A 72,089-nucleotide genomic window follows, 5' to 3' on the forward strand; every position below is an offset into this window, starting at 1 on the left:
TGCTGTGGATATTTAGTTTCTTCAGCATCACTTATTGAAGAGAGTGTTATTTACTTGACACCTTTGACAAAAATCAGTTGGCTGTAAATATACGTGTTTATTTCTGGGTTCTCTTTTTTGTTTCATTGGTAGATGTGTTTGTTTTTATACCAATACCATGCTGTTTTGGTTAGTATAGTCTTGTAATATATTTTAAGTCCAGTAGCATGATGCCTCCAACTTTGTTCTTTTAATTCAGGATTGCTTTGGCCATTTGAGATCTTTTTTGGTTTCATACAAATTTTAGAATTCTTTTTCTCTGTTTCTGTGAGAAAAATGTCACTGGTATTTTGATAGGGATTGCACTGAATCTATAATTACTTTTTGATTCATGAGCATAGGATATCTTTCCATTTGTTTCCTGTTTAATTTCTTTTACCAGTGTTTTTTAGTTTGTCTTGTAGAGGTCATTCATCTTCTTGGTTAAATTTATTCCTAGGTATTTTTTTCATCTATTGCAAGTCGAGTTGTTTTCTTGATTTTTTTTTTTTCAACTAGATTGTTATTGGTATGTCAAAATGCTACTGACCTATGAGGTTGATTTTTGTATCTAGAAATGTTACTATACTTATTATCAGATCTAAGAGTTTTTGGTGGAGCCTTTAAATTTGTATAAATATAAGACCATGTAATCTGCAAAGATGGATAATTTGACTTCCTCTTTTCCAATTTGTATGACTTTTCTTTCTTTCTCTTGCCTGATTACTTTGGCTAGGACTTCCAGCACTATGTTGAATAGGAGTGCTGAAAGTGCGCACCCTTATCTAATTCCAATTTTTAGAAAAAAGACTTTCAGTTTTTCCCCATTTGGTATAATGATAGCTGTGGACTTGTCATATATGCCTTTATTATGTTGAGGTATGTTTCTTCCATGCCTAGTTTGCTGCATGTTTTTATCATGAAGGGATGTAGAATATTATCAAATGCTTTTTCTGTTTCTGTTTATATGATCATGTGCTTTTGTCTGTAATTCTATTGATGCAAATATCATGTTTATTGATTTGCATATCTCAAACCAATCTTTCATCCAATGAATGAATCCTACTTGATCATAATGAATTCGCTTTTTGCCATGCTGTTAGATTTGGTTTGCAAGCATTTTGCTAAGGATTTCTATGTTTATATTCATCCAGGGATATTGGCCTGTAATTTTCTTTTTTTCATTGTGTGTTTGCCAGGTTTCGGTTTCAGGGTAATGCTGTCTTCAGAGAATTGGTTAAGGAAGGGTCCTTCCTATTCTTTATTTTGGAATAGTTTCAGTAGAATTGGTACCAGCTCTTCTCTGTATGTCTGGTGGAATTTGGCTGTGAGTCCATCTGGTTCAGGGCTTTTTTTGGTTAGTAGGTTTTTTTATTACTGATTCAATTTGAGAACTTGATATTGGTCTGTTCAGCATTTCAATTTATTCCTGATTCAATCTTGGGAGATTTTGTGTTTTCAGGAATTTATTTATTTCCTCTAGGTTTTCTAGGTTGTGTGCATAGAGGTGTTCATAGTAGTTTCTGAGTATCTTTTATGTTTCTGTGGAGTAGGTTGTAATGCTAGCTTTTTCATTTCTGATTGTGCTTATTTGAATCTCCTCTCTTTTTCCTTTGTTAGTCTAACTAATGGTATTTATCCTTTTAAAGAGGAAACTTTTGGTTTTGTTGATCTTTTGTATGAATTTTTGGATCTCAATTTCCTTCAATTCTGCTCTGATTTTAGTTATTTCGTTTCTTCTGTTAGCTTTGGAGTTAATTTGTTCTTGGTTTTCTAGTTCCTCTAGAAACTAGAGGTTAGTTTACCAAAACTAGAGTTTCAGTTTAACTAACATTTTGATGTCAGATAATTGATTTGAGATTTTTTTTAGTTTCTCCATAGGTTATTGGGGTACAGGTGGTATTTGGTTACATGTGTAAATTCTTTAGTGGTGCTTTGTGAGATTTTGGTGCACTCATCTCCCAAGCAGTATACAACACACTCTATTTGTAGTCTTTTATCCCTTGCCCCTCTCCCACCCTTCCCCCCAAGTCCCCAAAGTCCATTGTATCATTCTTATGCCTTTGCATCAGATTGATTTTTTTTATGAGATATATATCTCTTCCTTCATTTTCTGGACTGCTTTAGAAGTTTCTTTGTGTTGATTTTCAACTTTGTCTTAGATCTCATTGAGCTTCTTTGCAATCCATTCTTTGAATTCTTTATCTGTCATTTCTGAGTGTCCATTTTGGTAGGGATAATTGCTGAAGAGCTAGTGAAGTTCTTTGGTTGCATCAATACATTCAGATTTTCCATGGTGCCAGCATTTTTTTTTTTTCTGATAATAAAATATTTACTAAGATATACTTTAGGGAATATAGTAAATATAAAATTCAGGATCACAATATGAAGCAATTTCAAATCCTCTCAAAGGTCAACACAGCCCTCAAAACTCTGCAGATGTAAAACCACTGTAGAGACACTAAAAGCAATTTGACTAGTACAGAAGTGGATTTTCATGAACATTTACAACTAGAGCATATGAATACCTTTCAAATGCAAAAACACACCGCATTACGTTAATGCAGCAACAATGCATTCATTATTGTTCTCATTAGTCATTAGTAGTCAACTTGCATAAAACATCAGATAAAAGCACAATGGAGTTCACAAAGTGGCCTAAAAAAATTAACCTGTCCTTGCAAAACACACATTGTAATGGAAGAAGAGACGTTAAAAAAAGTATATGCACACTATAGAAGCTGTGCTCATTGCAAGGATCTCAAGTGTCATTTACTTTTCTGTAAAATAAAATTACAAGAACCAGGCACAATTAATATTTGGGAGGCAGTGTGTTGCTAAAATTTCATTTAACTGGTTATTCAATGATTTTTTAAATCCCCATAAATCTTTTCTGTCCTGAGGTAGTTGCAAAATAAATCATAACTTGGATATCATCTAGAGCTGGGGCTTTGACTTTTTATTCATTAAAACTAGTTGTTGAGGCTGGGCGTGGTGGCTCATGCCTGTAATCCCAGCACTTTGGGAGGCCAAGCGGGCGGATCACGAGGTCAGGAGATTGAGATCATCCTGCTAACACTGTGAAACCCCGTCTCTACTAAAAATACAAAAAAAAAATTAGCCGGGCGTGATGGCGGGCGCCTGCAGTCCCAGCTATTTGGGAGGCTGAGGCAGGAGATTGGCGTGAACCCGCGAGGTGGAGCTTGCAGTGAGCTGAGATCCCGCCACTGCACTCCAGCCTGGACGACAGAGCAAGACTCCGTCTCAAAAATAAATTTAAAAAAAACAAAAACAAAAACAAAAAAAAAAAACAAAAAAAAACTAGTTGTTACAGGAACTACCTTTAGATATTTAAAAGACAGTTGAGAAATGGGCCTCTTACTACACACACAAGATGATGGCTGTGGGAAAGAGAAATAGCTGCTTCAGAGCATGAGAGATACTGTCCACCATTCCACCCTCCCCACCCATTTTAGATTCTTTATTGTGCAAAAACCCACCATGAACAACATAGTGAAAGCAGACAGATCATCATCCTTTGCTGTAGCCAGGGAAGAAAAGGTCTAGTAGAGTCTGCAGAATCTCATGGGGAATTATGATGTAATTCTGGCCAAGATCATTCCAGTAAGCAGGGCAGGAGAAAACCTGTGCCTTAAAGGAGCGCTGTAGGCAATCTTTACAGACATTGTGGAAGCACTCCGTTGTCACAGGCTGCTAAACTAGCTTCTGGCAGCAAACACACATAAAAGAACGTTCCAATTTTTTCAGAAAATTTGGTCCTTCCACAAGATATGCAAGCATTTCATCCCACAGCTTCTGGTTTTGACAGTCTTCTCTGATGAGATGTTGCTGTTGAGGAGTTAGTTGAAAAGTCTCAATTGCTTCTGCAGAATCTGATGCTTTGTATACTTTGGAGGCACTTAGACATCTGGAATCAGCCTTTTTGTGGTTCCACTGGCCTGCTTCTTTGACTCTCCTTTAGTCTTCTTCCTTTCTTTATCTGAAGGGTAACCTGCTGGATACTGTAAATGGAGACATAATCTCCTTAACCATTCTATTCCTTCAGAGGTCCAAGGAGCAGGTTCAACATTATCTCTTCTTAAAAGATAGTGCCAAATCAAGAATTCATCACTTGATGAAATCTCTGGCCAGCATTTCACTACCTTATAAATGCCATCATATCTGTTGCCTTCTTCGGGAGTTTATTTGCTGATCTTCCTCCCTTTAAAACTGCACATCACTCTGACTGGCTTGCCAGCTCTCAAATTCCAAGACTCTGCTCCAATTCTATCACCCAGTGGAGCATCACAGTTTAGGGCCAATGCCCTGTTCATGTTTGTTAATGTTTGATCATCTGAAGGTGTGCCAATTCTTTTATTACCAACAAGCTTTTTACCACCACTTCCAGTGTACAAGAACTCATCACCTCAGTCGACTTTATCTGCAAATCCACCAGCCAAGACAAGAGAATAAGCCCCATCATTACTTCGACCATGCAGTCCACCAACATGGGGTCTGTGAACACCTACTTCACTCACTTGAACTCTAAATCTCCAAGTTGATCCAACAGGAATAGGTCCATAAGGATTAGAAGAGACGATAGTACATTTTCTCATATGACCAACACAAGTCATTCTCCTGCACCAGTCTCTCTGGCTTTCAGTACTAGCGGATGGCATCTTTGCTTTCTTTTCGCGCATCTTGAGTCTTTCACCAGCCTTTACAACTTAACTGGAATCAGTTACAGGAAGAACAATACCAGTATTCCTCTTCTGGGACCTTATCCAAAGGTGTATTCAAGCAGTAAATGTGATAAGCCACATTACATTCATCACATAGAAACTGCATGTTGGGTTCATGTTTCCCACCACATACAAGAAAGAAGCAAGAATGGCATTTCTTATCTGGGTCTCCAGAACATAGGTCACAGTCAGGGTTATTTCTCCTTAAAAACTTTACATCTGCAAACAAAAGAGGATGGGCTCCAGGTTTCTCAATCTTGAAGATTTCATCTACAGATACTATCTTGCACTCATTTACTGTTCCTTCAGAACCCTCCCCTCCCCACCTAGGAAAATTTTCACACAAAGTTCTTTTTTGGGCCTAGAGATTGCCTTCAATGTGGTAATTTCTGCATCAAACCAGAATCCTCTTTGTCTAGGACTTTCTGTGTTATAATTAACCATTACCACATCACCAGTATTTAGTTCCTTTCATTTCGAAATGGTTCTAGCTCGTGGTCTAAGGTCCTTGATATTCATTTCTAGAGTACCACTTTCTGGGTATTCATCATACTGGATATGGCAAATAACATCTTCACCAGCAGCGACAGAGTCTGAATTAGATGTAGAGAGTACATTGTCCAATTTATTTATGTTCTCTTTGATTTATGATTTATATTTCCATTAGTCCTTTTACAAGAACTGCCATTCTTCAGTGGAGTTTTGCCACGTGACTGTCCATCAGAAGCTCTAGTAATGCTATGTATGTGTGCTTCAAACCAAGCACCAAGGCCAACATCTCTGGTATCCACCAATTCATTTACTTTATATAGTTCGAAGCTAGGATCAATAAGATGGGCATGAGCTGTTGTAGATGGCTGACTGGAAGGTCCCACCCTTGGAGCTTTCTTGGCTTTAGGTGGACTATCAGAACAGGGTTTAACCTCAATCTGCATAGATGTTCCAGGAAGATGATTAGGGTCTGGATAACTAGCAGCTGAATTATATCATTCAGTCCAACATCCTAGTCAAATAAGATATATCCATTTTCAAACTGCTTACCCTGGTAGAAGAGGTGCTGGCACTCGGGCTGCACATCGAACAGCGCCCACGTCTGCTCGCGCTGCTCCTCAATCGTCGCTTTGTGAGACATGTTCTCAAAGGTGCACGTCTTGGAGCCGTCGATGATGCGAACCTGGATCCACATCTTGGCACTGGGAGAGGAGCCGGTCCCATTTGTCTCCCCCTGCGCTCAAGGCGCCACACCCCGCCCCGTCCACGCCGCTTAGCCTGTGGCTTCGGCCCTCCGTGGCAGGCGGGTGAGCGCACACACTGGACCGACCCGGAATGACGCCGGACCCAACAGGAGGTGGCAACTCTCAGTCCTCGTGCCAGGCCACCAAGCTGAGAGATAACCCGAACCACTCTCTGTTGCCTCAGGCAACGGCCTGATTCATGGAGTGCTCAGTGGTCTAAGTTCTCTGCTCAGCCCCAGGGGGATGGGGGCCAATATAGGTGGGGCTTGACTGGGCAGGTCTGCCCAAAGGTCCCCCAAGGGAAGGCAGAAGCACCAGTACTGAGGGAGAATCTAGTGGGTGGCCACCAAGCACTCAGAGCTGTGCCTGGGTGTGGAGCTGGGAAACCTCAGACCCAAGTTCTCTGGATGAGGATGGGTGCTGACCTAAATTCTTAATCCAGAAGTGTGGGTACCTCAGATTCCTGGATATCTGCCTGGGGGTGGAGCGGAGAGGGCCTCCCTGCACCTGGATCTCTGCAGAGAAAGGGTGGGGCAACTCAGGCTACCAATATGGACAAGAAGATGCCTTGAATGCCTGGAGATATACCTTGGCCTGGAGCAGAGGGGGGCGTCCCTGCACCAGGATCTCTGCACAGAAAGTGTGGGGCGGGTCAGGATGCTGATCTAGGTGAGCAGGCGCTCTGAATGCCTAGAGATCTACCTGTGTGTGGAATGGAGAGAGTCCTACTTCACCATGATTTATGCCCAGGAAGAATAGGGTAGCTCAGGCTGCTGAACCAGATGCCTGGAGATCTGCCTGGGTGTGAATTGGAGAGAGCCCCCCATACCATGATCTCTGCACAGGAAGTGTGGAGCAACTCAGGCTGCTAGTCCAGGTGAGCAGGTGCTCCAAATGCCTGGAGATCTGCCTATGTGTGGATTTAGAGGATTCCACTGTACCACAATCTATGCACAAGAAGAGTGTGGCAGCTGAAGCTGCTGATCCAGACAAGGAGATTCTCCAAATACCTGGAGATCTGCCTGTGTATGGAGCCTAGAGGGCCCTACTGCACCACAATCTATGTCTATGTCCATGAAGGGTGGGACAACTCAGGCTGCTGATCCAGGCAAGTCAGTGCTCCAAATACCTGGATTTCTTCCTGAGGGTGGGGCAGAGAGGGCCCTGTTGTACCATAATCTCAGAGGAGTAGGCTGGGGCACCCAGCAGTAGCACATGCAGACCAGTTCTAGGTTGCCAGCCTGGGCCTAGCTGCAAGACTTATTGCCCAGGGGAAACCACAGCTGTAGCAGCTCTCCTCCTCCCCTAAGGCTGCCACAGGGAAGAGCACCCTTCCAGTGCCTACTGCTGAGGCACTTTCCTCAGTTCTGGCTTTGGAGGCCTGTACACCACTCCAGAGTAGGTGTTCCAATCTCTGGCCTGAGATTAAAAGGCCTGCATGACCATGCAGCTGCATCACCAAAGAATGGATAACTTTGTATGTATCCAGATTAAAAATGGCATCCTTTTCTTAGTACAGGGTCTAAGAAAATGTTGGCAGTTTTTCCTGGTGTCTTTCTCTCACAACATCTCCAAGCCTGTCTCCAAGTTAGCACCAGGGCTTGGGAGAAACAGTATGCTCAGTAGGCCTGGGTTGCTCAGGTCCCTACTGGAAAGGTGAGTCACAGAGAGCAGCTCTCTTCCTCTTTCACATACTCGGGTTTCACTCACTTTTATCAGCTGGGCACCATCATGGAGGCTGTTTGCCCATGTTCTCGTCTCTTGGGTCTTGCGTGTCCTTCACAGTTCTGGTAGATTCCTATTTTCCTTCTTGAATTAAAGCTCATGGAGTTTATCTTCATGCACTATTTTACTATTTCCAAGTGGCTAAAGCATGCTAAAAGCCTCTAATCTGTCATCTTGGAAAAACATCTGTGATTTCTTTTAAAGGCCCCTTGTTTCCTCTAAATCATGGTTTCCTTGTCAGCATGATGGAGTCAATATTATTAGCTCTGCCTACCTCTTTTTGGTGACCAAATAACGTAAGGAACATACAAGTCCCAATTAGAGGTATTCTTAGAACAGTAAAGTTCTGGTTAGCCCTTCTGAATGTTTGTCATTTGTGTTTATTTTTTCAAAAAGCCAACTTTTAGTTTCATTTTTTTTTGTTTTATTTTAGTATCAATTTAATTTATTTCTGCTCTGATCTTTATCATGTCTTCTACTAAATTTGAGTTTAGTTTATCCTTGCTTTTCTAGTTCTTTAGGTGCATTGTTAGGTTTTTTATTTGAAATCTCTTCACTCTTTTGATGTAGGCATTTATTTCTCTAAACTTCCCTTTTAGTACTACTGCTTTTGCTATATTCCATAGATTTTGCTATGTTGTGTTTCCGTTTTCATTTGTCTCAAGAGAATGTTTACTTTGATGTTTCTTTGTTTATTTACCCGCTGAACGAACCGTCCGTTACTGAGATTGGGCTATTGATGTCTCCTATTATTATTTTGTTGTATTTCTCCCTTTAAATTCATTGTTTGTCTTATATAATTGGGTGCTCCAGTGTTAGGTGTATATATACTTACAATTGATATATCCTCTTGTTGAATTTATTTATTTATCACTTAACCTTCTTGGTTTCTATTTATAGTTTTTGACTTGAAGTCTCTTTTATCTAAGTACAGCTAGTCATGTTCCTTTTTGGTTTCCATATACATGGAATATCTGTTTCCATCGCCTCATTTTCAGTCTTTATCTTTTTAGGTGAAATGAGTTTCCTATGAGCAGTATATCATTGAGTCTTGTTTCTCTAGCTGTTTAGCCACTCTGTCTTTTATTGGAGAATTTAGTCCACTTACATCCAAAGTTATTTTTGATATGTAAAGTCCTACTAATACCATCTTGTTCCTTGTTTTCTGGTTGTATTGTAACTCTCTCTTTCTTACTGTTTCCCTTTCAGGAAAAATTATTTTACTGGGTGATATGTTTTAATTATTTCCTTTTTATTTTTTGGTGTATCTAAAGCAAGTTTCTGCTTTGTGGTTAACATGGTATTTAAAAAATGTCTTATGGATGTAGCAAGTTATTCTAAACAGATGAGAACTTAATTTTAATTACAGACAAAAGAATAGAAAGAAGCAAACAAAGGAAAACTAAAAAAAAACACTGTACTCTAACTTCATCCTTATCACATTTTGACTTTTTATTGTCTCAGTCTACATCTAGTATTTACACTTTCCAGTGAATTTTTTTATCTTTGAGTGTTTTCTTTTGCATGTTACCATTCTTTTCTTTTATTTTTAAAATTATACATTAAGTTCTAGGATATATGTGCAGGACGTGCAGGTTTGTTACATGGGTATCATGGTGGTTTGCTGCACCTATCAACCCATTATGTACATTACGTATTTCTCCTAATGCTATCCCACCCCTAGCCCCTCACCCCCTGACAGGCCGTGGTGTGTGATGTTCCCCTCCCTGTGTCCATGTGTTCTCATTGTTCAACTCCCATTTATGAGTGAGAACATGAGGTGTTTGGTTTTCTGTTCCTGTGTTAGTTTGCTGAGAATGATGGTTTCCAGCTTCATCCATGTCCCTGCAAAATACACGAACTCATCATTTTTCATGTCTGCATAGTGTTCCATGGTGTATACATGCCACATTTTCTTTATCCAGTCTATCATTGATGGGCATTTGGGTTGGTTCCAAGTCTTTGCTCTTGTGAACAGTGCTGCAATAAACATACATGTGCATGTGTCTTTATTCTAGAATGATTTATAATCCTTTGGGTATGTACCCAGTAATGGGGTTGCTGGGTCAAATGGTATTTCTGGTTCTTGATCCTTGAGGAATCACCACACTGTCTTCAACAATGGTTGAACTAATTTACACTCCCAAAAACAGTGTAAAAGCATTCCTATTTCTCCACATCCTCTCCACAGCATCTGTTGTTTCCTGACTTTTTAATGATCGCCATTCTAACTGGTGTGAGGTGGTATCTCATTGTGGTTTTTTATTTGCATTTCTCTAATGAACAGTGATGATGAGCTTTTTTTCATATGTTTGTTGGCTGCATAAATGTCTTATTTTAAGAAGTGTCTGTTAATATCTTTTGCCAACTTTTTGATGGGGTTGTTTGTTTTTTTCTACTAAATTTGTTTAAGTTCTTTGTAGATTCTGGATGTTAGCTCTTTGTCAGATGGATAGATTGCAAAAATTTTCTCCTATTCTGTAGGTTGCCTGTTCACTCTGATCCTAGATTCTTTTGCTGTACAGAAACTCTTTAGTTTTATTAGATTGTATTTGTCAATTTTGGTTTTTGTCACCATTGCTTTTGGTGTTTTAGTCATGAAGTCTTTGTCCATGCCTTTGTTCTGAATGGTATTGCCTAGGTTTTCTTTTGTTTTTTTTTGGTTTTAGGTCTTCCATTTAAGTCTTTAATCTATCTTGAGTTAATTTTTGTATAAAGTGTAAGGAAGGGATCCAGTTTCAGTTTTCTGCATATAGCTAGCCAGCTTTCCTAACACCACTTATTAAATAGGGAATCCTTTCCCCATTGCTTGTTTTTGTCAGGTTTGTCAAAGATCAGATGGTTGTATATGGTGGCGTTATTTCTGAGGCCTCTGTTCTGTTCCATTAGTCTATGTATCTGTTCTGGTACCAGTACCATGCTGTTTTGGTTACTGTAGACTTGTGGTATAGTTTGAAGTCAGGTAGCATCATGCCTCCAGCTTTGTTCTTTTTGCTTAGGATTTTCTTGGTATATGGGCCCTTTTTTGGTTCCATATGAAATTTAAAGTAGTATTTTCTAATTCTGTGAAGAAAGTCATTGGTAGCTTGATAAGGATAGCATTGAATCAATAAATTATTTTGGTCAGTATGGCCATTTTCACAATATTGATTCTTCCTATCCATGACCATGGAATGTTTTTTCCATTTGTTTGTGTCCTCTCTTATTTCCTTGAGCAGTGGTTTGTAGTTCTCCTTGAAGAGATCCTTCACATTCTTTGTAAGTTTTATTCCTAGGTATTTTATTTTCTTTGTAGCAATTGTGAACGGGAATTCACTCATGATTTGGCTCTCTATTTGTCTATTATTGGTGGATAGAAATGTTTGTGATTTTTGCACATTGATCTTGTATTATGAGACTTCGCTGAAGTTGTTTATCAGCTTAAGGAATTTTTGGACCGAGACAATGGGGTTTTCTAATTATACAATCATGTCATCTGCAAAGAGTGACAATTTGACTTCCACTCTTCCTATTTATTTTTTTCTCTTGCCTGATTGCCCTGGCCAGAACTTACAATACCATGTTGAATAGGAGTGGTGAAAGAGAGCATCCTTGTCTTGTGCTGGTTTTCAAAGGGAATGCTTGCAGCTTTTGCCCATTCAGTATGATATTGGCTGTGGGTTTGTCATAAATAGCTCTTATTATTTTGAGATATGTTCCATCACTACCTAGTTTATTGAGAGTTTTTAGGATGAAGTGGTGTTGAATTTTATCAAAGGCCTTTTCCGCATCTATTGAGATAATCATGTAGTTTTTGCCATTGGTTCTGTTTATGTGATGGATTACATTTATTGATTTGCATATGTTGAACCAGCCTTGCATCCCAGGGATGAAGCCGAGTTGATCGTGGTGGATAAGATTTTTGATGTACTTCTGGATTCGATTTGCTAGTATTTTATTGAGGATTTTCGCATCGATGTTCATCAGGGATATTGGCCTGAAATTTTCTTTGTTTGTTGTGTCTCTGCCAGGTTTTGGCATCAGGATGATGCTGGCCTCATAAAATGAGTTAAGGAGGAGTCCTTCTTTTTCTATTGTTTGGAATAGTTTCAGAAGGAATAGTACCAGCACCTCTTTGTACCTCTGGTAGAATTTGGCTTTGAATCTGTCTAGTCCTGGACTTTTTTTGTTGGTAGGCTATTAATTACGGCCTCAATTTCAGAACTTGTTTTTGGTCTATTCTGGAATTTGACTTCTTCCTGGTTTAGTCTTAGGAGAGTGTATGTGTCCAGGAATTTATCCATTTCTTCTAGATTTTCTAGTTTATTTGCATAGAGGTGTTTACAGTATTCTCTGATGGTAGTTTGTTTATCTGTGGGATCAGTGGTGGTATCCCCTTTATCATTTTTCATTGTGTCTCTTTGATTCTTCTCTCTTTTCTTCTTTATTAGCCTGGATAGCAGTCTATCAATTTTGTTAATCTTTTCAAAACACAGTTCCTGGATTCATCGAGTTTTTGAAGGCTATTTTTTGTGTCTCTATCTCCTTCAGTTCTGCTCTGATCTTAGTTATTTCTTGTCTTCTTCTAGCTTTTGAAATTGTTTGATCTTGCTTCTCTGGTTCTTTTAATTATGGTATTGGGGTGTCGATTTTAGATCTTTCCTGTTTTCCCCTGTGGGAAGTTAGTGCTATAAATTTCCCTCCTAACACTGCTTTAGCTGTGTCCCAGAGATTCTGGTATGTTGTGTCTTTGTTCTCATTGGTTTCAAAGAACTTATTTATTTCTGCATTATTTTCGTTATTTACCCAGTAGTCATTGTTGTTCAGTTTCTATGTAATTGTGCAGTTTTGAGTGAGTTTCTTAATTCTGAGTTCTAATTTGATTGCACTGTGGTCTGTGACACTGTATGTTATGATTTCCGTTCTTTTGCATTTGCTGAGGAGTGTTTTACTTCCAATTATGTGTTCAATTTTAGAATAAGTGTAATGTGGTGCTGTGAAGAATGTATATTCTGATGATTTGGGGTGGAGAGTTCATTAGATGTCTATTAGGTCTGCTTGGTTCAGAGCTGAGTTCAAGTCCTGAATATCCATGTTAATTATCTGTGTCATTGATCTGTCTAATATTGACAGTGTGGTGTTAAAGTCTCCCACTATTATTGTGTGGGAGTCTAAGTCTCTTTGTAGGTCTCTAAGAACTTGCTTTATAAATCTGGGTGCTCCTGTATTGGGTGTATATATATTTAGGATAGTTAGCTCTTCTTGTTGCATTGATCCATTTACCATTATGTAATGCTCTTCTTTGTCTTTTTCCATCTTTGTTGGTTTAAAGTCTGTTTTATCAGAGACTAGGATTGCAACCCCAGCTTTTTTTGCTTTCCATTTTGTTTTCTCCATCCCTTTATTTTGAGCCTATGTGTTTCTTTGCACATGAGATGGGTTTCCTAAATACAGCACACCAATGGGTCTTGACTCTTTATCCAATTTGCCCGTTTGTGTCTCTTAATTGGGGCATTTAGCCCATTTATATTTAAGGTTAATCTTGTTATGTGTGAATTTGATCCTGTCATTATGATGCTAGCTGGTTATTTTGTCCATTAGTTGATGCAGTTTCTTCATAGTGTCGATGGTCTTTATAATTTGGTATGTTTTTGCAGTGGCTGGTACCAGTTTTTCCTTTCCATATTTAGTGCTTCCTTCAGGAGCTCTTGTAAGGCAGGCCTGCTGGTGACAAAACCTCTCAGCATTTGCTTGTCTGTAAAGGATTTTATTTCTCGTTCGCTAAGAAGCTTAGTTTGGCTGGATATGAAATTCTGGCTGAAAAATCTTTTCTTTAAGAATGTTGAATATTGGCCCCCACTCTTCTGGTTTGTAGAGTTTCTGCAGCGAGATCCGCCACTAGTCTGATGGGCTTCCCTTTGTGGGTAACTTGACCTTTCTCCCTGGTTGCCCTTAACATTTTTTCCTGCATTTCAACCTTGGTGAACTTGATGATTATGTGTCTTGGAGTTGCTCTTCTCAATGAATATCTTTGTGGTGTTCTTTGTATTTCCTGAATTTCAATGTTGGCCTGTCTTGCTAGGTTGGGGAAGTTCTCCTGGATAATATCCTGAAGAGTGTTTCCACCTCGGTTCCATTCTTCTTGTGACTTTCAGGTACACCAATCAAACATAGGTTTGGTCTTTTCACATAGTCCCATATTTCTTGGATGCTTTGTTCATTCCTTTTTATTCTTTATTCTCTAATCTTGTCTTCACACTTTATTTCATTAAGTTGATCTTCAGTCTCTTATACTTTTTCTTCTGCTTGATTGATTCAGCTATTGATACCTGTGTGTGCTTTACGAAGTTCTGGTGCAGTGTTTTTTAGCTCCATCAGGTCATTTGTTCTTCTCTAAACTGGTTATTCTAGTTAGCAATTCCTCTTTTTTTAAGGTTCTTAGCTTCCTTGCATTGGGTTAAAACAGAAGAGTTTGTTATTATCCACCTTCTGAAGCCTACTTCTGTCAATTCATCAAACTCATTCTCTGTGCAGTTTTGTTTCCTTGCTGGTGAGGAGTTGTGATCCTTTGGAGGAGAAGAGGCATTCGGGTTTCTGGAATTTTCAGCCTTTTTGTGCTGGTTTTTCCTCATCTTTGTAGATTTATCTACCTTTATTCTTTGATGTTGGTGACCCTCGGGTGGGATTTCTGTGTGGGCATCTTTTCTGTTGATGTTGATGCTATTCCTTTTTGTTTGATGCTATTCCTTTTTGTTTGTTAGTTTTCCTTTTAACAGTCAGGCCCCTCTGCTGCAGGTCTGCTGGAGTTTGCTGGAGATTCACTCCAGACCCTGTTTGCCTGGGTATCACCAGCCAAGGCTGCAGAGCAGCAAAGATTGCTGCCTGTTCCTTCCTCTGGAAGCTTCTTCCTAGAGGGGTACTTGCCAGATGCCAGTCAGACCTCTCCTGTTTGAGGTGTCTGTTGACCCCTGCTGGGAGGTGTCTCCCTGTCAGGAGGCATGGGGGTCAGGGACCCACTTGAGGAAGCAGTCTGTCTGTTAGCAGAGCTCGAGTGCTGTACTGGGAGATCCGCTACTCTCTTCAGAGACTGCAGGCAGGAACGTTTAAGTATGTTGAAGCTGCACCCACAGCTGCCCCTTCCCCCAGGTACTCTGTCCCAGGGAGATGGGGGTTTTATCTATAAGCCCCTGACTGCAGCTGCTGCCTTTCTTTCAGAGATGCCTTGCCCAGGGAGGAGGAATCTAGAGAGGGAGTCTGGCTACAACAGCTTTCCCGACCTGCTGGGCTCCGCCCAACTTGAACTTCCTGCTGGCTTTGTTTACACCATAAGGGGAAAACCACCTACTTAAGCCTCAGTAATGGTGGATGCCCCCCCCCCCCCCCCCAAGCTCAAGCATCTGAGGTCGACTTCAGACTGCTGTGCTGGAAGCGAGAATTTCAGGCCAGTGGATCTTAGCTTGCTGGGGTCTGTGGGAGTGGGACCTGCTGAGCTAGACCACTTGGTGTCCTGGCATCAGCCTTCTTTCCAGAAGAGTGAACAGTTCATTCTCACTGGCATTCCAGGCACCACCAGGGTATGGAAAAAAAAAAGAAAAAAAAATAAACTTCTGCAGCTAGCTCGGTGTCTGCCCAAATGGCCACCCAGTTTTGTGCTTGAAACCCAGTGCCCTAGTGGTGTAGGCACCCGAGGGAATCTCCTGGTCTATGCGTTGCAAAGACCATGGGAAAATCATAGTATCTGAGCCTGAGTGCACTGTTCCTCACGACATGGCCCCTCCTGGCTTTCCTTGGCTAGGGGAGGGAGTTCCCCAACCCCTTGTGCTTCCTGGGTGAGGCAACACTTCATCCTGCTTCAGCTTGCCCTCCGTGGGCTGCACCCACTGTCTAACCAGTCCCAATGAGATGAACTGGTTATGTAAGTGGGAAATGCAGAAATCACCCACCTTCTGTGTTGATCTCGCTGGGAACTGCAGACCAGAGCTGTTGCTGTTCGGCCATTTTCACATTGTTTTCTTTTTACATGAAGATCTTTCTTTAACACTGTTTGTAGAACCTGTCTAGTTCTACAAAGTTCTAGTGAATTTCCTCAGTTTCGTTTGTCTGGGAAAGACATTATCTGTCTTTCATGTTTGAAGGAAAGCTTTATTGGGTGCAATATATTCTTAGTGTCAGTTTTTTTCTTCAGCATTTCAAATATGTCATCCTGCTCTTTCCTGCTTTGCATGGTTTCCACTGAGAAGGCTGTTTCCCTACAAATTAAAGCTTCATTATATGTTATTTCCCTATTTTCTCTTGATGCTTTTAGGATTTTCTCTTTGTCCTCAACCTTTGAGAGTCTGACTAATTTTTGTTTTAGTATAGTCTTGTTTTTCTTGAATCTGTTTAGGTGTTTATGAACTTCCTGTGCCTGGATGTTTATATCTTTGTCTAGGTTTGGAAAGTTTGGTGTTTTTTCTTTAAAAAAAAAAAAAAGACATTTATTCAGCATCATGATCAGGCTATTACATTTAGCAATCAACAGCATGGGTGCAAAAAACAAAAAAAAAATCTACATTAAAAACTTTTGTTCAAATGCTTTACATTTTCCACAGAACAGAAACCAAAATAACCTGTATACAATTAGTCACAAATACAGTCCTTGAGTTTTTTTTCCCATACACATGAGTATTTGTCTAAAACACAACTTCTTTGTAGCAGCTAGGTCCTGCCATCACTGTGCTTGGCTGAGTTCACAAATCTTGTAACCTGTAGCTTCCCTGTCACTTCTCTGGCTCTCCTCTCCTGCTAAGATTTTTTCCTAATTAAAATCTTCTGCCACTGCCATAGCCACTGCTGCTACTGGAACTGCCACAGCCACCTTGGTTCTGTGGTTTGGCAAAGTATTGGTCTCTGCCACCATAGGGGCCAGAGCTTCTGCCTCCAAAGTTTCCTCCTTTCATGGGTCCAAAATTTGAAGACTGATTGTTGTAATTGCCAGAATCATTGTAGCTTCCAACTCCTCCAAATTTGCTTCCATCATTACCAAATCCATTATAGTCATCCCCACTGCCACTATATCCACCACCACTATGGCTGCCACCAAAGCCACCATGACCACTGAAGTTTCCTCTATGACCAAAGTTGTCATTCCCACCAAAATAACCTCCAGGACCACCACCAAAGTTTACAGAACCACTTTGACCTCTTTGACTGGATGAAGCACTAGCCATCTCTTGCTTTGACAGGGCTTTCCTAACTTCACAGTTGTGGTCACTCACAGTACGTTATTTCTGAATGACATTCTTATCCACGGAGTCATGGTCATCAAAGGTTATAATAGCAAAGCCCCTTTTCTTGCCACTGCCTCAGTCAGTCATGATTTCAATCGCTTCAATTTATCCATACTGTTCAAAATAATCTCTTAGGTGATGTTCTTCAGTGTCTTCTTTAAGGCCACCAACAAATATCTTTTTCACAGTTAGGTGGGCACCTGGTCTTTGAGAATCTTCTTTTGAGACAGCTCTCTTTGGTTCCACAACTCTTCCATCCACCTTGTGTGGCCTTGCATTCATGGCTGCATCCACCTCCTCCACAGTGGCATATGTAACAAACCCAAAGCCCCTGGAGTACTTGGTGTTTGGATCTCTCATTACCACACAGTCCATGAGTGTTCCCCATTGCTCAAAATGGCTCCTCAGGCTCTTTCCGGTTGTTTCAAAGCTCAACCCTCCAATGAAACATTTCCTCAGCTGTTTGGGCTCTTTAGGAGACTCTGACTTCGACATGACAGCAGGGAGAAGAGAGACTTTAACGATACTTCTTCAGCGTCGTCTACAGGCAGAAAGGAGAATAAACTACATATTTATTGCTCTTTCTCAACTCCCTCTTGAATGTCAATATTTCTTAAATTTGCTTTTTTTTTTTAGGTTAATCCACATATCTTGTAAGCATTCTTCATTTCTTTTTGTTCCTGTTTCTTCTATGACTGTTTTCAAGTATGCTGTCTTTGAATTTATTCCTTTTTTTTTTTTTTTTGCTTGATTTATTCTGCTACTGAGAGACTCATATGCTTTTTTCAGTTCTGTAAATGTATTTCCAAGTCCCAGCATTTCCGTTTGATTTTTAAAATTTCAATCTTTTTTTTTAATTTACCTGAAAAACTTCTGAATTGTTTAATGGTTAATCTTGGAGTTTGTTGAGTTTCCTTAGATGTGCTGTTTTGAATTGTTCATCTAAAAGCTCACACATTGCCGTCTCACCAGGGTCAATCACTGGCTCCTTGCTTTGTCCATTTGGGGAAGCTATGCTTTCATGTTTGCTTTTATTTTTTCTAGACTTATATCTATGAAAGATTAGTGATTTATTCCAGTCTTTGCTGGCTGGCTTGCTTTGTTTACAAGCTCTTTGAAGTTTGCCTGTTGAGCACCCTTAATCCTAGATCATTGCCTACTTATCGGCACTAGATAGCACCTTAAGCCCAGGATTGCCTCAATTCTTGGTCACGTTTGGAGAACTGCCCATCCAAGATAAAGGGGTTTCCAAAGGGAATAGCCTGGTTGTGTGGGAAGGCTGGCTAGAAGTTCTTGCTCAGAGTACCCATGATGCATGCCTCCTCCAGCATGGTGCTGCTGAAAGCCACTCTTATTTGGCATCCCTTTTGGTTCAGATAAAGAGCAGAATTTTTCATGTTGGGGTTGTTAGTCACATCTCCCTTCTTTATCTCTAGCTTCCCTCAAAATGTTTCCTCCCTATAGGCACTTACAATATTTTTGTGGGTTGAGACACAAACAGTTTTCCTGTGAGAGTACAAGATAGTGTGGAAGCTGACTCTCTGCCTCAGTCTGACTTTTTCTAGTGTAGAAACTGTGAGTCCAGGGGGAATTGTCCATGCACAGTGCCCAGCAGATTTGGGGAGAGTCCATTCATCTTAGTGTCCACTTGAAGTTCTTTTTACTTCTCTGTGGTCCTGGGGAAATCCCAGCGTCAGATTTTAGTTCTAGATATTTCTGGTTGAAATCTTGATGCTAGATATTGTTTGTTTGTTTGTTTTGGGTTTTGGTGGGGTTTTTTTTTTTCTGTCTTTGGAGATGAGTGAAGACATATTGCTTCTATTCTATTCTGCCATTTTGGTAATATCACTCCCTTTATGTCTTCCATTTATTTTATTTGTCTAATTGCTCTGGCTAGACTTTTCAGTACTATGATGAACAAAAGTGGTGAGAGTGGGTATCTTTGCCTTTCTTCTGGTCTTAGAGAAAAATCACTCAACTTTTCACCACTGAGTATAATACTAGCTGTGGGCTTGTCATAGATGACCTTAATTATGTTGAGGTATAGTGCTTTTATACCAAATTTGTTGAATTTTAATCATGAAAGTAGTTGGATTTTGTCAAATGCTTTATCTGCATCTATTGAGATGATAAGATTGTATACTTTATTCTGTTAATTTGGTGTATAGCATTTATTGATTTGTACATGTTAAACCATCACTGCATCCCAAAGATGAATCCCAGTTGATTGTGGTATATGATCTTTTAAATGTGCTGTTGAATTTAGCTTGCTAGTATTTGGTTGAAGATTTTTGCATCTATGTTCATCAGAGATATATGTGTGTAAATTTCTATTCTTTTGGAGTCCATATCTGCCTTTGGTATTAGGGTACTGCTGGCCTCATAAAATGAGTTTGGACCTGTTCTTTCTTCTTCAGTTTTTTGGGAGAGTTTGAGAAGTGTTGGCATTAATTACTCTCCAAATATTTGATAGAGTTCACTATTGAAGCCATCTTATTCTGGTGTTTTCATTGTTGGGAGGTTTTATTACTGATTTAATTTCCTTGCTCATTATTGATTGTTCCATATTTGCTATATTTCCATGAGTCAGTCTTGGTAGGTTGTATGTTTCTAGGAATTTATCCATTTCTTCTAGGTTATCCAATTGTTGGAATATGATTTTTCACAGCATTGTCTTATGATCGTTTGTATTTCTGTGGCATTAGTTTTAATGCCTTCTTTTTAATTTATAATTTTATTTTTGAGACTGAGTCTTTCTCCATCGCCCAGGCTGAAGTGCAGTGGTGTGATCTCAGCTCACTGCATCCTCTGCTTCCCAGGTTCAAGCGATTCTCCTGCCTCAGCCTCCCAAGTAGCTGGGATTACAGGTGCACACCACCACACCTGGCTAATTTTTTTGTATTTTTAGTAGAGACAGTGTTTCATCGTGTTGACCAGGCTGGTCTCAAACTCCCGACCTTGTGATCTGCCCGCCTCAGCTTCCCAAAGTGCTGGGATTACAAGCATGAGCCACTGTGCCTGGCCTTTAATTTATAATTTTATTTATTTGTGTCCACTCTCATTTTTTTCATGGCTAGTCTTGCTAAAGATTTGTCATTTTTTTTAACAAAACAACTTTTATTTTCATTAATTGTTTCTATTTTGTTCTACTGTTTTATTTATTTCTGCTCTGTTCTTTATTATTCCTTTACTTCTACTAACTTTGCACTTAGGTTGTTCTTTTCTAGTTCTTTGAGGTGTGACATTAGGTTGTTTATTTGTAATCTTTTTTCTTTTTTGATGTAGAAGTCTACTGCTATAAACTTCCGTCTTAGAACTGCTTTTGCTGGTCACATAAGTTTTGTATTCTGTATTTCCATTTTCCTTTGTCTCAAGATGTTATAAATTTTCTTAAAATTATCTCTTTGACCTGTTGGTTGTTCAAAAGTATGTTGTTGAATTTTCGCATATAAGCATTTGCCCATTTATGATGGGAGTATATTCTGAGAAATATGTTATTAGGTGATCCCATCATTGTGCAAACATTATAAAGTGTGCTATACAAACCTAGATGGTATAGCTTACAGTATTTTTAGGCTATAATGTATAGCCTATTACTCCTAGGCTACAAACCTATGCAGCATGTTACTGTACTGAATACTGTAGGCAATTGTAACAATGGTATTGTGTTTCTAAACATAGAAAAGGTAATGTGTTGATCTATGTCATTATAACAGCTACAACATCAAAAAGTGATAGGAATTTTATGGCTGCATTACAATCTTATGTGGCTGCCATTGTATATGCAGTTCATTGTTGACCAAAATATCATTATGTGTTGTATGAATATATTTGTGAGTGATATAGTTTGGATATTTGTCCCCACCAAAGCACGTTGAAAATTAATTTATAATTTTATTTATTTGTGTCCATTCTCATTTTTTTTCAAGTGAAAATCACCAAGTGAATGGATCATGGTAGTAGATTTCTCTTAAATGGTTTAGCACCATTGGCTTGGTGCTGTCCTCATGATAGTGAATGACCTTTCATAAGATGCAGTTGTTTAATGAGAACGCATGGACACAGGGTGGGGAACATCACACACTGGGGCCTGCTGGGGGGTGGGGGAAGGGGGGAGGGATAACATTAAGAGATATACCTAATGTAAATGACGAGTTAATGGGTGCAGCACACCAACATGGCACATGCATACATATGTAACAAACCTGCACATTGTGCACATGTACCCTAGAACTTAAAGTAAAAAAAAAAAAAAAGATACAGTTGTTGAAAAAGTATGTGGCATGTGGCTCACACCTGTAATCTTAGCACTTTGGGAGGCCAAGGTGGGAGGATCATCTGAGGTTGGGAGTTCGAGACCAGCCTGACCAACATGGAGAAACCCTGTCTCTACTAAGAATACAAAATTAGCCAGGCATGGTGGTGCATGACTGTAATCCCAGCTACTCAGGAAGCTGAGGTAGGACAGTCACTTGAACCCAAGAGGCGGAGGTTGCAGTGAGCCATGATTACACCATTGCACTCCAGACTGGGCAACAAGAGTGAAACTCTGTCTCAAAAAAAAAAAAAAAAAGAAAAAAGGAAAAGTGTGTGGTACCTTCCCCACCCTTTGCTCCTGCTTTCACCATGTGATGTGCCTTCCCCTGTTTTGCTTTTAGTTATGATTGTAAGAAGCCAACTCCTCACAAGAAGCCAAGCAGATGCTGGCACCATGCTTCTTGTACAGCCTGCAGAACTGTGAGTCAATTAAACTTCTTTTCTTTATACATTACCCAGTCTCAGGTATTTCTTTATAGCAATTCAAGAACAGCCTAACACAGAAAATTGGTTTTCAGGATTGGGACATTGCTATAAAAATATGGAATAAGCTTTGGAACTGGATAACAGGCAGAGATTTGAAGAGTTTGGAGGCCTCAGAAGAAGAGAGGAAGATGAAGGAAAGTTTGGAACTTCTTAGAGACTGTTTAAATGGCTGTGACCAAAATGCTTATAGTGATATAGACAGTGAAGTCTAGGCTGATGAGGTCTTATATGGAAATAAGGAATTTATTGGGAACTGGAGCAAAGGTCACCCTTGTTATACCTTAGCAAAGAACTTGGCTATATTGTGTCCATGCCCTGGAGATCTGTGGAAGCTTAAACTTAAGAGTGACAACCTAGGATATCTGATGGAGGGAATTTCTAAGCAGCAAAGTATTCAATAAGTGGCATGGCTACTCCTAACAGCATATACTCAGATGCAAGAGCAAATAAATGACTTAAGTTTGGAATGTATATTTAAAGATAAAGCAGAGTGTTAAAGATTGGAAAATTTGCAGGATAGCCATGTGGCAAATAAAGAAAATGATTTTTGGGGAGAGGAATCCAAGCAGGCTGCAGAGCACCCACTTGCTAGAAAGATTTGCCTGACTAAAAGGAATCCAGGCGCTGATAGCCAAGACAATAGAAAAAAAGGCCTCAATGACATTTCAGAGATCTTTAATGCAGCCCCTCCCATCATGGGCCCAGAGGCCTAGGAGGACTGAATGGTTTCATTGGCCAGGCCCAGGGCACCACTGCCCTGCACCACCCAGTGGTATGATTTCTTTTTTAAATTTGTTGTACATTGTTTTATGTTTTATTGTTCTGTCAATTTTAGAGTATGTGCTCTGTGGCAATGAGAAGAATGTATATTCTGTTGTTTTGGGTGGAAACTTCTGTAGATGTCTATTAGGTCCATCTGGTTAAATATTGAGTTCAGGTCCTGAATATCTGTATTAATTTTCTGCCTTGATGATCTGTCTAATGCTGTCAGTGGGGTGTAGAAGTCTTCTAGTATTACTGTGTGGTCATCTAAGTCTCTTTGTAGGTCTCTAAGAACTTGATTTTTGAATCTGGGTGCTCCTGTGTTGGGGGCATATATATTTAGGATAGTTTGATTTCTTGTTCAATTGAAACCCTTACCAGTATACAATGCTCTTCTTTTTCTTTTTTGATCTTTATTGGTGTAAAGTCTGTTTTGTCTGAAATTAGGATAGCAACTCCTACTTTTTTTCTATTTGCCATTTGCTTGGTAGATTTTTCTCCATCCCTTTATTTTGTGCCTATTTGTGTCATTGCATGTGAGATGGGTCTCTTGGTGACAGCATACCATTGGATCTTGTTTCTTTATTCAGTTTGCCATTCTGTGCCTTTTAATTGGGGCATTTAGCCCATTTTCATTCAATGTTAGTATTAATGTGTGCAGATTTGTTCCTTTCACTATGTTGTTAGCTGGTTATTATGCAGACTTGTTTTTGTGATGCTTTATAATGTCATTGGTCTGTGTACTTAAGTGTGTTTTTGTTGTGGCATGGCTGCTAATGGTTTTTCCTTTCCATATTTCACACTCCTTTTAGGACCTCTTGAAAGGCAGATCTGTCGGTAACAAATTTCCTTAGCATATACTTGTCTGAAAAGGATCTCATTTTTCTTTCAGTCATGAAACTTAGTTTGGTTGCCTCTGGAACTCCTTTCCAGGGAAACTTAGAGCCACTACCAGTGGGTATGGTCAGCTGTGGGTGGGGTGGCTGATCTGTGGTCCTGATCCAGGGACCCTAAAGAGTAGGTGGTAGGGGCTCACAGGGAAGAGGTACTGGCTCCCTCTTTGTGTAGTGGCTGTGGTGTTCTGGAGGTTCCAACATAGTGACTAGGTCCTCTGTTCCTTCCCCACCCTAGGGCTGTTAGGGTGGTACCAGTGCAGCTGCAATGGTGGCAGAGTTGTGGGTTGTTTCTGGGATTTTCTCCTCAGAGAACTGAAGAGTTGCCTTTAACCGAAGTATTCATGTGGGAGCAGGGTAGATGTTCTGCAGTCCCAGGTTGGAAGGCCCTGCCTAGTAAGGAGAAGCAGAATTGGGGACCCATGTAGAAAACGGTCTTGCCACTTTTTCTGTGGAGTGGCTGCATCAGCTGGTGATATGCACCAGTCTCTAGTCACTGCTCACTCCCTGGAGCCTGAAGGGAACAGTGGTGAGGACTGTGAGACAGCAAAAATGGTGGCCTGCTTCTCTCTGTGGGAGCTCTGTCCCAGGGAAGTGCAGAGTTGCTGCTAGCCTGAGAGCCCCGACAGGGGGTGGCTGGAGTCCCTGGTTAGAAGGTCCTGCCCAGTGAGGAGAAGCAGGATCAGGGATCTGTACACTAACAGTCTGTCTATTTTTCTGTTGGGTGGCTGCATTTTGCTCAGGATCTGTGACAGTCCATAGCCACCACACAGTCTCCAGAGCCTGAAGACAACAGTAGTGAGGGTTGCAAGACAGCACAAATGATGGCTTGCCTCTCCCTGTGGGTGTTCCATCCCAGAGAAGTTCAGAGTTGCTACTGGCCTGAGAGCTCTAGTAGTAGGTGGCTGGAGTCCTGGACCAGTGGGCCTTACCCTCCGAGGTGCAGTGGAGGCAAGGCCTGCAGTCTTTCGCTGTTCAGCCCCATGTATTTGGTGCATTTCCTGAGGGCACACGAGGGAGCCTGACTTCTTCCATTGCTGGAGATGCAGCCACCAATACCAGGATGCCTGGGGATCCAAGGCTTCTAGGATTCCACATGTACCTGAACAGTGGTGCTGCCCAGACTCCATGTAGCTCTGCATATCAGTGTAAAGGTCCCAGTGGGGTGGGTTCATGAGGGCTCATGAAGGTTGCAAAGGTCTGTGGGAAAAGTATGGATCTCCAGGGACTTTCACTCACTTGCCATTTTCCTGTGCTGGGAAAACCTCCTCTGGCTCGATGCTACTCCCAGGTGGGCAGTCATCTTGTCTCACTCCTCTCCATTCTCTGTGGGTTGAGTTGTTTCTTTGTCTTCCTGGATGTTTCAGTTGAAGATCTAGTATTTACTCACTACTTTTTCTTCTCTCCATGAAAGTGGTGCACACTAGTTGCTTCTAGTTAGCCATCTTGGCCCTGTCCCCAGTAATATTACTTTTACAAAAATATGTTTCAGAGCTCATCCTGCTAAGTTAATTATCCTAGTTATCTTGTGACTCATTTTGTATCAGTTATCTGTTGCTGCATAACAAAGTACCACAAATTTAGCAACTTAAAACAACATACATACATTCATTATCTCCCAGCTGTTGTGACTTAGCAGTGTGGGGCCAGCTTAGGTGGATGCTCTGACTAGTTCTCATAGGCTGCAATTAAGGTGTTGCCCAGGACTGAGTACTCATCTGGAGACTTGATTAGGTCCCAAATATGTGAGAACATGTGATATTTGTCTTTTTGTGTCTGGTTTATTTGCCTTAAGATAAGGTCCTCTAGTTCCAGTCATGTTTCTGTAAATGACATGATTTTATTCTTTTTTATGGCCAATTAGTATTTCATTGTGTGTGTGTGTATGTGTATATTTTTTCTTTATCCATTCACAATTAATGGACACTGCAGTTGATTACATATCTTCATCATTGTGAATAGTGCTGCAGTAAAAATGTGAGAGTGGGTATCCATTTGATGTATTGATTTTATTTTTTCCTTTGGCTGGATGACCAGTAGTGAGATTGCTGAATTGAATGGTAATTCTATTTTTAGTTTTTAAAGAAATCTCCATATTGTTTTCTATAGTGGCTATAATAGTTTACAGTCTCATCATCAGTGTATTCCCTTTTCTCCACATTCCCACCAATATCTGTTATTTTTTGTCTTTTTAGTAATAGCCATTCTTTTCAGCTCTAAACAGTATTAGTAGTATTTGTGATTACCTCAGTGGCTTAGTGTACATTTATTAATGGAGGCTGTGGTGAAGTTCTAGTATGCCTCATGGGCCAGTCTTCAGGTGCCAGTAGTGTCAGTGGTGAGTTGAACATGCCTGTCTTTGGGCCTCAGGGTGGCATATGCTGGCGTCTGTGTATGTGGGTTCAGGTGGGCTGATTCCTGGTCCTCTTAGTGGCTTGCTCATTTGCTGGTAGTAACAATGATAATCTGGGCATGTTGGCGGCTTCTTGAGTCTCTGGTGAATGGGCATGGGGTGCACAATGGCAGTAGTGATGGTGCAGCAACCTATTTGAACCCAAGTAGTTTATGATGGTGTTGGCAGTGGCTATGACAGGTTGGGTGGATTAGTCACCTGGCCCATTGGTGGTGCATGTGGGTGGGTGTCAGCTGTGATGGTATTGGTAGGTTTTGTTGGCCCAACTTTGTACACCAGGAGGCGTGTTCAGATACCAGTGTTGGCAGTCTTGGCTAGGTGGTTTCCATGCCCCTGATAGCATGCTTGAATACTAGTAAGTTAGGACTGGATGAGTGGACTTCTTCTCAGGCTCCCTGGTAGTCCATTCAAGTGCTGGCTTTGATTGGTAGGAACAGGATGGTCCCCCAGCTGCCAGAAGGATACTCAGGTGTAGGCAGCAGTGTCTGCATTGTGGGCCTTCCACTGGGGAGGGTGAGGCTATTCTTAGTGAGATCAATGTAGGGAGGTAGCTGTGGGATGCATGGTTTCCTTGCATTTTGATCCCACAGCATCCCACAGTAGCATTGGTGGAATTTATCGTCATAGCATGTGAAAGTGCCCAGTCTCCCCTCTCCCAATTTGGCCTGGTAGCTGCAGTGGCATTGTCAGCCCTAGCCCCAGAGCAGAACACAGCCTTTTGGAGTATATAGGCTCTCAGAGTGGTGCTGGCTGTGGGCCTGCAATCAGGAAGGGCAAAGTCCTTTCCAGCTGGAGCAGTGTAGGCAGGAGAGTGTGGTTTGTTTGTGCTTTGGTCTCACAGCAGCCCACAGCCATGGTGGCGGAATTTGTACTTGCATCATGTGAAAGTGCCTGGCTTCCCTCCTTTTCCTCCTTGGCTCAGCAGTGGAAGCAGCAGCAGCAGCAGCCCTGGACCCAGGGCAGGATGCAGCCCTTTTGAGTCTAGGCTCTCATAATGGTGCTAGCTGTGGGCCTGTGATCAGGGAGGGTGAGGCCCTTCTCAGCAGGAGCAGCATAGGTGGACAACAGTTGGGAGTGTGGTTTGCTTGCGCTTTGGTCCCATAGCAGCTTGCAGCAGTGGTGGTGGAATTTGTGTTTGCAATGAGTAAAAATGCTTGCCCTCTCCTCTCCCTCCTTGGCCTGGAGCAGCAGCAGTGGCATCAATCCCAGGGCAGCACACAGTCTCTTGGGGGCTTAGCTCTCAGAATGGCACCAAGCTGCAGCTGCTTGGGGCTCAGAAGCCTTTGGGACTTAGTTATCTCTCTGGAGAAATGCTTTTGCACAATCTCTAGGAATCTCCTTAGTCTCTAGGTCTGCATGGGTCAAGTAGTTCTCCTATAACTAGGATTATGATAGTCTGTATTGGGAATGTGGAGCCCTGGGGGACTCCCACTTACCCCTTCCTCATGTTGGCATGCCTCTCCCAGGTCCCAGCCCATTCTGGCTGAGCAGGCTGCCTAGATTCCCTCTCCTTTGCTTTCAGTTCTTCCTGTCATTTCTCCCTTGAATTCCAATGTTATCTCTTAGATTATCTATTTGAAGTGTGAATACCTACTTGCTATTTTGGTTCTTCTCTGAGGAGGCATATTCTAGCTGCATCTGTTGGCTGTCTTGAACCAAACTTCAGTATTTTCATTTGTTATTTGTACTGCCATTACTCACTGAGTTTATTACCTCTTGGGCATCTTTCAACATAGTCTTTGCTTATGAGATATGCGTTGTAAGTTCAGTAAACTCTCTTTTCATGTTTATTTTGTTTATATCTGAGTTTAGTTTTTAAATTTCTGATGCAAAGTAGTGTTTTTTATACTCTCAAGTGCTTGTTTGAGTGTACTTATTTATGAACTGTTAACTTACAGTTTCTTTGTTCCATGTTTGTTTGTTATGGAGTATTTCATTTGATATGGGTAAAATTTTATTGCCTGATATTTTGCAATACATTTGTATGGACTTGCTGAGCTTCCTTTTGTTAATTTTGGTATTGTCATGTTTAAGGGGATTTGGAGTTGAAGCATGAAATTATCTGTCAATACAACACAGTCCAGGCACATGTTCAAGGTTTTGTTTCTTTGTTTGCTATAAAAGTGTAAGGGGTTGTAAATTCTCCAGTTTTATAGTTCTGTTTTTTCTTGCAGAATCCTGAATTTGGGGCAGGGCTGGGGATGGGGGCAGTTTGTAAATCCTCCAGTTTTATGTTTTTGTTTTTGTTTTTTTTTTTTCACAGAAGCCTTATTTTCCCCCTTTTCCTTTTTCTACTTTTCACCACCCAGTTGCTGTAGGATTCTTCTGTTTTCCTTTGATATCTTTTGTCATTACCCAGAACCTATACATTTTGAAGAGTGCTGGCTTATTGTGCCTTTTAATGTGCTTCTACTTTTTAAAATCATCTTTTAAAGGCACACATCCTTTAAAATATCATCCCTATAGTCAATATTCTGATCTTCCCAGATAGTCTTCCAGTATTTTCAGAATTGTGTTGGACAATCCTTTTGGCAGTTAATCTAGGTCACCTATAGCCCCCTTATTGGCCTCTCTCTTCTGTATTATGTACAGTTTTTCATGATTTTCCTTTGCTTGCCACAAATCCTTCATGAGGGTAGGAATGGGGTGAAGGTAAGCAAGATCATATACCTTGATTTGATAATGTGCTTATCATTATTCACAATTATTTGCAGTTTTGGCATTCTTTGTCTTCAAGTTATGTTGGAACATGCTTTGGCTTAGGATTTAACTTTTCCCTGTGTTATTTCATATACCTTGGAGAAGAAATTTTGGGAGGTAGGTCACTATGCATTTATCTATGTCTTTGTAAACCCAGAAATATCTGCTGAGATTATGATATAGACTACATTAAATTTATACATCAATTTTAAAAAAAAGGTATCTTCTTAATGTTGAATCTTCCAATTCATGTGCATTATATATATATAATTTACTTTATCTCATCAATGTTTGTCAGTTTTAGTGTTCAGGTGTTGGAGTTTTTCTTTAATTTATTTCTAAAAATTACATTCTTCTGATGTTATTGTGAATGGAATTTTTTCTTAATATTTTTTGACTTGTTCATTGCTATTATATAATTATACAATCTATTTTTGTATGTTAATCATGGGTTTCTGTGACCTTGTTTAAACTTGCTTATTAGTTTTGGTAGTTCTAGTAATTTTTTGGTAAGTTCCTTGGGATACTTTTTTCAACAACCACTTGTCCAACAGAATCTTGGGATTTTTTCTGAACATATGAGATTCTACCACATGAGAATAAATACAATTTTACTTGTTTTTCCAGTCTGTATGGCTTTAGTTTCTCTTTTTTGGCATGACTGTCTTGGCTGAAACTTTCAGTTGACCATAAAGGGCAAGAGTGAACATCTTTTCTTTTACTAATCTTATGGAGAAATTTCTTAGACTTTCACCATTAAGTGTGATTTTAATGGTGGGTGTTTAATAGATGATTTTACCAGTATAAGAATGCTTTCTTCTATTCTTGTTTTTGAGAATTTTTATCATGACTGAGAATTAGATTTTTGTCAAATGATTTTTCTTCATCTATAAAGAAGCTGATGTGGTTTTTGCATTGTATTCTGTTGCAGTATATTACATGAATTTTTTTGTTTGTTAAATCAACTGTGTTTGTTAAATCAAAAGACTCCTTTTTTACAATATAGAAATGTTTTATACACTTCTAAATTTTATTTGCTGATATTTTATTAAGATTTCTTAAATTAAAATGTATTAGAAATATTGTTTTATACTTTTATCTTTTTTGTTATGTCTTTGTCTGATAGTATTATCAGAGCAATATAAACCTTATAAAATGAGGTGACACAAACAACTTAAACTAGAACCACCATTCAACCCACCAATCCCATTACAGGGTACACACAGAAAGAAAAATAAATTATTGTACCAGAAAGACACATGCACTTGTATGTTCATTGCAGCACTATTCACAATAGCAGACATGAAATCAATACAGGTGCCCATCAGTGGTGGATTTGATAAAGAAGATGTGGTACATATACACCATGGAATACTAGGCAGGCATAAAATGAATGAAATCATGTCCTTTGCAGCAGCATGAATGCAGCTAGAGGCCATTATCCTAAGCCAATTAATGCAGGACCAGAAAACCAAATACCATGTATTTTCACTTATAAGTGGAAGCTAAGCATTGGGTACACATAGACATAAAGATGGGAGCAATTGACACTGGGGACTACTTGATGGAAGAAAATGAGGAGGGCAAGGGCTAAAAAACAACGTATTGGATACTATGCTCACTACATGGGTGATGGGATCATTTACACCCCAAACCTCAGCATCACATAATATACCCATGTAACAAACCTACACACATACCCCTTGAATCTAAAATAAAAGTTGAAATTATAAAATAAAAAAATAACATGAGGTGACAAATGTTTATTTTATTATTTCAATATGATTATTGTATTTCTTTTTTGAGTTTTAAAAAATATTATTTATTATTTATATCAATACCTTTTGGGGTACAAGCAGTTTTTGTTACATGGATGAATTATATAGTGGCGAATTCTGATTTTTAGTGCACTTGTGTGAGTAGTGTACATTGCAACTAATGTGTGGTTTTTTTCTCTAGTCCCCCTCCCAATCTTCCCCTTCTGAATCTCTGAAGTCCATTATATTACTCTGTATGCTTTGCATACTCATAGCTTAGCTCCCATTTATAAGTGAGAACATACAATTTTTGGTTTTCTACTCCTGTGTTACTTCACTTAGAATAATACCCTCCAGCTCCATCCAACTTGCTGCAAAAGACATTATTTTATTCATTTTCATGGCTGAGTAGTATTTCATGGTGTATGCATACCTTATTTTCTTGATCCACTCATTAGTCGATAGGCACTTAGGTTGGTTCCACATCTTCACAGTTGTGAATGGTGCTGCTATAAACATACATGTGCAAATGTCTTTTTCATATAAAGACTTCTTTTCATCTGGGTAGATACCCAGTAATGGGATGTCTGGATCAGATGGTAGATCTACTGTTGGCTCTTTAAAAAATCTCCATACCATTTTCCATAGAGGTTGTACTAATTTACATTCCCACCAGCAGTGTATAAGTGTTCTTTTTTCCCCACATCCATGTCAACATCTGTAATTTTTTGACTTATTCATAATGGCCATTCTTGCAGGAGCAAGGTGGTATCTTATTGTGGTTTTAATTTGAATTTTTCAAATGATTAGTGATGTTGAGCATTTTTTCATATGTTTTTTGGCCATCTGTATATCTTCTTTTGTGAAATATCTATTCATGTCCTTTGCTCACTTTTAAAAGGGATTATTTGTTTTAAAAATGTTATTATGAACTCATATATTCAAACACAGTTACTATATTTCCACCCATTGCCTTTATTATTATTATTTTATTTTTTTAGATTTAGGGGTACAAGTGCAGTTGTGTTACATATTATGTGGTGATAAAGTCTAGGTTTATATACATACATACATACATACATATTATGTGGTGATAAAGTCTAAGTTTCAAGGGAACTCAAGAGCCAACTTCAAGAGGTTTCCACCAGACAAATATAGTACAATTTGAGCATCAATAATGTCTTGTTTTTTGACTTTTAAGTAATGGCCACTTTAACTGGGATGATTGGATTTAAAATGATATATATATACTCACACACACACACACACACACCCCCCCCATGGAATACTACTCAACCATACAAAAAGAACAAAATCATGTGTTTTACAGCAATACAGCTAGAACTGGAGGCATTATCCTAAGTGCAATTACTCAGAAACAGTCAAAATCCACATGTTCTCACTTAAAACTTGGAGCTAAACAATGTGTACATGTGGACATACAGAGTAGAATAACAGACGTTGGAGACTACAAAAGGTGGGATGGTTGGGAATGAGGTGAGGGATTAAATACTACCTAATGGGTACAATGTACACTATTTGGGTGATGAGTACACTGTATTTCTTTTAAATAATAGACTCCACCAGAGATGCCACCTAGGCCTGGGCTTTCATTGTGAGAAGCTTTTAAGTTTGGGATTCAATTTTTTATTTGACCGAGGCCTATTCATATTGTCTATTTTTTAGAGACAATTAGTAATTTGTGTCTTTTTTTTTTTTTTTTTTTTAGGCGGAGTCTCGCTCTGTTGCCAGGCTGGAGTGCAGTGGCGCAATCTCGGCTCACTGCAAGCTCCGCCTCCCGGGTTCACGCCATTCTCCTGCCTCAGCCTCCCGAGTAGCTGGGACTACAGGCGCCTGCCACCACGCCCGGCTTATTTTTTGTTATTTTTCGGTAGAGACGGGGTTTCACTGTGTTAGCCAGGATGGTCTCGATCTCCTGACCTCGTGATCCGCCCGTCTCGGCCTCCCAAAGTGCTGAGATTACAGGCTTGAGCCACCGCGCCCGGCCCCATCATAAACTTTTATCAATTTTGTTGATCTTCTCCAAGAATCAAGATTAGTTTTAAGTATTTTTTCTATATATTTCTGTTTTAAATTTTACTCATTTATTTTTTGTTATTTATTGTTTTCTTCCTCCTACTTATTTTGTGTTTGGTGTGATGCTATATTTTTGTGTTTTTTTTTTGTTGTTGTTGTCTGTTTGTTTTTTAGATGGAGTTTCACTGTCACCCAAGCTAGAGTGCAGTGGCACTATCTCAGCTCACTGAAGCCTCTGCCTCCTGTGTTCCAGCGATTCTCCTGCCTCAGCCTCCTGGGTAGCTGGGATTACAGGCATGCACCACCATGCCTGGCTAATTTTTGTATTTTTAGTAGAGATGGTGTTTCACCATGTTGGCCAGGCTGGTCTCAAACTGCTGACCTTAGGTGATCTACGCACCTCAGCCTCCCAAAGTGCTAGGATTACAGGCATGAGCCACTGCACCCAGCCTGTTTTCATATTCTTAAAATCTTAGAATATTGATTGTAGATTTTCCTTCTTTAAAAATTTTAGTTTTATTTTTCGTAAGGTGGAGCAAGATGGCAGAATAAAGGCTCCACTGATAATTTCACCTACAAGGACACCAATTTAGCAACTATCTACACAGAAAAAAAACACCTTCATAAGAACTAAAAATCAAGTGAGCACTCATAGTACCTGGTTTTAACCTCATATTGCTGAAAGAGGCACTGAAAAGATAGCAAAAAACAGACCTCACTGGAGTCACCGACTCCACTCTTTCCCCCACCCTGTCACAGTGCGGCATGGTACAGAGAGCATCTCTGAGCACTGGGGGCAGGAGAACACAGCTGTGAGGCATTGAACTCAGTACTATACTGTTAGAGTAGAAAGGAAATAAAACTGAAAATCAGTAACAAGAGAGATTTTGGAAACTATACAAATATATGGAAATTAAATAATATGCTCCTGAATGACCAGCAGGTCAATGAAGAAATTAAGAAGGAAATTGAAAAATTTCTTCAAACAAATGATAATGAATACCCAATATACCAAAACCCATGGGATACAGCAAAAGCAGTACTAAGGAGGAGGTTTGTATTTATAAGTGCCTACATCAAAAAAAGAGGAAAAACTTCAAATATCTTATAAATCCTGTCAAAAATTAAAAGTGAAGTTTTAAACAAAAATTACAATATTAATTACAAAATTACAAATTACAATATTACAGTAATATTTGGTTATGTATCTATATGGACATCTTCACCTGAGACTTTTTACTGTTATAAAGCTTTGTGTTACTGTCAAGTATCTTTTTATTTTAACTTGAAGGACTTTCTTTTGCATTTCTCATAGAGCAGGTCTAATGACAATGAATTCCTGCAGCTTTTATTTATCTGGGAATGTCTTAATTTCTACCTCATTTTCATTTTTAAAGTATAGTGTTGATGGTTGTAGAACTCTCATTAGACAGATTTTTTCTTTTAATACTTTAAGAACGTCATCCCACTCTCTTCTGGACTATAAGTTTTCTGCTGAGTAATCTGCTGATACTGGAGAATCCCTTGAATGTGATGAGTCACTTTTCTCTTGGCGCTTTCAGGATTTTTTCATTGTCTTTTGCTTTTAACAGCTTGACTGTAAAGTGTCTAGGTGTATTTCTGGTTTTATCCTACTTGGAGTTCATTGAGCTTCTTGAATTTGTACATTTATATCTTTCCTCAGATTTGGTAAACTTTCAGCCATGTTTCTTCAATTAATCCTCTTTCCCTTTTCTGTCTCTCTTCTCCTTCTGGAACTCATACAATGTGTATATTAGTCCACTCAGGCCCTGTTCACTTTCTTCCATTTCTTTTCTTTTTCTTCTGACTAAATGATTTCAAATGACCTAGGTTGAAACTCACTGATTCTTTTATCTCCCTGTTTGAGTCTGCTGATAAACACCTCTAGTGAATTTTTCAATTCTTTTATTGTGTTTTTCAGCTCTAGAATTTTTTATATAGTTTCTATCTTTTTGTTTATATTCTCATTTTGTTCATAAAATGTTTTCCAGGCTTTCTTTAGTTCTTTGTTTCAATTTTCCTTTGGCGTTTTGAACATATATAAGACAGTTGTTTTAAAGTTTCTGTCTAATAAGTCTGTTGAATGTGTTTCATCAGAGACTGTGTCTAGAAATTTAATTTATTCATTTGAATGGCCATCTTCCCCTATTTCTTTATATTCTTTGTCATATTTGTTGAAAATGGAACATTAAAAAATAACATATATCCCAGTCTTTGAAGACTGCTATGAAGGCCTTTACTAACTAGGGCATTGTTGAGCTTTGAGATCAGTCAGGAGTCAATGCTTAAGGGCTTCCCTGGTCTTTTGTGGGTATGAATTCTGTCTGGGTTTCTGTATGTGTGCTGTATTTCTTCCCAGTTTACCTGAGATTATTAATATTTAAAACAGTGTCACCCCAGGTTCTTTTCTGAGCCTTAGACATGCCATTATATTCCTCTACCCACAATCTATTGCCACCAGTCATGTGTGACTCTGTAGTACTTCTTCAGTATCACATGCTGCTGCACCTGCCACTCCCTTCTTCACCTTTCAGCCTAATATTCAAACTATGTACTCTTATCTCTCTGAGCTCCAAGACGGGTGAGTCACATACCAGTCCCTTGGACACAGGCAAGAACTTTACAATTAGCACTCTGCTTTTTCCATTTTAATGGAGGGACCAGGGGTTGGGCCTCTTTCTTCTGACCATTCTGCTTTGTGCCAGTGAAATGGTGGGGCAAGGGTGAGTAAAAACACCATGAAATTGCCTACCATTTTGAATGTGGCTTTTTCTTGACTGGGCATTTGTTTGTTTGGTTGGTTGTTTCAGTAGTATCTTGTCATCTAAGAAAAGAGAACAAATGAGGGTGGATAGTTGATCAAATCTTGATTTTTCTGACCATGCCTGTTTTATGAATTTGACATGGTAACTATGAAATAGTGTATAGAATTGTAAAACAAAACTATTTTTTTAAAAAGCAATCTGTAAAAATCAAAAGAAAGAAAAATGAAATAATTGAATTTAACCATGTGACAGGTTGATGGCTTAACCACACAGAGAGTTCTTTGAATGACTTTAAAACATAGTAATTTGTTGTTTGACTATATGTTTTTAACAAGACATATCCTAAGGACAAAAAGAGCTACCAAAACAAAAATGAAACAAATGTAAAAACACTGAAGTGTTTAATATTGTGGTGTGTGTATATGTGCATGTGTTTGGATAATGGAAATGTGCAACGTTGTTAATATCAATAAAATTTGAATTTTCAGTTTAAGAGAAAGGAGATACAGAAGTAACATCAATGAGGCCATGCAATCAGTATAATATCATGATGTATATTGTCATCACATATAAATGTATTCACGGGGGCTGCTGGCAAGATAGCTGAATAGTAACAGCTCCAGTCTGCAGCTCCCAGTGAGACCAATGCAGAAGGCAGATAATTTCTGCATTTTCAACTGAGGTACCCTGTTCATTTCATTCGGACAGGTTAGGTAGTGGGTGCAGCCCACGGAAGGTGAGCAGAAGCAGGGTGGGGCATCACCTCACCCAGGAGGTGCAAGCAGCAGGGTAGCCTCCCTTTCCCAGCCAAGGGAAGCCATGAGGGACTGTGGTATCCAGCCTAGATACTATGTTTTTCCCACAGTTTTTGCAATCCACAGACCAGGAGATTCCCTCATGTGCCTACATCACCAGGGCCCTGGGTTTCAAACAGAAAACTGGGTGGCTGTTTGGGCAGACACTGAGCTAACTGTAGGAGATTTTTTTTTAATACCCTAGTGGTACCTGGAACCCCAGTGAGACAGACCCATTCACTCCCCTGGAAAGGGGGCTGAAGCCAGGAGCCAAGTGGTCTCACTCAGCAGGTCCCACTCCCACAGAGCCCAGCAAGCTAAGAACCACTGGCTTGAAATTCTTGCTGCCAGCACAGCAGTCTGAAGTCGACATGAGACAATCAAGCTTGGTGGGAGGAGGGGCGTCCACCATTACTGAGGCTAGAGTAGGCGATTTACCCCTCACAGTGCTGAGGATTGGGTGGAACTCAACACAGCATGACAAAGTGGCTGTGGCCAGACTGCTCCTCTGGATTCCTCTTCACTGGGCAGGGCATCTCTGAAAGAAAGGCAGCAGCCCCAGTCAGGGCTTATAAATAAAACTCCCATCTCCCTAAGACAGAGCACTTGGGAGAAGGGGTGGCTATGGGCACAGCTTCAGTGAACCTTAATGTTTCTGCCTGTCAGCTCTGAAGAGAGCATCAAATCCTGACAAGGAGGGTTCTCCCAGCACAGCACTTGAGTTCTGCTAAGGGACAGACTGCCTCTTCAAGTGGGTCCCTGACCCTGTGCCTCCTGACTGGGAGACACGTCCCAACAGGGGTTGACAAACACCTCATACAAGAGAACTCTGGCTGGCATCAGGCTGCTGCCCCTCTGGGATGAAGCTTTCAGAGGAAGGACCAGGCAGCAATCTTTGCTGTTCTGCAGCCTCTGCTGGTGATACCCAGGCAAATTGAGTTTGGCATGAATCTCCAGCAAACTGCAGCAGACCTGAAGAAGAGGGGCTTGACTATTAGAAGGAAAACTAACAAACAGAAACCAATAACATCAACATCAACAAAAAGAACCCCCACACAGAAATCCCATCCAGAGGTCATCAACCTCAAAGATCAAAGGTAGATAAATCTATGAAGATGAGGAAAAGCCAGCACAAAAATGCTGAAAATGCCAAAAACCAGAATGCCTCTTCTCCTTCAAATGATCACAAATCCTCTCCAGCAAGGGAAAAAACTGGACAGGGAATGAGCTTGACAAATTGACAGGAGTAGGCTACAGAAGGTGGATAATAACAAACTCCTCTGACCTAAAGGAGTATGTTCTAACCCAATGCAAGAAAGCAAAGAACCTTGACAAAAAGTTACAGGAAATGCTAACTAGAATACCAGTTTAGAGAAAAATGTAAATGACCTGATGGAGCTGAAAAACACAGCACAAGAACTTCATGAAGCATACACAAAAATCAACAGCCAAATTGATAAGTGACAGAAAGGATATCAGAGATTGAACATCAACGTACTGAAATGAGACATGAAGACAAGATTAGAGAAAAAACATTGAAACAGAACAAACGAAACCTCCAAGAAATATGGGACTATGTGAAAAGACCAAATCTACGATTGATTGGGGTTCCTGAAAGTGACAGGGAGAAGGGAACCAAGTTGGAAAACAGACTTCAGGATATTATTCAGGAGAACTTCCCCAACCTAGCAAGACAGGCCAAGATTCAAATTCAGGAAATACAGAAAACACCACAAAGATACTCATTGAGAAGAGCAACTCCAAGACACATAATCTTCAGATACTCCAAGGTTGAAATGAAGAAAAAAATGTTAAACACAGCCAGAGAGAAAGGTCAGGTTACCTATAAAGGGAAGCCCATCAGACTAACAGTGGATCTCACTGCAGAGATCCTACAAGCCAGAAGAGAGTGGGGGCCAATATTCAACATCCTTAAAGAAAAGAATTTTCAATCTGGAATTTCATATCCAGCCAAACTAAGTTTGATGAGTGAAGGAGAAATAAAATCCTTTACAGACAAGCAAATGCTACTGGATTTTGTCACCACCAGGCCTGCCTTACAAGAACTCTTGAAGGAAGCCCTAAATATGGAAAGGAAAAACTGGTACCAGCCACTACAAAAACACACCAAATTATAAAGACCAATGACACTATGAAGAAACTGCATCAACTAATGTGCAAAATAACCAACTAGCATCATAATGACAGGATCAAATTCACACAAAACAACATTAACCTTAAATGTAAACAAGCTAAATGCCCCAATTAAAAGACACAGACTGGCAAGGTGGATAAAGAGTCAAGACCCATCAGTGTATCCAGTATCCTGTATCCAGGAGACCCATCTGACATTCAAAGACACACATAGGCTCAAAATAAAGGGATGGAGGAATATTTACCAAGCAAATGGAAAGCAAAGAAAAGCAGGTTTTGCAATCCTAGTCTCTGATAAAACAGGCTTTAAGCCAACAAAGATTTAAAAAAGACAAAGAAGAGCATTACATAACGGTAAAGGGATCAATGCAAAGAGAAGAGCTAACTATCCTAAATATATATGCACCCAATACAGGAGCACCCAGATTCATAAAACAACTTTTTTTTTTTTTTTTTTTTGAGACGGAGTCTCGCTCTGTCGCCCAGGCTGGAGTGCAGTGGCGCAATCTCGGCTCACTGCAAGCTCCGCCTCCTGGGTTCACGCCATTCTCCGGCCTCAGCCTCCCGAGTAGCTGGGACTACAGGCGCCCGCCACTGTGCCTGGCTAATTTTTTCTATTTTTAGTAGAGACGGGGTTTCACCAGGGTCTCGATCTCCTGACCTTGTGATCCGCCCGCCTCGGCCTTCCAAAGTGCTGGGATTACAGGCGTAAGCCACTGTGCCCGGCCAAAACAACTTCTTAGAGACCTACAAAGAGATGTAGACTCCCACACAATAATAATGGGAGACTTTAACACTCCACTGTCAATAATAGAGAGATCAACGAGACAGAAAATTAACAAGGATATTCAGGACCTGAACTTAGCTCTGGACCAAGGGGATCTCATAGATATCTACAGAACTCTCCAACCCAAATCAACAGAATATATATTCTTCTCAGCACCACATAGCACTTGTTCTAAAATCGATGACATAATTAGAAGTAAAACACTCCTCAGCAAATGCAAAGGAATGGAAATCATAACATGCACCCTCCCAGACCACAGTGCAATCAATATAGAACTCAGAATTTAAAAACTCACTCAAAACCACGCAATTACATGGAAACTGAACAACCTTCTCTGGAATGACTACTGGGTAACTAACAAAATTAAGGCAGAAATAACAAAGCTCTTTGAAACCAATGAGAACAAAGGACAATGTACCAGAATCTCTGAAACACAGCTAAAGGAGTATTTAGAAGGAAATTTATAGCACTAAATGCCCACATCAGAAAGCAGGAAAGATCTAAAATTGACAGCCTAACATCACAATTAAAAGAACTAGAGAAACAAGAGCAAACAAATTCAAAAGCTATCAAAGACAAGATCAGAGCAGAAATGAAAGAGAGAGAGACCTGAAAAGCCCTTGAAAAAATCAATGAATCCAGGAGCTGGTTTTATGAAAAGGTTAACAAAATAGACCGCTAGCCAGAATAATAAAGAAGAAAAGAGAGAAGAATCAAAGAGATACAATAAAAAATGATAAAAGGGACATCACCACTGATCACACAGAGATATAAACTCCTTAAGAGGTCCTTCATGTCCCTTGCAAATTGTATTCCTAGGCATTTTATTTTATTTATTTATTTATTTATTTATTTATTTATTTATTTATTTTTTGTAGCAACTGTGAATGGGAGTTCACTCATGATTTGGCTCTCTGCTTGTCTATTATTTGTGTATAGGAATGCTTGTGATTTCTGCACATTGATTTTGTATCCTGAGACTTTGCTGAAGTCGTTTATCAGCTTAAGGAGTTTTTGGGCTGAGACGATGGGGTTTTCTAAATATACAATCATGTTGTCTGCAAGCAGAGACAATGTGACTTCCTCTCTTCCTATATGAATACCCTTTATTTCTTTCTGTTGCCTGATTGCTCTGACCAGAACTTCCAACGCTATGTTGAAGTGAGTGGCGAGAGAGGGTATTCTTGTCTTGTGCCAGTTTTCAAAGAGAATGCTTCCAGCTTTTGCCCATTTAGTATGATATTGGCTATGGGTTTGCCATAAATAGCTCTTATTATTTTGAGATACGTTCCATCAATACCTAGTTTATTGGGAGTTTTTAGTATAAAGGGGTGTTGAATTTATTGAAGGCCTTTTCTGCATCTATTGAGATAATCATGTGGTTTTTGTCATTGGTTCTGTTTATGTGATGTATTATATTTATTGGTTTGTGTATATTGAACCAGCCTTGCCTGCCAGGGATGAAGCTGAATTGATTGTGGTGGATAAGCTTTTTAATGTGCCGCCGGATTAGGTTTGCCAGTATTTTGAGGGTTTTTGCATTGATGTCATCAGGGATATTGGCCTGAAATTTTCTTTTTTTGTTGTCTCTGCCAAGTTTTGGTATCAGGATGCTGGCCTCATAAAATGAGTTAAAGAGGAGTCTTTCTTTTCTATTGTTTGGAATAGTTTCAGAGGGAATGGTACCATCTCCTCTTTGTACCTCTGGTAGAATTTGGCTGTGAATCAGTCTGGTCCTGGGCTCTTTTTGGTTGGTAGGCTAATAATTACTGCCTAAATTTCAGAACTGATTAATGGCCTATTCAGAGATTTGACGTCTTCCTGGTTTAGTCTTGGGAGGGATTATATGTCCAGGAATTTATCCATTTCCTCTAGATTTTCTAGTTTATTTGCATCGAGGTGTTTATAGTATCCTTTGATGGTAGTTTATATCTCAGTGCTTGGTATATACCCAAAAGAAAGAAAATCAGTATATCAAAGAGATATCTGCGTGCCTATGTTTGTTGCAGCAGTGTTTACAAGAGCTAAGATTTGGAAGCAACGTAAGTGTTCATCGACAGATGAATGGGTAAAGAACATGTGGTACGTAGACACAATGGAGTACTATTCAGCCATAAAAAAAGAATGAAATCCAGTCATTTGCAACAACATGGATGGAACTGTAGATCACTACATTAAGTGAAATAAGCCAGGCACAGAAAAACAAATGTTTCATATTCTCATTTACTTGTGGGATCTAAAACTCAAAACAATTGAACTCATGGAGATAAAGAGTAGAAGAATGGTTACCAAAGGCTGGGAAGGGTATTGGGGGCATGTTGGGGAGGTGGGGATGTTTTATGGGTACAAGTAATAATTAGAAAGAATGAATAAGAACTACTATTTGATAGCACAACAGGGTGACTATAGTCAATAATAACTTAATTGTACATTTTAAAACAACTTAAAGGGTGTGATTGAATTGTTTGTAACTCGAAGGATAAATGCTTGAGGGGATGGATATTTCTTTCTTTCTTTTTCTTTTTCCCATAAAACATGGATATTTTATTCCAGCTGTAGGAAACGGAAAAAAAAAAAAAAAAACAGAGGGAAACACATCTTTCCACACACCATTCTAATTTAACTGACATTAGTCTGGGAACGCTAGAGAAGAAATATATGTTTATTTGTATAAATATGTATGTCTTTATACATACATATATGTATTTTCAGATTTTAATCTCACTGGAGTTCATGTCTTCATTTTTTTTTTTAAATGCCCTTAAAGGTCATCAAATGCAAGCTAATACTTCTACCTAAGTCTCCTCATCAATCATTTAATATTGTTTGCATTGCATTCAGTTTGTCTGTTAACCACTTATGTAATTTATCAAATTGCACATTTGGATATGTAAGGGAAAAACTTGATTTAAGTAATACTCTATGTATCAGTTAGCCATTACATGATTTTTTTCATCATTATTTGCAACGTCACACATCTTGTAGTTTTCTATGTAGTCTCTGTATGCAGTCTACTACAGCTTCTAGTGCTGTACATATCTATATCTTCTGGGTGGGACTGCCCATGATCCATGAGCTTGGGGTCAGGCATAAACTGTGTTGCACCTGAAGTGAATTCTGATTTGGTTTTCGCTTCAGAGCTGAGTTCTGTTGGCAAGGGCACTGAGTGTTTCAAGACGTCATTTGTTTTTGCAGGTACTTCTATTTCAACAGAGAATCCTAGCTTAGTTTTTTCTTTATGTTTAGGGAGTGACTCTTCTTTGCTGCTTTTTGTCCACAGTGATTTAACTGCTCCAAAAATTTGCTGGCTTATAGCATATATCTTTTTCCCGGTTGCCTTAGCAATTATTATGGACTGAACTGAGTAACAAACAGTTGCTCCTAAAGTTGCCAGTCCCAGAGGATAAGTAATTTTCTTAAACTTGGAACCTTTTCTCGCTGAAACCAAGCCCACCAATCCTGAAACTGTAATAACTCCCATTTTCGGAAGAAAGTCTCGAGGAGGATTCTTCAGATAGACATAAGCATCTTTTCCAAATTGTGCTGTATCCATTATCCCATTTTTCACAAAGACATAAACACCCTTGCACCAGCCAATATAACAACCAGTTGCAGTCTGGATGGAAGCAAAGCCCATTTGTAAATGACCAGGCTGCTCTTCAACATATTTAGACTGAAGTGGTGGTGCAGTATATATGGGGAGCTGCTCTGGTTTCACTAGCTGCTTTTTGGATTCCTCTTCTTTGACTGTATGTACACTTACAGATGCATATATCAGACCTGCAGGCATGGTTGTCAGTTTTTCCATCCTGATGGTTGCCATGTCTACGACCCTTTCCGCCAAGGTTGAGGGGATGGATATTTCATTCTCCATGATGTGCTTATCTCACATTGCATGCCTGTATCACATCTCATGTACCCAATAAATACATACCTCTACTATGTGCCCACAATTTTTTTCCCAAACTATTGCATTTATTATAAACAAGGGTGCAGACCGTAGACTCTCAGAAACACAACAGATACGAAGCTGAGACAGCTTTGGTGAAACAATAACTGAGAGACAGGGAACACCAAGGCATTCATGTCTGCCATCCAGGGCCCTACACCCCACTTTTGGTCCAGATGGCCCCTTGGCCCAGGTGTCCCTGCTGCCAGAACACACTGGACTGGGGTTCAGAAGTTGCATATTCTATGAGGCTGGTGTCAGCGGAAGCAGGGACTCACAGTCTCCAGGTTGTCCCTCTCCTCCTGGCCAATTTCCCTCCATAACCCAGGGGTTTCAGTCTCACATCAATGATCACATTTTAAAACAGAAAACAGGCAAAATGTTTGGTTAAAATAAAATGAAAACACTGCAGGGAAGAGACCTGAGTGTGCTGGTGGACAGACCACCCTGTTCACCTGTGGGAAGGGCAGGGCCAGCAAGGGCAAGAGCGCTCCCTTTGGGTAACTAGGCTCTGTGTGTGGCCCTCCAGGTGGTCCTAGGGAGGATGCAGGGACAGGGACAGTCCAGGTAGACAGCTATCAGGTAAATAAGGCTCTGTCTGAGGTGTTCTGGCATCAGGAGGCTGCCTGACCCCCAATGGGCATGACACAGGCTCCAGGGAGCAATGGGACATCTGCCCAAAGGATCAAAGCCCAACTTGGTCAGATCCCAAGCTTCACCTGCATCATGTTCCTGGCTCTGCAAAGGGTACCCCCAACTCTGGGGACAAACCTTGCCCTTGGGCAGCAGCTGGCTGCGTTGCCAAAACCAGGACACATCGATATCATACTCACAGAAAGCTACACCATCCTGGTGTGACAGGCCACACTTGCTCACCCTAGGGTAAGCTGGAAAAGAACTCCAGATATGCCCTGGAGAGCCCCCCACCTCTCAGGGGCCACCTCACAGGGTGCTCCCCACCCCATTCTTTGAGTTTGGCTTGAGATTTTAGTAAGCATAATTTCAGATGAGGAAGAGAAGAAAGTCTGGTCCCAGCCCACTCTGGCAAGGATCGTTCCCCACCTCATCAGCATCAGAGGAAGCCACATATACAGGCAGGACACACACAGCACACACAGGGCGTAAGGAACCATGCCTGCACACCACTCACACACACACAACATAACCTAGTGGCAGCCAGAGAGGCCGGGGCACACTCAGGGAGCCGCCTTCAGGGCATCTATGTAGGCCGGGTTGTAAGGAGGCTGGCTTGTGGGGTATGGCACGGTTGCTCCTCTGACCAGGGTCTCATGGTAGGCCGGTGGGCCCATGGACTGGGCCGAGTAATGTGGTGGGTACTGTGTTGGGTAGGGTGCTGCTGGCATCCCTGGCTGGGGGAGCATGGGGTAGTAGCCCTGGTAGCTCGATCCAGGGTAGCTGGGTGGCACACTTGGAGGCTGAGTGTAAGGGGCGTGCACCACAGTGGTGAACGTGGTCGGTGTCACATCTTGTATAGGCAGCAGCAGGAGCAGGTGAAGCAGATGATGATGATGATGACAGACAGCACAAAGATGGTCAGGCTGATGGCCACCCGTAGCTCTGAACCCCATGTTAGCCTCTGCCTTCACCCAGGGGCCTCCTGCACCCCTGGACTTCCCCTCTTTCCATCATGGGCCACTCAGTTTCAATTTCCTCTCCTTTCAGAGAAAAGGAAAGCAAATCTCCTCCTGCAAAACTAAAAAAATAATAATACAAGGAAAGTATTAGGCGGGGTGCGGTGGCTCATGCCTGTAATCCCAGCACTTTTGGAGGTCAAGACAGGCAGATTACTTGAGGTCAGGAGTTAGAGACCAGCCTGGCCAACATGGAAAAACTCCATCTCTACTAAAAGTACAAAAATTAGCTGGGCATGGTGGCAGGTACCTGTAATCCTAGCTACTTGGGAGGCTGGGGCAGGAGAATCGCTTGAACTTGGGAGGCGGAGGTTGTAGTGAGCCAAGATTGGACCACTGTACTCCAGCCTGGGCAACAGAGTAAGACTCTGTCTCAAAAAAAAAAAAAAAAAAAGTATCAAAAGACCATTGGGTCATGTCAAAGAGACTCAGAAGGCAATTTGATGAAAATCTCACAGGCCAAATATGGGACAATCTGAATATCAATAAAAATCATAACTGCAATGAACTGTAAGCATAAAATATGTCTCACACAAAGATTTCATATTGATATTTGCAAAAAAGTAATGTTCCTGTTGGTTGAATTGTGTCTCCAAAAAACATTCATATGTTGAAGTTTGGCTCAGTAGTGCATGCCTATAGTCCCAGCCGCTCAAAAGGTTGAAGCAGGAGGATAAAGTTCAGAGGTTCAAGGCCGTAGTGAGTTATAATCATGCCTATGAATAGCCACTACACACTAGCCTGAGCAACATACTGAAACTCTGTCTCCAAAAAAAGAGTCCAAATGTTGAAGTCCTAACCTTCAAAACCTGAATGTGACAATAATTAAAGTTAGGATTTTTGAAATGGTAATTAAAATAAAATGAGAAGCATGTTAGTAGAAGCCTTGATTCCTTTGAAGTGACTATTGGTAGAAATATGGACATTAAAATGATTTTGGCGAAGGCTCAGAAGGAAAAGAGAAGAACTGTAAAGAGAGAAAGCTTCTGTCATCTTATGGAATATATCATCATGAACATCATATGGTAAAAATACGAATGTTTAAGGTTCTCCTGGTGCGGTCTCAAACAGAAATGAGGAACATGTTATTGGAAACGGGAGGAAAGGTTATTCTTGTTATAAAGTAGCAAAGAACTTGGACAAATTGTGTTCTAGTGTTTGGTGAAAAGTAGAATTTATAAGTGATGAATGAATATTTAGCTGAGTAGATTTCTAAGCCAAGTGTCAAAGACCTGACCTGGCTTCTTTTTGCTGCTTTATAGTAAAATGTGAGAGAAATAATTAATTTGAGGAATGACTTGTTAAGTAAAAAGGGACCAGACTTGAAGATTTGGGAAATTCTCATCCTATTCATATTGCAAAACTTAGAAAGTGTGTTCTGGAGAGAACATCAAGGATATGGCTGGAAAACAATTTACTAAAGATATTACATGTGCAATTCATAGATCCAATGAACAGCTCAGCAGAATCCAGGAATAGAAAGGCAGTTGTCTAGGAAATATATGTGGACGACTCTCTTGTCTGATTTTGTACCTTCTTTGAATTGCACAGGAGGCCCAAAAGGGTTTTGAGAATTTTGTACCAGCAGAAATGTTGCTAACTTGGACTGAAGGGGACAGAGATGGGATAAAATGAAGGAAGGCTGTTGGACTTCTGGAATTCTACAGAATGGGCCAATAGAGCTATCCAGCTGTAAACATGTCTTATCCTTCAAGAAAAGACAAGAATAACCCAAAGGTAGATCAGAGGTCAGCAGGGCTGTCACTTCTCCCTTGGGCTCAAAGGCACAGGCCCAGAGAATGTGACCGTATCCTCCAGATTTCATCTAGCCAGGCATCTGCATGTGAGTGCCAGAGGGTATGTGTCTGTTTTCTAGGGCTGAGGTGGGTAAGGCTGCTTTCCAGAGCTGAGAAGGCTTGGCCACCATGTGGGTGGGCTCAGAGGACAAAACACTGAGCCAAAGAAATTTGTTCTTGAGCCTTAAAATCTAATGGAATTTTCCCTGTTCAGGTTTGAATTTGCTTGCAATCCATGATCCTTTTTTTTTTTTTCTCATTTTTTCACCTTGAAATAGGAATTTCTATCCTATGCCTGTTCTACTATTGTATTTTTAAAGCAGATAACTCGTCTGGTTTTACAGGTTTTCAGATGGAGAAGAATTTTGCCTCAGGATGAATCATACCTCAAGTCACTCACATCTGATTTAGATGATATTTATATAAGATTTTGGTGCTGAAATGTGGGGTGCTACTTTAAAAATATAGAAGTGCCTTTTGCATTGGGTAATATGTAGATGCTGATAGAGTTTTGAGGAACAGAGGGAAGACAGTGTGAAGGCACAGGGAGAAGATGGCCATCTATAAACCTGAAAATTCTTCCCTGATGGTCCCTCAGGAGGAACTAACTCTGCTGAAAACTTGATTTCAGGCTTCTAGCCTCCATAACTGTGAGAAAATAAATTTCTATTGTTTAAAGCTACCCAGTCTGTGGTACTTTGTTATGACAGTCCTCGCAAATTAATAAATGTCCTTTGGAAGATGATAGAGAACAATACATTGTCTGGAAAACTGATTTTCAAAAAGGCAAAGACAGAAGCATTTATTTTGACTTCCTATACAAACTGTATCTCAAGTTAAACAAAGCATCTGTACTTTTAAATTTTTTTTATGGATGGAGTCTCAGTATGTTTCTCAGGCTGGAGCACAGTGACTATTCACAGGTGTGATCATAGCACACTGCAGCCTTGAACTCCCGGTCTAAAGAAATTTTTTTGCCTTTGCATCCTGAGTAGCTTGGACTACAGGTGTGTGTCACCATGCCTAGCTTATATTTTGTAAGAAACAAAGAGCCAGCGGAACATGTTAAATGACATCATTGAAACTCAATCAGCAAAATCCAGACTCTGGAAAAGTCTAAACAATAATTGACTATATTTCTTCAACAAATAATTTGCAAAGAATAAAAAAAATGAGAACGAGGGGGAGCTTAGAGAGTTAAAGAGGCTTAACAGACATATTAACAAACTGCAAAACAAGTATGTGTAAGGTGCTTTGGGTACAGCTTGTGTGCATGTCAAATCATGTCTTCTCTTAACCAAGTCACCGCTGTGGTGACTAGTTCTATGCAAACGTAATCTGACAGGGCCTTGCGTTGGCCCAATGTAGTGTATATCTTGCTTCTTGCACAGGGGCTTCTCTGATGCCAAATCACTGGGCAAATTACAGACCACTGGGCAGTCAGACATGTGCAAATGGGATGTGTGGCAGAATTAAGTCACGTGGGATTATTTTGACTAATAAGGGAATGGGAGATGTTGGCTAAATCCTTCCCTCTTATGTCCTTCAACTAGACAGTTCTGAGATATATTTCATAATGCAGTTCAGAAGGTCCCCAAGATCATATACCTGTTATCAGTTGCATGGTAACTAAAATATGGAATTATTCCTTGTACTGGCTTTCCTTACTTTTTAAAATACTCCTGTATACTTCATTTCTACTCTTGGGATCAGTTCTCAAATAAACTACCCCACAGAGCTTTTGTCTGTTTGGGGTGGTGTTTTAAAATATGGCTTTTATTATTATTTAAATAGATAAGACCAACAAATCAGGAAATCCCTGCCACTGAAAAGACTGTTATACTCACAGATCACAAGAGGCAGGCCACACTGTCAGGGGTCACCCAGGAAAGCACCAGGGTCAGTCAAGAGGCAGAGGGTGAGGGAGAATGTGGGCAAGAGCCTTTATCGTGGTTTCTGAGGGAAGGAATAGGCAAGTTAAAGTAAGCAGGTTTAGAATTAGCTAGTCTGAATAATTTTAGCAGGCTCTATGGCTTAGGGGCTTTTCCTAGTTGTATGATACCTGACTCTGGGGTGATTTGGGCAGGTAAATAGTGGCCCTGTGCCTGAGATAAAGGAGGTGATTGAGGATATGGGCTCTGGAGTGGTTGGTTTGCATATGAAAGACACTTTCATAATCCAGTTGTTTACTGTCTCTAGAAATTGGCTAATCCTGGGAGGAGCAATCCCTCCAAGGTCAGCACTGCCTCAAGATGTCAAAGCATCAGAATATAGAAAATTAAAGACATGGTTAATACAATTGAATACAATTGGCCCTGTGATACTTTGATATCATATTAAAAACATATTGAGATGATGATAGAGACTATATAGTAGGACATATGTTTTCCCAAATGGCATAGAAAACATTTTATAATGGGAATCGAAAGAAAGGAATGCAAGTAGAAGTATTAAATATAAGAGTCTTTATAGGCTGGACCATGATTAAGTTTCCCATTTATATGGCATTAGCCAAAAAAAGTAGATCTGAAATTTCTGAGATCTCTAACAATATCTTGTTGGAGTTGTAAAGTGTGTTAAAGTTTATATATATATGTATGATATATATATTTATTTATATATATACATATGTGTATATATATACACACATATATATACATAAATGTACATATGACAGATATAGATACACACATGCATATATAAGTATATATAAACAGTAATATCTTGGTGTATTTCTTGGGTCAAAATGAAGAGTCAAACAGTTATGTTGCTGCAGTTTATAAACTGATAAGTTAGTAAAGTATATGTAGAGATTAGTAGTATTTTGTGTGATCAAGGGGAAAGGGTGATTGCTGTGGTAGTGATTGGAGAAGAAGGGCAGGATGTAAAGCTGGAGGTGGAGTAGGAGAGGGCACAGTAGTGAGTGGTCCCCTCTCTAGGGAGTCAAGGAGTTGACTGATACATGTCAGGTACTTCTGGGGAAAATAATTGATCTCCATTAATTTTTAGAGAGGTACAGATAGTAGTAGCCTCTCCTAGATTTCGTATATATGTAACCTCCATGTACTTAAAAACACATTATATATGAGACTGCTATAGTTTGGATGTTTGTCCCATCCAAATCGCATGGTGAAATTTGATCCTCAATGTTAGAGGTGAAGCTTAGTGGGTGGTGTGTGGGTTATCTCCCTTGGGTGTGAGTAAGTTCTTGTTCAATTATTTCCCACCAGAGCTCGTTGTTAAAAAGAGCCTGGTACCTCCCTTCTTGAGACAGGCAGACTGGTTGGTTTCCTGTTTTAATATGGTCTGGAGAAAAAGGATAAAAACCTGTCACTCAAGATCTAGCTTATGTAACCCTTAACCAGTCAGTAACAAAAGACCCAAGAAGTAATTATCACAAGTTTCTGTTTCAGAGGGCCAGGGACTTCCCTGGAGTACCTGCATATGCAGATAAACTCCAACCTATAGTTAACTCTTCCTCATTTTTAATGCTAAAAATCATACCCAAGGGTGATTTAAAATGCTAATGCCACATACAATGTATGAAGAAGCATGTTGAGTCATTGCACTAAAACTAGAAAAATCTCTCCTATACACGCCCTGATGTAACCCTTCCCTATAGAAAGATCCTATAAAACTAACTCAGACACTTCCTTTGTGGAGCAGCCTATTTCTATTTGTAAATGAGGGCTGTGTTGCCATCAGAACTCAAAAAGGACTAAAAGATGTGGGACTTATAGATTCTAAATGAATGTATCAAATGAATCTCCTTGGAGGATGATGTTATACCTGTCATCCTGGTAAAAGGTGAAAGTAGTTAGGCTTTCATCTGCAAAGATTGTGTGCAATGGCAAAGCTATTTAGGTACCCCATGGGTAGCCTGAAGAAGAGTATTGTGTCCCTTTGGAGATGAAGGCAAACTGTGGTGAGATGCTGTTGAAATAGGCACTGAACAGAACATATTAGCCAAACACGCAATAGCAAAATATTTACAAGTTGTTTATTGGATAGAATCAGTAATTTTTGTAATATTGGGTATTTGGTATGGGGGCCTTAATGGATGAGACCACAGGTTGTAATAATCCATCCTGAGATGTCATTAGGTGTATTTTTGTATCTATGTATCTATGCCAAATAAATGTATTTTTCCAGGCTTAAGAACAAGGAAATTCCGCTGTCAAATCAAGAAGCAGTGGAGATAATCACCTCTTTATTAATTAGGCTTTTTAAATTGTGGTAAAATATACATAATATAAAACTTACTATCTTAAAACCATTTTTAAGTTTCCAGTTCAGTAGTTTTAAGAACATTTCCATTGTGGTGCAACCACACTTTTGCAAAATTGAAACCCTATATGCATTAAACAAGACTCCCATTTCCCCCTCCTTTCAGCCTCTAGAAACCACCCCTCTACTTTTTGTTTCTATGAATTTACTCTAGGTACCTCATATAGCTGTATACAGTATTTATCTTTTTATTATTGGTATATTTCACTTAGCACAACGTCTTCAAGGTTCATCCATTTGTCAAAATTTTCTCCCTCTTTAAGGCTGAATAATATTCCATTGTATTTATATATAACATCTTGTTTATTTATTAATCATTTAATGTACACTGGGTTGCCACCATCTTTTGTGTATTGTGAATAATGCTACTATGAACATGGGTGTGCAAATATCTGCTTGAGTCTCTGCCTTCACTTCTTTGGAATATATACTGAGAAGTGGAATTGCTGGATCATATAGTAATTCTGGTTTGTTTTTGTTTTTGTTTTTGTTTTGAGACAGAGTCTCCCTCTGTTGCCCAGGCTGGAGTACAGTGGCATCATCATAGCTCACTGTAACCTCGAACTCCTAGGCTCAAGTGATCTTCTGACTCAGCCTCCTGAGTAGCTAGGACTATCAGTATGTGGCACCATGCCTGGCTAATTGTTTTTATTCTTTTTGTAGTGACAGGGTCTCACTATGTTGCCCAGACTTCTCTGTAATTCTTGGCCTCAAGTGATCCTTTCACCTCTGTCCCCCAAAGCACTTGGATTACAGGTGTGAGCTATTCCTTGCCAGGACCATTTGTTGATCAGGGCATCCAATGCTAAGATGACTGCCTGAGGTTTGGCCAAGTGTGTTGTTCCATCACATATGATAGTTAGCAGTGCTGTTCACATAGTCTGCAAACTACCATTAATGTTCACTAAATTAATCCCAAGGGGCTTCCCAGAGAGTCCAGGGGTCAAGGGAAGGAATTACCTCCTCCAGCACCTGGCATCTGGAAAGAGACTAAGAATAGGGGTATACACCTGCTCTTGCAGGTGTAATATGCTAGAAGGCCCAAGTTTGGCTCCACCCTGTTTTAACGAGGCCTTCCTTCATAGCCAGGCTGAGCTTGTGGGGTGCTGCTTCCATGACCCAAAGTATAATGGGCAGCTGGGTATGGAGGGTCACAGGCTCCAGGCCTATGAGATCTTCTATTTCTAAATGTGCCCAGTATGTAGGCAGGTATTTGTTTTTTTAATGGTGTATAGCACAAGGCCAAGAGGGGCAATATGTTGCATTAGAAGCCCTGGAGCAACTAATGGCCATCAGGAGTGGTCCACAGACTCCAGAAGGCATGAAAAAGTTGCTGTGAATGAGGTTTTTTGAAAGCACTAATAGGAGTGATGGTCAAATTTAATTTATAAGCAAAAAAGATACTGGACTTATACGTACTTAGGGAGTGTGTCAGATGAATCTCCTTGAAAGAGGATGTCATTCATGTAATATCAGACCTTTGTTCCTGGAGAAAGATAGATGCCATCAGGGTCTTATCTCCAAAGACTGCAGGTGATACAAAAGCTATTGTGGGCTGGGCGCAGTGGCTCACGCCTGTAATCCCAGCACTTTGGGAGGCCAAGGCGGGTGGATCATCTGAGGTCAGGAGTTCGAGACCAGCCTGGCCAACATGGTGAAACCCCATCTCTACTAAAAATACAAAAATTAGCTGGGTGTTTTGGCACACACCTGTAATCCCAGCTACTCGGAGGCTGAGACATGAGAATCGCTTGAACCCGAGAAGAGGAGGTTGCAGTGAGCTGAGATCACACCATTGCACTCCAGCCTGGGTGACAGAGTAAGACTCTGTCTCAAAAAAAAAAAAAAAAAAAAAAAAAGCTAGGTTGTTTCTAGGTAACCTAGAAAAGGTGTGTTGTGTCCCTTTCGGAGGTGGAAGCAAACTGCAGCTGAGAGACTGTTGAAACAGGCATTAAACAGAACATATTAATCTATAAGAGCAAAATATTTACTGACTGTTGACATAATAGAATCAATAATATTAATAATTTCACATATTGGGTAGGGAGTCTTGATAGATGGGACCACACCAATAAGGTGGTAATAAGCCATCTTGATAAACCCTTTTTAAATTTATTTATTTCAGATTTAAGAGCAATCAAAAGTCAAAATGGTCTGCTAAATGGAGAAGCATTGAGAATAATCACTTCTTTATTAACTGCGTTTCATGTAATAAGTTTTAAGCTTTGCAGCCCTCATTTTAGCTTACATTGAGCCATATGAAGTTTTTTATCTGGGTGTTCATGGAATCTCATTTCATCAAGCCAGTTTTTAACAGCCAAAGATTTGCTTTGATTTAAACTCATTATTTGTTGTGTCAGAGCATTTATTTCCAACATGGTATATGTTACAGCGCTGGGTACTATGACTGTGAGAAATTTAGGCAAGGCAACAAATGAAGGCATATCTATTTTTTCTCTATTATATTTAGTTACCATTTTAAGAATATAGGGGGCACAATGTTTAAATTTATTGAGGAGCCCAGGTATAATTTGAGCCCCAGTATTGATTAAATCCCTAGATTTTTTTTCAATTTTGGTGCATTCTATCAGTTGTTAAAGTTATAATCTATGTTGCAGAGGCACAAAAACCAAACCGCACCCTTTTTAAACATTTATTTTTTTAGACAGGGTCTCACTCTTTTGCCCAGGCTGGAGTGCAGTGGCATGATCCTAGCTCACTGCAGCCTCAGACTTCTGGGCTCAAGCAATGCTCCTGTGTCAGCCTCCCAAATAGCTGGGACTACAGGCATGGGCCACCACTCTCAGCTAAATTTTTAAAATTTTTTGTAGAGATGGGATCTTGCTTATGTTGCTCAGGCTGGCTTCAATCCTCCCACCTCGGCCTCCCAATGTGCTGGGATTATAGGTGTAAGACATCATGTCTTGCCTAAACCTTTTTATTACAAAAATTTCAAACTTCCAATTGCATCAAAGTGTGGAATTTTGCTTTTACATATTGTATATACACATATACACAATTTATCATACATTAATATCAAAATATATGTATATATAATTTATTATGCATCTCTTATTTTATCCCCTTTTATTAGGGGATTATTTATAAATCGATAAGTAATCTAGGGCTAGTATTTTGCTTGCTATAGCTGATGTTTCCTCAATTCTTAAAGTTGAAGTTCCTCTTTGTTTTTTTTCTTTGAACTTGAAGCCACTGAAAGCAGCAGTAATTTTTCCTTATTTTGTTTTGTTTTAGGTTTTTAGCCTCCTGACACTGTGGTTCATAGTTTCTGTATCTGGTTGATTAGAGGAATACAGGGAGGAAGAAGGGACCTGGCGTCTCTAGGCAGTAACCTTTCCCCGGGACAACCCCCAACAACAGGACAATGAGCCTCCACCATTCTTTGCTTTTAAGTAAAATCTTTAGAATGGCTTGTATTTCTAGGTGGCTAAAAACATTTTCTTTTCTCTCTCTTTTTGGATGTTTACCTAACAAGCTCCTGGTTGTTCGAAGTGGCTCCTGTTGTGAACAGTGGCCTCCATTTGTGGTTTTCATTGGTCCTGTTGTAGGTAGCTGTCTTGCTCTCCAAGGCATCCCAATCAACATCATCTGGATTTGGATCAGCCTCCACTAGTGCAACAGTGGCAGGATCACTTGGCAAGGCCCCACGCCCTATTTCTTTAGTAGTTTGCTAACCTCCTCAGAGATCATGGGAGAGTTGGCAACGAAATGTTCTGGCCTTTTAATTTGGATCATTAAGTTCTTTGTCATCACACACAATGGGGTTAAACCAACAGGGTAACACAGAGGATAAGGGGATCAAGAGTGACAGAAGGAAGAGAAGACAGAAACATATGGATTGTAGATCCCAGTGCCACTGCTGTCAGTGAGATGTTGTCATCTCCCCAGTGAAGTAGGCACCCCTCTTGTCATGCTGGAAAGTCTAGTCCCAGATACTGCCTCACCAATTCAGTGTGTAGTCAGAGTACATCTTCCTCTTGCCATCTACTAAGGCTTACACTGGCCCAGTATCTTCCTGACAGCCCCTTAGCACAGGTTACTCCCTTTAGCTTCTCAGTAATAAGCCATTCGAATCTGGGCAAGGCCTTCAGAATACAGTCAACTTAACTGTGACTAGTAGTTCCCATTCAGGAGAGTGATAGTGATCATGGTTGCCTCTCTTGCTGTACTAAGGCGGGTGATTGTTGGTTCTTGGGGAGAACTCCGACTTTCTAGGGCATACTCAATTTAGGGAGGGGAGTTTTGGCGGTAGTTGATAAAGACAATAAGCAGCAGTATGCAGCAGCACAGACACACATCAACAAGCCATGGAGCCTTCTCAAATGGTGTTAGCCAGGTGAGAGGGCCAGCTAACAAGCCAAAAGCAGTCTAAAGGCATTTTGTTGTGTATCTCGTGGTCATGACCACTCTGCTTGATGCACTAATTGCTCTATCTATCTATCTATCTATCTATCTATCTATCTATCTATCTATCTGTCTGTCTGTCTATCTATCTACATTATATAGCAAGGGAGGTTGTCCTGGATGTTTACAATGTATCTCTTACGGGATACCTCTTTATCCTGGAGGACAGCCTAATGCCTAAGAGTCCAACCCACTTGACCATGATCAGGTGTCCTTTTGATAAGAAACATGTTTATACTGGAAGATTCCCTTGTGGCTCTTCTCTGATCTCTGTCCAGTTTATTCCTATCAAGATAGTCACTCTCTAGGAAAGCTCTAACCAGGAGGAGAGTTAGATTCAGGTGTGATGGTCAGGTGAGACACAGAAGAGGCAGCACACACACACACAAAGGATATATGAAATAACAAGCAGTTTTATTACTTACAGATCTCTGAGAGAAGAGGGCAGCATGCCTCACAGGGCAATTGGGAAATGGGGAGTTTTTCAAGATATGTATGCTCCAACAGTGGGTGAAGAGCAAGAGAGAGGGAGTGAGGAACCTAAGGGCCAAAGCCTTTATTGAGGTCCAGGATGTTACCCAAGCAGGTTTCCTAAGGAGAGTTCTAATTGTGGCTTTAAAACAAGCAGGCACATGCTCCATGAAGGCATGCTGTAACTGAGAGGTGGTCACTGTGGTGCATCTGCACAGTCAGTGCAGAGTGTGGAGGTCTGTGGGTGAGTCAAGTAGGTTGTATTGAGCTATTCCAGAGCAAGATGGTCACCAGGAGATGGTTGCATAAGGCAGTTATCTGGATCAACCAAATTGAGGAACTAAGAGGAGATAGAAAACTGCAAACTGTTAAGGGTGGCTAAGCCCTGCTTCTGGCATAAGAAAGTCCAATTTATGCTTAAAAAGGATACTGAGGCAACATAAAATTATATTCACTAAACTGTTTTCCATAGCAGTCATACCATTCTTCCTACCAGTAGTGCACAAGAGTTCTAATTTCTTCACATTCTTGCCAATGCTTGTTATTTTCTGTTCTGTTTGTTTTGTTTTCAGAGTAGACATCCTAATGGGTGTGAGGTGGCATCTCACTGTGGTTTTGTTTTGCATTTTTCTAATGATTACTGATGTTGAACATCTTTTCATATGCTTGTTGGACATGTATATATCCTCTTTGGAGAAATGTCTTTTCAAATTCATTGCCCATTTTTCAATCAGGTTGGTTTTTTTGTTGTTTTGTAGAAATTCTTTATATATTCTTGATATTAGCTGATTATCAGATACATGATTTTCAAATATTTTCTCCTATTCTCTAGGTTGCCTTTTCAATTTGTTGACTGTCCTTTGATAGTTTTTTATTTTGATTCCGTCCAATTTATACCTACATTTACTTTTGTTGACTGTGTCTTGGTATTACTTATATCCAAGAAATCACTGCCAAATCCAATGTCATGAAGCTTTTCTTCAATATCTTCCTCTAAGAGTTTATAGTTTTAGCTCTTACATTTAGGTCTTTGATCCATTTTGAGTTAATTTTTGTATATGATGTATACATTCTTTTGTATGTGGATTTCTAGTATTCTCAACACCATTTGTTAAGGAGACCATCCCTTCCCCATTAAATAAACTTGGAACTCTTGTCAAATATCATCTGGCCAGTTCCATTCATGTTGTTGCAAATAGAACAGGGTGTCTATATTCAATAACTTAATTGTACATTTTAAAATAATGTAAAGAGTGTAATTGGATTGTTTGTAACCCAAAGGATAAATGCTTGAGGGGATGGATACCCCATTATTCATGACGTGCTTATTTCACATTGCATGTCTATATGGAAACATCTCATGTACCTTATATACACCTACTATGTGCCCAAAACATTTAAAAATGAAAAAAAATCCTTTGACCATATATGCAAGGATTTGTTTCTGAGCTCTCTATTACATTGGTCTATATGTGTGTCTTTATGCTTCATTTTTACATAAGTTGTAATCTTTGAAAGTCCTGTTTTAACTTACATAGGGACATATTAACTATTTTAACTGGAGGTTTGTTGGGTCCCATTTTATCAAGTCAATGTGTAAGTGCCAAAGACTTAATTTAATTCTAATTTTTAATTGATTATGCTGTAGCATCTATGCTCAATATTGAATATTTTAGATCAGTGGGTACTATAACCATGGAAAATGTAGGCAAGTCTACAGTAAAAGTGAAACATATGTGTTTTTCCTCTATTTTATGTTTGGTTACTTTTCTAAGATTATAAAGGATATAATGTTTATTGTTTCCTTGCTGCTGTTGCGATTCATCTCCAGACCCAGTGGGTGTAAGAGATCACAACCTTGGAAACCAGAGGTGCAATGCTTTATGGAAAAGAAAAGGGGGAGAGAGCACTTTATCCCTGCTCTGCTTAAGACCCCTGACGAGGTCATGCAATTGATTGAAGATAAAAAGCTCCAGGTATAACTATAATCTGAGCCCTAGGAATTGATTAAGCCTATGGAGCTTTGTTCATTGGTGCATTTTAGCAAGTGTTTATTATTTATGTTTACATGATTATTATATACAATTTGTTATATAAATTTTTAGTAAATTTTAGTACCTAAATTTTGGATTTCTAATTGGGTCAAATTCTGGATGTGTGTGTGTATATATATATATGAAATCCAAATTTTTTATATATTTTAATATACTTTGTATTTTTATAGTAATATGTGTGTATACATATTACTATAAAAATACAAAGTATATTAAACATACAAAGTATTACATATTTATACATGTAATTTCTATTACCTTTTATTTTCTCCCTCTGTATTTAGGAGTTTTAGCTTTAGCTTTTTTGTTTTTTTCTTTCTCTACTTTTTTGTGTGTGAGGTGGAGCTTCTAGATGCCTAAAGCCACCATTTTTAGTTTTTGTCTCTTGTTGAAAACTCTGTGTGGTTTAGGTATTTACAGAAAGAGAGAGAGAGGGAAGGGGACCTGTAGCCTACTTTCAGGCAGCTTTACTTCCAAGCTTTTCGATACACCTTCCAGGAATTGGGGTTTGCACCTATGGAGCTATAGCAGTCTCTCCTTGGGACAGTTATCCTCCTTGTCTGAAGTGTCAATTCTTTTTCATTTCCCTTCCTCCCTCCCTTCCTCCCTACCTCCCTTCCTCCCTTCTCTTTCTTTTGCTTTGGTCTCATCTGCCTTTATTTTTTCCTTTAAGCATCTACCAAATGAAGTCCTAGGGGTCCTGAGCAGGCCTGTACAGAGTGGCAGCCACCCTCTTTAGAGGGTCCACATTGACCTCTGAGAGATCTGGGTCCATGTCCAGGAGAGTGACAGTGGCCTTATCGGTATTTTTGAGGTTCCAGATTTGTGAGCATAAGGCTCCTGGCATACAACAACATTCAAGAAGTGCAGGAGATCAGAGTGGTGGGAGAAACTAGGGAAGGGAGCAGGTCTTCTGAAAGGTTGGAAGGCTTTGCATAGCTTTGGGGGAGAATAGCTGAAGGCAGCTGTTTTCTAACCCTGAGGCAGAGGTCGAGGAGTAGGTACAAGGGAGTGTAGGGGACTTTATCTTAAACAGGCTTGTTTACTTATGTTGACCAGGAGCTGACCTTTGATCATCCACGTGTATGACGTTCCATGAAAGGGGAATAATAAATGTTAACTACCTACAGGTTGTGTGGGCTCCAGGTTTTTGGTATTGTGCCTGCACTGAATAAAATCAAGCAGCTCCAGCTTCTGAGGGCTGCTGCATTTTTGCCACTAGAGCCAGGCAGTTCCCTAGCTGCTCTTACACTGCATACCTGTGTCTGAGTACTCATTTCATCTGTTGGTCGGCCAGGGTCTGTGAGACAGCCCTGGCAAAGAAGGTCCATGCATATTATTGAGGTATTTTATATTCCTCAATCAATTGCATGACCTTCTCAGGGGTCTTAAAGAGATCAAGGATAAAGTGCTCTCTCCCTCTTTCCTTTTTCATTGAGCATTATGCCTCTGGTTTCCAAGGGTGGGATCTCTTGCACACCCCTGGGTCAGGAGATGAACTGCAACAGTAGCAAGGCAAGCAACAACACAAGAACACCTTTTGCTGGGTGCCATGCCATGACCCTGAGGTGGAACTCCTCACACTTACTGTGTGTGGTTTGCAACATGAGGGTCTCCGAAGGGCACTCTTCCTACTCAACAGGGCAGGCTAAAATGTATGGTAAAATAGTAGCTTAGTTTGTCTCACCAATCGGTTCTGCACTGTCAACTGATCATCCTTACTCATCAGGCTTGTCCCATGACCCTTGGAGGGAAGTCACACCTTACTCTGTTCACAAGAACCTTTAATATATTTAGCTAGTCAATGTAAAAATAGGTGCCCCAGGAGCATCTTCCTGGGATCTAGGCAAGTAACTCAACTCAGACCAGAACTTGGGGAGAACTCAACTTTCAAGTTCTAAATTTAGGGCTGGAATCCATGGCAACACCCAGCAAATACAACAAATAGCAATTTCAGCCACAGTGCAAGTGTATGCCAGAAGGTAGTAGTATGTTTTCAGGCTTCTGATGCCATCTGGTGAAACCAACTAGTAAGCCAAGAGAAGTCTAGTGGCATATTATCCCAGTGTGAGGCCAAACCACCCTGCTTGCTGCATGAAATGTTTTACGATATAGTTTTATCACTATTCAGGTATGGTGAGTCCAACAGATCAGATGAGGATTACCATTGAAAAGATAGTTTGTCATACAGATCCTAAGAAGAAAGGGCATACCACAACATGGGGGGCCATATGAGGAAGGAGTGAGGCCAGTCACGAGGCAGAGAGAGGGAGGGGAAATGTGAACAAAAGCCTTTATTGTGGTTTCCCAGGGAAAGAACAGGTGTGGAAGAGTAAGCAGGCTTATGATTGGCTAGTTTTAGCAGGTACTAGAGCATAAGGGTTGTCCCTAGTTTTCTAATACCTGGTCGTGGGTTGATCAGGGTGGTTAGATAGTTGTCCAGAGTGTCAAAGACCAATAAAAGAGATGGTTGAGGGGTACGGGCTTTATAGTGGTTGATTTACATAGAAAAAGAACTCTAACAGGTCTGTTGTTTACTATTTTTAGGAATTGGACATATTTCCCTTTTTTTTTTTTTTTTTTTTTTTTGAGACAGAGTTTTGCTCTTGTTGCCCAGGCTGGAGTGCAATGGTATGATCTCAGCTCACTGCAACCTCTGCCTCCCGGGTTCAAGTGATTCTCCCACCTCAGCCTCTTAAGTAGCTGGGATTACAGACATGCGCCATCACACCCGGTTAATTTTCTGTTTAGTAGAGATGGGGTTTTTCCATGTTGGTCAGGCTGGTCTACAACTCCTGGCCTCAGGTGATCTGCCCGCCTGGGCCTCCCAAAGTGCTGGGATTACAGGCATAAGCCACCATGCCCGACCCATATTTCTATATCTTATAGTCACCTGAATGCAATTATATACATACTGGTTTATAAAATTGTTTTAAAGTCATTAAAAATACATGCATTTATAATATATATTTAATTATACAATTTGTTTTTATTATACTTTTAAGTTCTAGGGTACATGTGCACAACGTGCAGGTTTGTTACATATGTATACATATGCCATGTTGGTGTGCTGTACCCATTAACTCGTCGTTTACATTAGGTATATCTCCCAATGCTATCCCTCTCCCTCTCCACACCCCACGACAGGCCCTGGTGTGTGATGTTCTCCACCCTGTGTCCGAGTATTCTCATTGTTCAATTCCCACCTATGAGTGAGAACATGCAGGGTTTGGTTTTTCATCCTTGTGACAGCTTGCTGAGAATGATGGTTTCCAGCTTCATCCATGTCCCTACAAAAGACATGCATCCTTTTTTATGGCTGCATAGTATTCCATGGTGTATATGTGCCACATTTTCTTAATCCAGTCTTTCACTGATGGACATTTGGGTTAGTTTCAAGTATTTGCTATTGTGAATAATGCCGCAACGTGTCTTTATAGCATGTGTGCATGTGTCTTTATAGCAGCAGGATTTATAATCCTTTGGGTATATACCCAGTAATGGGATGGCTGGGTTACATGGTATTTCTAGTTCTAGATCCATGAGGAATCCCCACACTGTCTTCCACAATGGTTAAACTAGATTACAGTCCCACCAACAGTGTAAAAGTGTTTCTATTTCTCCACATCCTCTCCAGCACCTGTTGTTTCCTGACCTTTTAATGATTGCCATTCCAACTGGTGTGAGATGGTATCTCATTGTGGTTTTGATTTGCATTTCTCTGATGCCCAGTAATGATAAGCATTTTTTCATGTGTCTGTTGGCTACATAAATGTCTTCTTTTGAGAAGTCTCTGTTCATATCCTTTGCCCACTTTTTGATGGTTTTTTTTTTTCTTGTAAATTTGTTTGGGTTCTTTGTAGATTCTGGATATTAGCCCTTTGTCAGATGAGTAGATTGCAAAAATTTTCTCCCATTCTATAGGTTGCCTGTTCACTCTGACGGTAGTTTCTTTTGCTGTGCAGAAGCTCTTTCATTTAATTAGATCCCATTAGTCAATTCTGGCTTTTGTTGCCATTGCTTTTGGAGTGTTAGACCTGAAGTCCTTGCCCATGCTTATGTCCTGAATGGTGTTGCCTAGGTTTTCTTCTAGGATTTTTATGGTTTTAGGTCTAACATTTAAGCCTCTAATCCATCTCGAATTAATTTTTGTATGTGGTATAAGGAAGGGATCCAGTTTCAGCTTTCTACATATGGCCAGCCAGTTTTCCCAGCACCATAGGGAGTCTTTTCCCCATTTCTTGTTTTTGTCAGGTTTGTCAAAGATCAGATGGTGGTAGATGTGTGGTATTATTTCTGAGGGCTCTGTTCTGTTGCACTGGTCTATATCTGTTTTGGTACCAGTACCATGCTGTTTTGGTTACTGTGGACTTATAGTATAGTTTGAAGTCAGGTAGTGTGATGCCTCCAGCTTTGTTCTTTTGGCTTAGGATTGTCTTGGCAATGCAGGCTTTTTTATGGTCCTATATGAACTTTAAAGTAGTTTTTTCCAGTTCTGTGAAGGAAGTCGTTGGTAGCTTGATGGGGATGGCATTGAATCTATAAATTACCTTGGGCAGTATGGCCATTTTCATGATATTGATTCTTCCTATCCATGAGCATGGAATGTTCTTCCATTTGTGTCCTCTTTTATTTTGTTGAGCAGTGATTTGTAGTTCTCCTTGAAGAGGTCCTTCACATCCCTTGCAAGTTGGATTCCTAGGTATTTTATTCTCTTTGAAGCTATTGTGAATGGGAGTTTTCTCATGATTTGGCTTGCTGTTTTTCTGTTATTGCTGTATAAGAATGTTTGTGAATTTTGCACATTGATTTTGTATCCTGAGACTTTGCTGAAGTTGCTTATCAGCTTAAGGAGATTTTGGGCTGAGATGGTGGTTTTCTAACTATACAACCATATCATCTGCAAACAGGGACAATTTGACTTCCTCTTTTCCTAATTGAATACCCTTTCTTTCTTTCTCATGCCTGATTACCCTGGCCAGAACTTCCAACACTATGTTGAATAGGAGTGGTGAGAGAGGGCATCCCTATCTTGTGCCAGTTTTCAAAGGGAATGCTTCCAGTTTTCGCCCATTTAGTATGACGTTGGCTGTGGGTTTGTCATAAATAGCTCTTATTATTTTGAGATACGTCCCATCAATACTTAATTTATTGAGAGTTTTTAGCATGATGGGCAGTTGAATTTTGTCAAAGGCCTTTTCTGCATCTATTGAGATAATCATGTGATTTTCATCTTTGGTTCTGTTTATATGCTGGATTACATTTATTGCTTTGCGTATGTTGAACTAGCCTTGCATCCCAGGGATGAAGCCCACTTGATCATGGTGGATAAGCTTTTTGATGTGCTGTTGGATTTGGTTTGCCAGTATTTTATTGAGGATTTTTGCATCAATGTTCATCAGGAATATTGGTCTAAAATTCTCGTTTTTTGTTGTGTCTCTGCCAGGCTTTGGTATCAGGATGATGCTGGCCTCACAAAATGAGTCAGGGAGGATTCCCTCTTTTTCTATTGATTGGAATAGCTGCAGAAGGAATGGTACCAGCTCCTTCTTGTACCTCTGGTAGAATTTAGCTGTGAATCCATCTGGTTCTGGACTGTTTTTGGTTGGTAGGCTATTAATTATTGCCTCAATGTCTGAGCCTGTTATTGGTCTATTCAGGGATTCAACTTCTTCCTGGTTTAGTCTTGGGAGGGTGTGTGTGTCCAGGAATTTATCCATTTCTTCTAGATTTTCTAGTTTATTTGCATAGAGGTGTTTATAGTATTCTCTGATGGTAGTTTGTATTTCTGTGGGATTGGTGGTGAAATCTCCTTTATCATTTTTTATTGCGTCTATTTGATTCTTCTCTCTTTTCTTCTTTATTAGTCTTGCTAGTGGTCTTTTGTTGATCTTTTCAAAAAATCAGCTCCTGGATTCATTGATTTTTTTGAAGTGTTTTTTGTGTCTCTATCTCCTTCAGTTCTGCTTTGATCTTAGTTATTTCTTGCCTTCTGCCACCTTTTGAATGTGTTTGCTCTTCCTTCTCTAGTTCTTTTAATTATGATGTTAGGGTGTCAACTTTAGGTCTTTCCTGCTTTCTCCTGTGGGCATTTAGTGCTACAAATTTCCCCCATACACTGCTTTAAATGTGTTCCAGAGATTCAGGTACATTGTGTCTTTGTTCTCATTAGTTTCAAAGAACATCTTTATTTCTGCCTTCATTTCATTATGTACCCAGTAGTCATTCAGGAACAGGTTGTTCTGTCTCCATGTAGTTAAGCGGTTTTGATTGAGTTTCTTAATCCTGGGTTCTAGTTTGATCGCACTGTGGTCTGAGAGACAGTTTGTTATAATTTCTATTCTTTTACATTTTCTGAGGAGTGCTTTACTTCCAACTATGTGGTCAATTTTGGAATAAGTGCATGTGGTGCTGAGAAGAATGTATTTTCTGTTGATTTGGGGTGGAGAATTCTGTAGATGTCTATTAGGTCCACTTGGTGCACAGCTGAGTTCAATTCCTGGATATCCTTGTTAACTTTCTGTCTCATTGATCGGTCTAATGTTGACAGTGGGGTGTAAAAGTCTCCCATTATTAGTGTGTGGGAGTCTAAGTCTCTTTGTGGGTCTCTTAAGGACTTGCTTTATGAATCTGGGTGCTCCTGTATTGGGTGCATATATATTTAGGACAGTTAGCTCTTCTTGTTGAACTGATTCCTTTACCATTATGTAATGGCCTTGTCTCTTTTGATCTTTGTTGCTTTAAAGTCTGTTTTATCAGAGACTAGGATTGCAAAATCTGCCTTTTTTTGTTTTCCATTTGCTTGGTAGATCTTCCTCCATCCCTTTATTTTGAGTCTATGTGTGTCTCTGCACGTCAGATGGGTCTCCTGAATACAGCACACTGATGGGTCTTGACTCTTTATCCAATTTGCCAGTCTGTATCTTTTAATTGGAGCATTTAGCCCATTTACATTTAAGGTTAATATTGTTATGTGTGAATTTGATCCTGTCATTATGATGTTAGCTGGTTCTTTTGCTTGTTAGTTGATGCAGTTTCTTCCTAGCATCGATGGTCTTTATAATTTGGCATGTTTTTGCAGTGGCTGGTACCAGTTGTTCCCTTCCATGTTTAGTGCTTCCTTCAGGAGTTCTTGTAGGGCAGGCCTGGTGGTGACAAAATCTTGCATTTTTTATTCAATTCTGAGCTGATGTTGATGCTGTATGGAAATGCTAAGTTACAGACTGACTTTTTATACTGAAAATTTGTTGAAGTGTTGTATCTAATCTAGGAGCTTTGGGGCTTTGAGGTTTTCTATGTATAAAATCATGTTGTCTGCAGAGTTAGTTTTACTTCTTTTCCTATTTGGATGCCTTTTCTTTCTATTAGCTGATTGCCCTAGGTGGAACTTCCAGTAGTAGTATGTTGAATAGGTGTGGTGAGAGTGAACATCCTTGACTTGCTCTGGTCATAAAAGGAATGCTTCCAACTTTTGCCAATTGATTATGAGGTTGGCTGTGAGTTTGTAACACATGGGTCATTATTTTGAGATATGTTTCTTCAATGCCTAATTTGTTGAGGGTTCGTAACTTGAAGTAATGTTAAATAAATTGTTTCTGCATCTATAGAAATGATCATGGTTTCAACTCTGCTTATGTGATAAATCATATTTTTTTCCCTAAGTTCTGTATGTTGAACCAACCTTGCATCACACAAATATAGCCTCCTTAATCATGGGGAATTTGCTTTCTAATATGCAACTGGATTAGGTTTGCTAGTATTTTCTTGAGAATTTTTCCTTTTAAGCTCATCAAGGATATTCGTCTGAAGTTTGTGTTGTCTCTGCCAAGTTTTGGTATCAGGATCATGCTGGCTTCACAAAATGATTAAGGGAGGAGTTCTTCCTCTTTGATATTTTGGAATAGCTTCACTAGGCATTTCACCAGCTCTGTTTTACATATCTGGTTGTATTCAGCCATAAATCCATCAGGTCCAGGTGGGGTTGGTAGGGTTATTACTGATTCAATTTCAAAACTGGCTAGTTACTTCTTGTCTGCTGCTAGCTTTTGAATTACTTTACCCGTTTTCTGATTCCTCTGTTTGTGATATAAGCTTGTTATATTGAGATATGGAACTTGTTAATTTCTGCTTTAACTTCATTATTTATACCAACATAATTAAGTATCAAGTTGTTTAATTTCCATGTAATTGTATAGTGTTAAGTAATTTTCCTTGTGTTGATTTCTATTTTTATTGTGTTCTGGTCCAAATATGTTTAGTATGATTTTACTGTTATTTGAATTTGGTGGATTGTTTTATGACCCACTGTGTAGTCGACTATAGAGTATGTGCTGTGTGCAGATGAGAAGAATGTGTACTCAGTGGTTTTTGGGTGGAGATTAATATGGATGTCTGATAGGTCCATTTGGTCAAGTGTCAAATACAGGACTAAAATATCTGTTAGATTTCAGCCTCAGTGATCTCATAGTGTCAATGGGGTGGCGAAGTTTCCCACTCTTACTGTCTGCTTATCTAAGTCTCTTCATAGGTCTGTAGGAACTTCTTTTATGAACACACATGATTCTGTGTTCAGTGCATATATAGTTAACTCTTCTTGTTGAGGTGAACCCTTTACCATTATAAAATATCTTTCTCTGCCCTTATTGATAATTGCTGTTTTAGTCTATTTTCTATGAAATTAGGATAGCAATCGGTCCCTCCTCCTTTTTCCTGTTTGCTTGGTAGACTTTTCTCCATCCTTTTACCTTGAGTCAGTGGGTGCCATTACTTCTGAAATGGGTTTTAGGAAGACAGCATACAGTTGGGTCTTTTTTATCCAACTTGCCTCTATCGTTTATTAGGACAGTAGCCTACTTAATTTCAAACTTAACACTGATATGTGGATATTTGATTCTGTATTACTATTAGTTGGTTGCTGGTTATTCTGCAGAGTTAATTGTGCATTTGGTTTATAGTGTCAGTGGTCTGTGTACCTAAATGTGCTCTTTTGGTGGCCAATAATGGTCATTCCTTTCCATATTGAGAACTCAGTTAAGGATCTCTGGTAAGGCAGGTCTGGTGGCAATGAAATGCCTTGGCACTTCCTTGCTTGTAAAGCATCTTATTTCTTCATCTATAAAGCTTAATTTGGCTGAATATGAAATTATTGGTTGGAATTACTTTGTATTAAAAATGCTGAATATAGATATGCGTATCTTCTGGCTTGTAGGGATTCTGCTGAAAGGTATGCTGTTAGCCTGACGGGCTTCCATTTGTAGTTTACCCGGGCCTTCTCTATAGTTGTTTTGGACATTTTCATTCATTTCAATCTGATAACTGTCTGGGGGACGGTATTTTGCAGTGTTCTCAGAATTTCCTGAATTAGAATTTTGGTCTCTCTAGAAAGGCTGTGGAAAAAATTCATGGACAATAAACTAGAAAGTTGCTTGCTTTCTCTGCCTCTTTCAGGAATGTCAGTGACTCATAGGTTTGAATGCCATATTTCATAGAGATTTTGTTCAGTTTTTAAATTTTTAAAAGTATTTGTCTGACAGCTAATTCAACTAATCTTAGAGCTCTGAGATTCTCCTTAGCTTCATCTATTCTGTTAATACTCCCAATTACATTTGTAATTATGTAGTGTGCTTTTCAGCTCTACCAGATTTTAAAATGAACATTTCAGTTTTCAACATCTGTATTGTTTTATTGTGTTCCTTAAATTCCTTAGGTTTCAACTTTCTCCTGAATCTCAATGATCTTCATTCATACCCATATTCTTTACCCTATGTCATTTAACCCATCTCAGCCTGGTTAAGAACCTCTCCCAGAGAGCTATTGTGGCCCTTTGGAAGTTAGAAGACATTATGGCTTTTCAAACTGCCAGAGTTCTTGCAGTACTTCTTTCTCATGTATGTGGACTAATACTCTTTCAATCTTTGAAGATGCTGTGCCTTGTATGATGTTTTTCTTTTATCTTCTTCAATGCCCTTGGGGATTGATTGAGGTGTAAAGTGGGTTCAGTTGACTGGCTTCATTTCTGGAAGGTTTTAGGGGGCTAAGGCTCACCTCCGGATTCCTGGGCTGCATGCTCTAACTCTGGGGAAACAGGGTCAAGAAAGGAGGCTGTGTTCTGTGGTCCCTCAAGGTTAGAAACAAGGTGAACTGGAGAGGCTGATGTGTTCCTGTTACACTGTCCACAGTATTCAAATAGGGGGTGGCATCCATAGTATTTCATTGGGTTGGCAGTGGGATCCAGGCTCACTTGTTCATGCCAACAGCCTCAACAGCATGAAAGTGTGTACATGTGTCAGATGGGGAGGCGCACTGGAAGAGGAGGTTTTAACATCGTCCATACTAGAACTCATGCCACTGGCTGCAAGATATAAGGCCCTGGAGGAGGCTAGTTGTTGCCACCCATGTGCACATTTGCACTTGGGGCAGAATGGCAGGTGTGGAGTTGCTGGTGCCCATTCACACCAGTAACAACAAGGGGTGAGGTTACCGTTGTTCATGCACACAATTGCACAGGTGATGGCAGAGCAGGAGCGGGATTACAAACACCTATAAACACATTTATGCTGGCAGCACTCAACCTGTGGAGTCTGGTCTGCTGGAGCTCTCTGATAGGCGAAGTTTAGTTTCAATACATGCATTGGTGTTCACATTCGGTTTTGGTTAGTGTTACATTGTCATATAATTTTAAGTCAGGTAATGTGATTACTCCAGCTTTGTTCTTTTGGCTCAGGATTACTGTCTATTCTTTGTCTTGTTCCTGTTTCTGTGAAAAACTAACACTGGCATTTTGAAACTATAGATTGCTATATGTAGTATGGGTTTTTAACGATATAACTTCTCCCACTAAATGAACATGCAGTATCTTTTCATTTATTAGTGTCCTATTCAATTTCTATCAATGACTCATAGTTTTCACTGTAGATACATTTTACTTGATTGGTTAAGTTTCTTCCTATGTATTTTATTTGTATCTATTGGGATATTTATAATTCTCCCTTTCTAATATGAATGTCCTTGTTTCTCTTTTATACTTGGTCTAACTAGAACTCCCAGTAATGTGGTGAACTGAAGTGCTGAACATGGGCATTTTTAACTTCTTCCAAATCTAGCAGTATGCTTGTCAGTTTTCCTTGCTCAAAAGGACAGTGTAAGTTCAACTGCCAGTCTATTGAGATATCTTATACTCCATATCCAATTTTGTGATAATTTTTAATAAAATATTAAATTTATAAAATACTTTTTGGACATCTATTACATTATAGTTATTGACTTTGTTATATGACATAAAACTAACTGATTTGCACAGCTTGAACAATCCATGCATTCCTAACATTAATCCACCTTGATAAGTATGAATTATATTTTTAGTGTGTTGAATACAGTTTACTAGCATCTTCTGGATTTTTCCATCTGTGTGAATCAGACATATTTGCCTTCTGGGGTTTATTGTTGTTTGGGGGTTTTTGGACCTTTTCCTTTAGTTATCAGGGAAACACTGGCCTTGTAGAATGAAACTCAAAGTATTTGCTCCTTTTCCATTCTTTGAAATTTTGCTTAGTTGGTCCTCTCTTCCATTCTTCTTTCCTTCCTGTATTCCATTAAGTAATTTTTTTCTGATAGTATATTTTAATTCCTTGCTTTTATTTTCCAGAGTTTTTGCATGGTTGTTGTCAGGAGGCTTGCAAAAAACATCATATAACCAATAATTTTAAATTAATGACAAGGTATCTGTAATCACAAGGAATGACTAAGAGAAAACCAAAGAACTCCACACTTTATCTCCACCCTACATGCTATGATCTTATCTTGTTATGTTTATCTAATATTTTTATAGTTATAATTTTAATAGAATTACCTTTTAGTCTTCCTACTAAAAATGAGTTTACATATCACAATCACAGTATTATTCTATATTTGTGTACCTCCTCTATGAGTTGTAAACATTCAGATGTTTTCTTTTTGCTGATTAATGTCTTTATTCAGACTGAATTACTCTTTCTAGCATTTCATGTAAGACAGGCCTGATGTTGACAAAAATTCCTCAGCTGTTGTGTGTCTGGTGTTTATTTTTCAAGTTTGAAGAATATTTTGCTGGATTTCATATCCTGATTTGGCAGGTTATTTCCTTCAGCACTAAATATGTCATCATACTCCCTCCTAGCCTGTAAACTCTTCATTATCGGATGTATCAGAGCTCCTTTATACATTATTTGCTTCTGTTTTCTTGCAGCTTTTAGGACCATTTAAATTTTTCTCTACCTCTGAACATTTGATTGTTACATTCCTTGACATAGTCTTATTTTGGTTGAATCTGCTTTTGTTTTTTACTGTCTTCTACCTGGGTAATAACATCTAGATATACACATACATAGCTCACTGCAACCTCTGCCTCCCAGGTTCAAGAAATTCTCGTGCCTCAGCCTCCCAAGTAGCTGGGACTACAGGCATGAGCCACCACACCCAGCTAACTTTTGTATTTTTAGTAGAGATGGGGTTTCACCATGTTGGGCAGGCTCGTCTCGAACTCCCGACCTCAGGTGATCCACCCACCTCGGCCTCCCAAAGTGCTGGGATTATAGGCGTGAGCCACCATGCCCAGCCTATTTCTCTAAACTTTCAACTCCAAACTCTCCCTCTTTAACAATGATAACTCTGAGATTTGTGCTTTCAAGATTATTTTCTTCACCTTGTAGGCATGCTTCATACTTCTTTGTTCTTTTTGCTTCTTTCTGCACTCACTGTGCATTTTCATATAGCCTGTCTTTAATAATATTGATTCTTGTTCTGCTGTATCAGTTTTGCTGTTGAGACCTTCTGGTGCATTTGTCCAGTCAGTCATTATTTCTCAGTTCTAGTATTTCAGTTTGGTTACCTATTGTTTCAATATTCGTTACATTTCTTTAATAAATTCCTGAATTGCTTTTCTGCATTATCATGGTGTTTGCTATTTTCCCAAAACGTTTCTCCTGAATTCTTACCCTGACATCACACACATCAGCATCTCATTACGGTCGGTCAGTGGCTACTTCCTTTGTATATGTGAGATCATAGTTCTTAGCTATTTTGAGTTTCCTGTATGAGACAACATAACTACATCACTCCAAAACTAGATCCCATAGCCCTTTTGGAGATGTCACGTCTCCTGGATGGTCTTATGCTTGTGGAATTTCTCCAGTGTCCAGGCATTTAAGAGTGAGGTATTTATTCCAATCTTTGCAGACTGCTACTTCGTAGCTGCCCTTCTTCACAGGGCGTCCCCAAAATTAAATGTGATTGTGGTGTTTTATCTAAGAATGTGGTCACTGCAACCATTTCATCACTAGAGGGCGCCCTAGGACCAGGAACACAGTCACGCTTAAAGCCTCTCACATACACAGCCTCGATGGACCTGGGGAATACAAGGGTAGAACTGTCTGGGTTACTAGGCAAATTATCTCACTATTTCGTTCCCCCAACAGGAATAAGCCTCTGTGTACTCAGTTGACAAGAGTTGAGGAAGGGTTACTAAAGTCCCCTACTATTACTGTATTGCAGTTTCTGTCGCTTTAGGTCGCTTACACTTTACTTTATATATTTTGGTGTTCTGCTGCAGGATGTATATTTACGATTTTTATACCCTCTTCCTGAACTGACCCTTCATAAGTATTTACTACATAATACTTTGTCTCTATTCACACCTTTTCACTTAATACATATTAAGTGAAAATTTTCTGCTATCTGATACAAATACAGATGCTATTTATTGATTTCCATTTGAAACCTTTTTGCATCCCTTCACTTTTAGTCAATGTATATATAAATTAATTTTTTACATACAGCATATAATTGGGACTAATTATCATTATTATTATTTTGAGACAGAATTTCGCTCATTGCCCATGCTGAAGTGCAGTGGCATGATCTCGGCTCACTGCAACCTCCACCTCCCAGGTTCAAGCGATTCTCCCGTCTCAATCTCCCAAGTAGCTGGGATTACATGCACATGCCACCAAGTCCGACTAATTTTTTTGTATTTTTATTAGAGAGGCGGTTTCATCACATTGCTCAGGCTAGTCTCTAACTCCTGACCTCAGGTGATCCGCCTGCCTTGGCCTCCCAAAGTGCTGGGATTACAGGCGTAAGCCACTGCACCCAGCCGATTTTTAAAATATCCACTGAGTCACTCTCTTTTCTTTTTTTGGGGATCCTAGAGCAATATTATTATTGATAGGTAAGAAATCACTATTGACATTTTGATTTGTACTTTTTTGTCGTTTTGCAAATTATTTTTCTTCCTTCTCCTATTGTGGTTAAGTGACTTTATTTGGTAGTATCTCATAGATAAAAGTATATTTAAACAGATAATAATTTTCATCATAAGGAATATAAACAGCCAATCAATTTTATACTTCAATTCCCCCACATTTTGACTTTCTCATGTCTATTTTCATATTGGCTATATTTTATGATGTTGCTGTACTTACTTTTCATAGACTTGCATCTTACTCCTTGTATTATGGATATGAGGCTTAAGTAAAAGAGTATTAATTTATTCTGAATTTGCCTATCTTTTTGCATTGCCCACTGAGGTCTGTAATGTCAAACTTTCTCTTTGGACATTAGCACATT

At 39.7% G+C, this 72,089-nt stretch overlaps 4 pseudogenes across 2 annotated transcripts; all 4 read right to left on the reverse strand.

Annotated features, from left to right (window-relative positions):
* Positions 1-3,549: 3,549 nt before the first annotated feature.
* Positions 3,550-5,946, reverse strand: LOC112616507 (annotated as a pseudogene).
* Positions 5,947-16,500: 10,554 nt separating this feature from the next.
* Positions 16,501-17,463, reverse strand: LOC112616143 (annotated as a pseudogene).
* Positions 17,464-41,612: 24,149 nt separating this feature from the next.
* Positions 41,613-42,692, reverse strand: LOC112616177 (annotated as a pseudogene). Its single transcript, XR_003117583.1, has one exon. The product of XR_003117583.1 is annotated as an MICOS complex subunit MIC27 pseudogene (transcript).
* A 614-nt stretch (positions 42,693-43,306) lies between these two features.
* LOC112615185 lies at positions 43,307-44,392 on the reverse strand (annotated as a pseudogene). Its single transcript, XR_003117297.1, has one exon. The product of XR_003117297.1 is annotated as an uncharacterized LOC112615185 (transcript).
* Positions 44,393-72,089: the final 27,697 nt, after the last annotated feature.

Source organism: Theropithecus gelada, chromosome X (genome assembly GCF_003255815.1).
Source record: "Theropithecus gelada isolate Dixy chromosome X, Tgel_1.0, whole genome shotgun sequence".
In the NCBI taxonomy this organism is placed as follows: Eukaryota; Metazoa; Chordata; class Mammalia; order Primates; family Cercopithecidae; genus Theropithecus; species Theropithecus gelada.